Source organism: Cygnus olor, assembly GCF_009769625.2.
Source record: "Cygnus olor isolate bCygOlo1 chromosome W unlocalized genomic scaffold, bCygOlo1.pri.v2 SUPER_W3, whole genome shotgun sequence".
NCBI classification, from domain to species: domain Eukaryota; kingdom Metazoa; phylum Chordata; class Aves; order Anseriformes; family Anatidae; genus Cygnus; species Cygnus olor.
Genome location: NW_024429074.1, coordinates 1277513 through 1338739, shown reverse-complemented (window position 1 = coordinate 1338739; position 61227 = coordinate 1277513). Strand labels below are relative to the sequence as shown.

At 45.6% G+C, this 61227-nt stretch overlaps 2 long non-coding RNA genes across 2 annotated transcripts; both read left to right on the top strand.

Annotated features, from left to right (window-relative positions):
• Positions 1–7369: 7369 nt before the first annotated feature.
• On the top strand, positions 7370–12587 carry LOC121062949. The gene is made up of 2 exons (XR_005815756.1): positions 7370–8077; positions 11519–12587. It is a non-coding gene; the product is annotated as an uncharacterized LOC121062949 (long non-coding RNA).
• A 16200-nt stretch (positions 12588–28787) lies between these two features.
• Positions 28788–49393, top strand: LOC121062944. Its single transcript, XR_005815751.1, has 3 exons — positions 28788–28999; positions 38800–38805; positions 49383–49393. It is a non-coding gene; the product is annotated as an uncharacterized LOC121062944 (long non-coding RNA).
• Positions 49394–61227: the final 11834 nt, after the last annotated feature.

Here is a 61227-nt window from a genome sequence, read left to right as displayed (position 1 = left end):
TCTATGTCATGTTCTACATCAATAGTCAAATTTGGAATGTGGATGCAGCAATGATCAATACGATCTTTTAGAAATCCGCACACTCCATGCAGTATGTAAATTCCAAGAAATTCCTAATAGTCTGCTTACGTCTTTAACCACAGATGCAATAAAGTGCGGTCCCCTACCTGAGGATATTCCGAACGGTACCCCAAACCTCGGAATGATTTCCCGCAATAATTAATAATAAATAATAATGTCTCTTTAGCTTGATTGGTGTGACAGGGAAGGGCCTCTGGCCATCCAGAAAAGGTGTCAACCCCTACTAATAGATACCTATATCCCCTAGTCCTAGGTAACTCTACAAAATCAATTGGCCAGTAATCTGGTTCTATCCCTACTCTCATTCTTCCCATTTCAGCATGTTTTCTTGCTACTGGATTATTTTTCAAGCAAATCTCACACTTTGACATTACTGACTTTGCCATTGTTAACATGTGTAGAGATAATGCTACGTTTAAAAAATGTTACCATTGCCTCTGCGCCCCAGTGACACTCATTATGTCTTGTCTGAAGTATTTCCCACATCTCCAAAGGGGGTAGTACTACTTGGCCCATAGCAGTTACATACCATCCATCAGAGTTCTTTCAGGCCTTTAGGAGATTTGCTAATTTCTCATCCTCTGGCAAATATCTTGGTTCCTTGGGAAGGTTAAGACGAGTGGGGCCTACCTTGAGTGGTACCGAAGCCATCACACTCCACACCTCCCGAGCAATTTGTCGAGCTGCTCGATCTGCCAGCCGATTCCCTTTTGATATTTTCGAGGTTCCTCCTTGATGGGCTTTACAGTGCATAATAGCCACTTGGTTTGGTTTTTGTACCGCATTTATCAAATTTAACACCTCCTTTTGATACCTTATATTGGCCCCTTGTGAGGACAACAGCCCTCTTTCTTTCCATAATGCTCCATGAACATGGACTACTCCAAAGGCATACTTTGAATCTGTCCAAATATTTACTATCTTTTCTTTGCTCAGTTCCAGTGCTTGAGTTAGAGCTATCAGTTCCGCTCACTGTGCCGATGTTCCAGGTGGTAAAGGTTTTGCTTTGATCACTGTTTTCAGGGTTGTCACTGCGTACCCTGCGTATCGTGTTCCATTTTCCACAAAACTACTACCATCAGTAAAAAGCTCCCAGTCATACCTTTCAAGGGGTACATCCTTCAAATCTTCACGGCTAGCATGAGTATGTTCGATTATTTCCACACAGTTGTGTTCCAATGGTCCTTCTTCTGGAAGAGTTCCTAGAAATACTGCTGGATTTAACAAGTTAGTCGTTTTCAAGGTTACATCATCTTGTTCAGTTAATATTGCCTGATATTTCATCATCCGGCTGGGTGATAACCAGTGGCCCCCCTTTTGCTCCAAAACGGTTGTTACCATATGTGGTACAAAAACTTCAATATGTTTTCCCAAGGTAAGTTTCCTTGCTTCCTGGATTAAAAGAACTGTTGCTGCCACTGCCTGCAAACATGAAGGCCACCCTGCACTTACAGCATCCAATTGTTTGGAAAAGTATTCCACAGGTCTTTTCCAGCTTCCCAGTTGCTGGGTTAGTACCCCAATGCTAGTCGTTGTCTTTCATGTACAAAAAACTGGAAATCTTTTGATAAATCTGGTAGACCCAAAGCTGGTGACTTCGTTAGAGCGTCTTTAAGTTTCTTAAAAGCTTCTTTCTGTATTTTTCCCCAAATAAAAATCTGTGCCTTCTGAGCTTCGTAAAGAGGCTTAGCTATAAGTCCATAATCCATTATCCATAGTCTGCACCACCCAGCCATTCCTAAAAAGGCTCTTAGCTCATGGAGATTCTGAGGTTCCGGGACAGCACATATAGCTTTTGTCCTATTGATGCCCAGACTTCTTTGTCCCTGAGAGATCTCACACCCCAAATATGTTACAGTTGAGCAAACTATTTGTGCCTTTTCTTTTGAAACTTTATAGCCACCCATTCCTAACTGATTTAAAATCTCGATGGTTATTTGGGTGCAGAGCAACTCATTCTCTGTGGCAATCAAAACATCATCTACATATTGTAACAACAAATACTGATTTCTGGGTACCTGTATTTGTCCTTGCGTTGTCCAGATTTCCAGTTCCTTGGCCAGCTGGCTCCCGAAGAGGGTCGGGCTATTCTTGAAGCCTTGCGGAAGTCTTGTCCAAGTTAATTGTGTCTTCCATCCATTTTGCAAGTTTTCCCATTCAAAGGCAAATAATTTTCTACTATCTTTATCAAGAGGTATGCAAAAGAAGGCATCCTTTAAATCTATTACGGTAAACCATTTATATTTCTCTCTCACAGATGTTAACAATGTGTAAGGGTTAGCTACTACCGGGTGAATGTCCTTTGTTATTTCATTTATTGCTCTAAGATCTTGTACCAATCTATACTCGCCATTCGGCTTCTTTACTGGAAAAATTGGAGTATTGTATTCCGATTTACATTCTTCCAGAATCTGATATTTGAGAAATTTGTCAATAATTTTCACTATCCCCTGCCTAGCTTCTATCTTGAGTGGATATTGTTTGATTCGAACAGGTTTGGCTCCTTCCTTTAATTCCACCTTTACCGGTTGTGCCAGTTTCGACTTCCCTGGTATATCTGTTTCCCATACTGTTGGTATAACTGCATTTTCTACTTCTCTTGGAATATTAACAAAGGGTTTATCTTTGATCATCAGGATTTGTCCTACTTTGGACTCAGGTACCTTCATTATTAATTCTCCATCCTCAAAGGTTATTGTTGCATCTAATTTTGCTAATAAATCCCGTCCCAAAAGTGGAATCAGGCATTCTGGTACATACAAAAATCCCGTCCCAAAAGTGGAATCAGGCATTCTGGTACATACAAAAATTCATGGGTTAGTTCCTTACCCCCAAAACGCAAATCAAGGGGTTGTAAGAATGGCCGTTCCTCCTCCTTCCCTGTGGCTCCAATTATTGTAGTTGTCTTAGTTCCTAATCGTCCTTTTAAACTATTTAACACTGAATATGTCGCTCCTGTATCTATCAAGAACCTCACTTCCTTGTCCCCTAATTGAATCTTTACTAAAGGTTCTTTAGCTGCTTTATGTTCTGTATCTAGTCAGCTACTAAAATCTCCCAGCACCATTGCCTTAACAGCTTCCTGATTCTGAAGCAAATTTCCCGAGAATTGGTCTCTCCTAAATGGACACTCATTTTTCCAATGCCCTTCCTTTTTACAATAAGCACACTGATTCAATCCTAATCTTCCTCCTGGATTTCCACTAAAGTCTCCACGACCCCTTCCTATACTAACTCCCCGTCCTCTAACAAATCCTCTCCCTCTGAATCCTTGGTTTCCTTTGCCTTGAATTACTGCTAACAAGTTCTGTTGCTGCCTCCTAGTGGATTCCTTTTCTCTACTGTTATATACTTTCCAGGCTATTTCTAACAACCTATCCATATTTCTCAGATCTGCCCTTGTTCTAATGGGGCTGATGGTGCTACTTCCAAATCTATATTTCCACTGTCTTGTCTATAATACATACCATTTTCTAACACTTGATGCCCTATACAGCGCTTTTCTCCTGTACATGCCTTGCACTGCTCATCAACAGTTATTTTAGCCATCATTATCCTGCAAGCGCATTGCCACTCAGGCTTATCCCGCAAATAGAAAAATAGCTCTACATATGGAATCTCATCCCACTTGCCTTCTCGCTTACAGAACAACATTAATTGTAAGATAGTATTATATTGCAAGGTTCCATTTTCTGGCCAACTCTCTTGATCTTCTAATTCATACTGTGGCCACCAAACATTACAGTAATCAACTAATTTACCTTTTCGTAACTCCTGTCCAAAGCCCCCCTCCTTCCAGTGTGCTAGTAAACAGCCCAAAGGGGAAGATCGCGGTACGGGAGTATTGCCACCCAAAATACCTTTAAGTTTTTCCATTATAGCTATAGCTTTTTTTTACCAAACCAAACCAGACGCTGAACCTGCAGCAAAACCAGACCACTGATGCAGAACCTGCAGCGCTTTCGCGACTGTCTTATGGACGGTGCCTAGGCTTACCACAGGAATTCCCTAGCCCAGCTGCGCGTGGCTTTCGCCGCATCTGACCAGCAGGCTCCCAGACCAGATCAGTACTGATTACCAGAAAGCACTCTTACCCTTCCAGAGGTACGTTGTGAGCAGCAGGGTCGCTCGTGGCCGACAGCTCCCCGAGAAACTCCTCAGCGCTGGCTGGAGCGTGATCAGTTCGCGAGCCGCCTCAGCAATGCCCACGAGGTCCCATCTGGGTCGCCAAAATGTTAGCGTTCGTAAAGACACATAACCACAGAGTGATTATATGAAGGTGCTTTTATTAGGCGCCGGAAGTTAGGGGCATGTCTGCCCAAATCTAACTTCATTCGATTTGTACACACAACAAACATTTATACTATTTAGAAACACACATTTGCATAATATACTCATAATCATCAGTTATCTTCATAATCATTGGATGAATGTATATTCCATCTTCTATAATCACAGACCCCTTATTAATCTGATTGGTCCCTTTTTCAGTTACTTAGATACTTTACTGATTACATTGGATTTCAATGGTATTTACCTTAGTTTCCAAACCATTTATTCACCTAGCAATAATCTCCCAGATACCCCTAATATTTATCCTAACTACTATCTCTAGATCAAATGAGCATTTATGGTATGCATTGTTAGCAGCAATACTGGTTTTACTACTAATACACCTGTTGCCATGTTAACTTTTACCAACAGTAGCACACCCCCTGTGCCTTGACCCCTGCCTGCTTTGTCCTGCTCTGTTTTTGTCTCGACCCCACGGGGGCTTACCTGGCTGGCTGAAAGTGCCCCGAGAGCAAACAGAAGGTGAGGATGTGGAAGAAAAACGGTGATTTATTCCAGGATTTAGATTTGTAGCGGGTCAGAGTGCACCACCCACAGCTGTGTTCTCAGATGAGGTTGCTGAAACCTCTTCGAAGCCTTGAACCCAGACCCAGCTGTGACTGGGGGCAGGAACTGTGGCCACAAGCAGTGAAAGAGAAAACCCTTCAAACCCATCTTTGCTATAGGTGTCACACCACCATGTGTCACAAGTGGGCAGATGAATTAAGTGGAAAATGCCTTATTTTTACATTACTGGCCTATTTTAGCTGTCGTGTGTTAGAGGCTGTGAATTAGGCTATCCTGAGTGCAGTTTGTGTCCATCTGCTTTCATCTTCCATCCCTGTTCTGAGACCAGTGTTTGCTTACCTCATGCAGTAACACTGAACTCGGGGTGGGAGCGTGGCTGACACTAAACTCAGCTGCCCCCAAGCCCTCCGCAGCTGTGGCCGAGGCTGCGGGGTAGGGCTGCGCGGTGAGCTCAGCCCCGCAGGGCTCTGCCCCCGTCCCAGCTCACGAAGCCGCAGCCAAAGCCCGGCAGCTGTACCCGGACTGGGTGGAGCCGTGCCGGAAGGGTGCAGGGGGCTGCAGCAGCATGTGGGAGGCACGGTTCTGGGACCACTTCTGGGTGAGCTGGGGCTCCAGCTGGGAAATTGGGGGGGGGGCTTGTCCTGCCCCTGGCTTTGCAAGCCTGCCCCTGGGTGCCCCGAGGTTTCTATAGGGCTGCTCGGGGGCACCCCTGGGTGTAGGGGGGGTCTGGTGGGGGGCTGCTTCCTCGCTTTGCTGCTGCTGAGCTGTGGGGGGAAAAGGCAGGGCATGGGGAACGCTGCAAGTTCTTTGGGGCGTGAACTGTGCTTTTGGGCCTGCAGAAGTGCTGATCAGCCGCTTATCCCCCGTAGAGCATTGGCACCAAGGCTTTGCGGTTCCCCTGGGTGTGCCGGCCTTCGTTTGGGTACGGTAATCAGGAACCAAACGGCAAGGCTTGGGCTCCGATAAATCCCCGAGGTCCTGCCAGTGATGCCCGGGAAGCAGCCTTGCAGGACGGGGAGAAGGTGCATAGGTCCCAGAGGAGCCGGTGTTGGGATTTTGGCCGCAGCGTGCTGTGGGATACAAGAGTATGAGCACGGCACTGTTATAAATGAAGATACAACTCAATCTGAATTTAGTAATGAGAGAGGGAGTTAGGATATAATAATTTACTAACTTTTTAGAGAATTTACTAACTTTTTAGAAAAGGGGGGACTGAGAGAGGGAGTTAGGGGAATCTTATCAAGTAGAGAGAGAGTGCTGACGGCATGAAACTAGGATCCTACTTAGTGTCTTTAATTAATTTGCACAAGCACCGTAGTTAGTAAAGCAAGAAGCCTTGGGCCCCTTTACCAAGGTCAGTCTCTTAATAAGAGTGTGAGCCTATCTTAAGAAACTGGTCCTGCGGATGGACAAGATCCAAGAAGCAACTGAGTCTGTGCAAAGACAAGAGGTCAACTAGCGGTGATGAGGAAGAGTCATCAATCTTCATCCCCACGACCCCCGAAGACCACCACCAGAATACACTGCGCAAGCGCAGATGGGAGGAGTTTATGGAAATGACTCCTTGGAACTAATTTTAATATGAAGCGGGGACAGGTTATGAATATGTATAGGTGTATTGTGAAACTTCATGCATATGTAACTCTTTGCATATAACCGTGGCAAGTTGCCGCGTCAGGTGCGCACGATTTTGGAGGGGCTACCTCCCCGTGCTGCCCAGCGCTGAATAAACATACCCACTTTACAATCTTGCTGATTGTGGAGTCCGTTTTCCGCACGTCAGTAATATTTATAAAAGGCAAGTAAACAGCGCTGGCTGCGCGGGGAGCCTACGCTCTACCACCACGCATGCACAACCGTCGAACTTTCTAAATATATAGAACATTGCTTTTACATATTCATAAGAAACCCGAATACGCCTATACGTATGTATGACCTATCCCCGCTTCGTATTATAATTATCTCGTCCAGACCGCAGGGGCGGCTTCGACCGTCTCCCTCTTTTTCTGCCCATGCTCTGCCCTCCTCAAGGTTCCCGAAAGTAACAAAATGTGATTGACACTAACTTATGCGAGGCCGTCTTTTCCCGCGTTTCAAACAACTTTGCCCGGCAACCAGCAAACCCCCAGCAACTTCCATGCCTTAACGGCTGGCGAACAAGCAACACGAGACGGCACGGAGCCTCCTGAATCGCCCTTCTTTGTTCCCTCTCAACTCTTTACATTCCTGATGGTCTCATCGTTAAGAGTCCGATGTTATCACCAACCATGGGGCTTGTCGACCCCCATGGCCACACTCCCACATCTCCCCCTTCTTTATTAACATCAACCATCTTCTTGACACGACTTATTACTCCATATATCACAGCACCGTGCTCACACGGTGCCCAGCACCATGAGCGTGCAAATCCTACGTGTAATGGGTAAAGCTTTGTTTGTTCATTAAATGTTGCTGATAGGGGGGTTTCAACAGTTGACTGCTTATACCCCCAATATCCTGTTGAAGGAAAAAAACAAGTATGGGAACTTCCTGTTATGTTAACAATTGCAATAGAAACCAGCTCCAAATAAGGGCAAAATGGCATTCCTCCTTGCATGGGAACACACACGCCGCAGCAAAGTCATGACCCCAACGCAGAGGAAGACGACGATCTTCATCCCCACGACCACCAGAGGACTGATGAAGACCCCCTAGCAACAGGCCGTGCAGTCGTAGAAGACACCAGGATGTGCTGCTAAACCCGGAACTACTAGGCTATAAATCAAGGCTCTGGCGGGCTTAGGTGTGCGCCGTTGGCGGAGCAGGAGTCTCCCCGGCCGCCCAGCGCTGTTTACTTATTGCTGCTTGCTGAATTGCTCAAATAAATTGAAATTCGATCTACCCTACCCACGATATGTCGGGAATGATTTCTACCAAAACTAATTTATAACAAATTGGTGCCGTGACTCGGATAGTGGTAGCTTGGCTGGATCCCTCCCAGGGGAGGCGCGCCCCGCTGATTCTGCGGTCCCTGTCTGGAGGTCCGTAAGCCAACGCACCCCTACCGACGAACCTAAAGTTCCAGCGATAAGTAAATAAACAACCAGTAACCCCTTAATCTTTGTGCACGAAGCTCCTAACGAAGACTCAGGAGTGAGTAAGTATAGGCCGGTTATCCGTTCGGTTGGGGTTGGGAAGCCCAGAGTGTGCCTGTGTGAGACGTCCAATCGAGGACGAAGCAAGTGTGGACTCCCTGGTAGTGCGGTTCCCACCTCCCGCGAGGGACTGGGCCACGAACGGGAGGTGAAGACCGTGTGTGTGTGTGAAGACACTCTGGAAGATGGGACAGAAGAAGAGCAAGTCTTCTGGTCCCATGGGTGGGTCGGAACCCAAGGCTAGGTTGCCCCCGATACCACCGGAAAGCCCGTTAGGGTTAATGATTAAACACTGAAACGATTACCCCTTTGGCGGGGTAAGGATAAAGTTAAGATGATACATTATTGTATGGAAGTCTGGGGTCGGAAGCAAATTAGGGGCTCACCCGTTATATTGGCCCGTGTTTGGGTCCTTTGAGGAATGGATCTGTCAGGCTCTAAACCTTTATGTGAATTCAAAGGAGCCTTTCAGCCTAGAGGAGAGTGAGTATGCACACCTATGGATAGGATCTGAGACCCGAGCCAACTTATACCCATTAAGAGAAAAAGGGGGGAGGAAAAAGAATGAACGGAATGAGGAAGAAGTCCCACTTTCACCCCCCCCCCCTTATATACCCCCTCCTCCCTCACCTCCAGCCCCCCCCACGGCTCCGGGCTACCATAGTGACTCTGATTCGGCCACGGACACCCCTCGGGGAACTAGACGGGTAACTCGGAGCCAAACTAGAAATCGAGAGGGTGAGGGTAGACTATATCCCCTAAGAGAGGTTGCAATGGGAGGGCCCCAACCCGGTATGGGATACGTCTCCATCCCCCTAAATACGGGAGACGTCAGAGAATTCAAGAAGGAAATGGGAAATCTCTTAGAAGATCCTCTTGGAGTCTCTGAGCGAGTAGACCAATTTTTGGGGTCTAATGTTTACACCTGGGAAGAACTCCAGGCCATTTTAGGTATATTATTCACTGCAGAAGAAAGGAATATGATCCGGAGGGCTGGAATGCGAATCTGGGACCAGTAACACCAGCAGGGTCCTGCGGGAGATCTTAAATGGCCCCTACAGAGGCCTAACTGGAATAACCAAAATGAACAAGATAGGGGTCATATGCAGGATTTAAGGACTATTATTGTACAAGGTATAAGGGAGTCAGTCCCTAGAGGACAAAATATAAATAAGGTCTTTAGTGAACATCAGAAGAAGGATGAAACTCCCACAGAATGGCTGGAGAGATTAAGGAAGAACCTCCAGCTTTATTCGGGACTGGACCCCGGTACACCAGTGGGACAGGCCTTGTTAAAAACGCAATTTGTGGCAAAATCATGGGGGGGATATCAGGCGGAAATTAGAAAAATTAGAGGATTGGCAGGATAGAGGGATGGATGAACTGCTGAGAGAAGCTCAGAAGGTATATGTGCGAAGAGAAGAAGAGACTCAGAAAAGGCAGGCCAGGATTCTAGTGGCAGCGGTCCGGGAAGGACAAAAAGGGCTCCCCCTTCGCCCAATGGGTGTTCCGCTACCACGAGAAAGACCTCCGAGGAGCCAGAGTGATCAGAGGGATCTAAGACAGATAGAATGTTTTTATTGCCAAAAGAAGGGACACATGAAAAAGGACTGCAGAAAACGCTTACAAGATGAGCGAATGTTTAAAGAAGATTAGGGGAGTCAGGGGCTCCATCTACTGGGGACTTCTGGTATAACGGAGCCCTTGATAAAATTGAAGTTAGGTCCCCAGCATCAAGAAGTGGAGTTCCTTGTGGACTCTGGGGCAGAAAGATCGACTGTCCAAATGGTACCCCGGGGATGTCAACCTTCCTCGGAGAAATTACAGGTGATAGGAGCCAAAGGAGAGCCCTTTAGGGTCTCAGTAATAAAGGGGGTGAAAATAGAGACCCCAGCCCAAAGTTGCACAGGATCCTTTTTATTAGTACCAGAAGCTGAATATAACCTGTTGGGAAGAGACTTAATGGTTAAGCTAAAAATTAATTTGGAGGTGAAAAATAAAGGAATTGAGGTTAAATTATACGCCCTCACTGTAGAGGACGAGGCAAAAATAAACCCTGAGGTGTGGTATTCTCCCGAATCAGTAGGCCGTTTAGATATTAGTCCCTTTGAAGTCACTATCAGGAATCCCAAGACTCCTATCAGGGTAAAACAATACCCAATGTCTCAAGAAGGCAGGGAGGGGCTGCAACCAGTAATCGAGAGGCTACTACAACAGGGATTACTGGAGACTTGCATGTCACCTCATAACACTCCTATATTACCTATCAAGAAATCTGATGGCTCTTATCAGCTAGTCCAAGACTTGAGGAAGGTCAACAAAAGAACAATAACCAGATTTCCTGTAGTAGCTAACCCACATACCTTGCTAAGTCAGCTGTTCCCAGCGCAGAAATGGTATAGTGTCATAGACCTAAAAGATGTGTTTTGGGCATGTCCTTTAAAAAAGGAATGCAGGGATTATTTCGCCTTCGAGTGGGAAGATCCTGCAACCCATCGGAAACAACAATTAAGATGGACCGTGCTTCCCCAAGGATTCACGGAATCACCATATCTATTCGGTCAGGCATTAGAACAAGTATTAGAGAACTATGAACCAAATCCTGAAGTAACCTTAGTCCAATATGTGGATGATTTGCTGTTAGCAGGAGAGAGTCAGGAGGCAGTCAGGACAGAAAGTATCAAGATACTAAACTTCTTGAGCTTAAAGGGACTAAAAGTATCAAAGTCAAAATTACAGTTCACGGAGGAAGAGGTGAAATATTTAGGACATTGGCTAAGTAAGGGCACTAAGAAACTAGACCCCGAACGAGTGAATGGGATTTTGTCACTACAAGCGTCAAAAAGCAGAAGACAAGTTAGTTAGGCAGCTGCTGGAGTTGTTAGGATACTGTCGACAATGGATTGAAAATTATAGTAGCAAAGTGAAGTTTTTGTATCAGAAACTTGTTGGGGAAGGATTAATGAAATGGAGCCAAAGCGATGAGCAAAGCCTGATAGACTTAAAAATGGATTTAGTGAACGCTCCTGTGTTAAATTTACCCAATGTGAAGAGACCCTTTTATCTATTTATCAACATAAAGGAGGGGACAGCGTTCGGGGTCTTAACTCAAGACTGGGCAGGGAAAAAGAAACCCGTGGGAGATCTTTCTAAACTTTTGGACCCCGTGAGTAGGGGATGGCCCACCTGTCTCCAGGCAGTGGTCGTGGCTGCGCTCCTGGTGGAAGAAACGCATAAAATCACCTTTGAGGGCGAACTGAGGGTATTGTCACCTCACAATATAAGGGGGATCCTGCAGCAAAAGGAGTAGTACAATGCCCCCCCCCCTCTAGAGATGGCCATACACAGGATCAAACCAGGAGACCAGGTTCTGATAAAATCCTGGAAAGAGACCTCTTTAACTCCTCGTTGGGAAGGACCCTACCTTGTTCTACTTACCACAGACACAGCTGTCTGGACAGCCGAGAAAGGATGGACTCACGCCAGCCGAGTTAAAGGACCAATACCGGAGGAACGGTGGAGAGTGACCAGCCAACCCGGAGACTTGAGGCTGACCATGCGAAAAGGGACTGATGAGTGAATTCGTAATCGTATGATCGGTAACCTTCTCTAAGGAATAATAGGTTCACTGTAAACGAAACCGGGAAGTAGGGGAAGGGAAATTCTTTAATGTACCCAGACCCATACATCAGAAGGGTAACGCGCCTAAGGAGGAGTGAGTAACTGGGACTGGGAGTGGCTGGAAGAGGGAAATCGGTACCTAGGCCCCTGAAGATTACCCTTGCTGCCGTGAAGAAAGTGAACCCTGCTGCTTGAGGCAACCAAGTAGGCGGGCGAGGCAGAGGAGTACAACAGTGGGGAGAGTTATTTGGTACCCACCCCTATTTGAGATGATGGAGTCCGGCCGAATAAACCGCCCTAGTACCCACCATAACTCGAAGCCGCCTCCCCAGAATTATAAAAGGACGTTGCCCTTCTGGTGTATGTTGGCACTACCTCTCCTATTGACTATCCCCTGTCCGGCTGGGGCCGACCAGGGATATTCGCACCAGCCCTTTAAGTGGAGTTTAATTAGGTGGGAGGACCAAGTTATCATTAACCAAGTAACTACGGCAGGTGCACCAAGTTTTCTCACATCCCTTTGTCAACTGGCACCCATAAGCCCGTGTCTGAACCAAATAGGTTTCTACCTCTGCCCCAGCTCGAACCCAGGAAGGGGCCCTGTGGAAATTGATGCAAGTAAGCTACCAGCTGTTAAATGCTACCAACCCTAACCTGACTGAGCGGTGCTGGCTTTGTTATGGGGTAAGGCCGCCCTTTTACGAAGCTGTGGGGGTCAATGAGAAGGCCCGATGGGTAAATGGATCCAATCCCTCACAATGTACGTGGGGGAAAGAGGGTCAGGGCATAACGCTGACCCAAGTGACTGGGAAGGGGAGATGCGTGGGACAAGTCCCACCCGATAAAATGCACTTGTGTGCAAATCAAACTAACATCGGAAGTATAAAGAAACCGGCGGAACGGTTATTACCAGCGAAGGATGCTAGGTGGGTATGCTCAAAGATAGGAGTTACCCCTTGTTTATCCCTGGACTTGTTCAATGGGTCTGTAGAATTCTGTGTTCAAGTAATAATCATCTCAAAGATACTCTACCACCCAGAGAATTTTATGTATGACAATCAGATCAATCAAGAACACCATTTGACAAAACGGGAACCAATTTCCACACTGACAGTGGCTACCCTAATGATTTGGGGGGGGTGCAAGGGTAGGCACAGGAGTTGCTTCGCTAATCAAACAAGGAAGAGAGATCACCTCCCTGAGAGCAGCTGTGGATGAAGATTTAGCCAGAATTGAAAAATCTATCAGTGCTTTAGAAAAATCTATGAGATCGTTATCCGAAGTGGTATTACAGAATCGCAGAGGACTAGATTTATTGTATTTACAACAAGGAGGATTGTGCGCCGCACTCAGGGAGGAATGTTGTGTATATGCTGATCATACTGGGATTGTGAGGGATACCATGACCAAACTTAGAGAAGGATTGGAAAGGAGATAAAGAGAGCGAGAGGCCCAGCAAAGCTGGTACGAGTCCTGGTATAATCACTCGCCATGGCTCACCACTCTGTTGTCAACAATATTAACCCTAGGACTGACGTTTGGTCCTTGTATCCTTAACAAAGTCATAACCATTGTTAAAGGTAGATTGGAGGCTGCTCACCTGATGCTTATGAGGACAAAGTACAAATCGATAAATGATAGACCCATACTAGAGGAAACATTAATCCTGAGTCAATTAGAACTAAATAGATTTAATGAACAAAATGATACAGAGAAAAAGGGGGGATTGTAATGGGTAAAGCTTTGTTTGTTCATTAAATGTTGCTGATAGGGGGGTTTCAACAGTTGACTGCTTATACCCCCAATATCCTGTTGAAGGAAAAAAACAAGTATGGGAACTTCCTGTTATGTTAACAATTGCAATAGAAACCAGCTCCAAATAAGGGCAAAATGGCATTCCTCCTTGCATGGGAACACACACGCCGCAGCAAAGTCATGACCCCAACGCAGAGGAAGACGACGATCTTCATCCCCACGACCACCAGAGGACTGACGAAGACCCCCTAGCAACAGGCCTTGCAGTGTAAGAAGACACCAGGATGTGCTGCTAAACCCGGAACTACTAGGCTATAAATCAAGGCTCTGGCGGGCTTAGGTGTGCGCCGTTGGCGGAGCAGGAGACTCCCCGGCCGCCCAGCGCTGTTTTACTTATCGCTGCTTGCTGAATTGCTCAAATAAATTGAAATTCGATCAACCCTACCCACGATATGTCGGGAATAAAATAAAATTCTCTGGGTGGTAGACTATCTTTGGGATGATTATTACTTGAACACAGAATTCTACAGACCCATTGAACAAGTCCAGGGATAAACAAGGGGTAACTCCTATCTTTGAGCATACCCACCTAGCATCCTTCGCTGGTAATAACCGTTCCGCCGGTTTCTTTATACTTCCGATGTTAGTTTGATTTGCACACAAGTGCATTTTATCGGGTGGGACTTGTCCCACGCATCTCCCCTTCCCAGTCACTTGGGTCAGCGTTATGCCCTGACCCTCTTTCCCCCACGTACATTGTGAGGGATTGGATCCATTTACCCATCGGGCCTTCTCATTGACCCCCACAGCTTCGTAAAAGGGCGGCCTTACCCCATAACAAAGCCAGCACCGCTCAGTCAGGTTAGGGTTGGTAGCATTTAACAGCTGGTAGCTTACTTGCATCAATTTCCACAGGGCCCCTTCCTGGGTTCGAGCTGGGGCAGAGGTAGAAACCTATTTGGTTCAGACACGGGCTTATGGGTGCCAGTTGACAAAGGGATGTGAGAAAACTTGGTGCACCTGCCGTAGTTATTTGGTTAATGATAACTTGGTCCTCCCACCTAATTAAACTCCACTTAAAGGGCTGGTGCGAATATCCCTGGTCGGCCCCAGCCGGACAGGGGATAGTCAATAGGAGAGGTAGTGCCAACATACACCAGAAGGGCAACGTCCTTTTATAATTCTGGGGAGGCGGCTTCGAGTTATGGTGGGTACTAGGGCGGTTTATTCGGCCGGACTCCATCATCTCAAATAGGGGTGGGTACCAAATAACTCTCCCCACTGTTGTACTCCTCTGCCTCGCCCGCCTACTTGGTTGCCTCAAGCAGCAGGGTTCACTTTCTTCACGGCAGCAAGGGTAATCTTCAGGGGCCTAGGTACCGATTTCCCTCTTCCAGCCACTCCCAGTCCCAGTTACTCACTCCTCCTTAGGCGCGTTACCCTTCTGATGTATGGGTCTGGGTACATTAAAGAATTTCCCTTCCCCTACTTCCCGGTTTCGTTTACAGTGAACCTATTATTCCTTAGAGAAGGTTACCGATCATACGATTACGAATTCACTCATCAGTCCCTTTTCGCATGGTCAGCCTCAAGTCTCCGGGTTGGCTGGTCACTCTCCACCGTTCCTCCGGTATTGGTCCTTTAACTCGGCTGGCGTGAGTCCATCCTTTCTCGGCTGTCCAGACAGCTGTGTCTGTGGTAAGTAGAACAAGGTAGGGTCCTTCCCAACGAGGAGTTAAAGAGGTCTCTTTCCAGGATTTTATCAGAACCTGGTCTCCTGGTTTGATCCTGTGTATGGCCATCTCTAGAGGGGGGGGGGCATTGTACTACTCCTTTTGCTGCAGGATCCCCCTTATATTGTGAGGTGACAATACCCTCAGTTCGCCCTCAAAGGTGATTTTATGCGTTTCTTCCACCAGGAGCGCAGCCACGACCACTGCCTGGAGACAGGTGGGCCATCCCCTACTCACGGGGTCCAAAAGTTTAGAAAGATCTCCCACGGGTTTCTTTTTCCCTGCCCAGTCTTGAGTTAAGACCCCGAACGCTGTCCCCTCCTTTATGTTGATAAATAGATAAAAGGGTCTCTTCACATTGGGTAAATTTAACACAGGAGCGTTCACTAAATCCATTTTTAAGTCTATCAGGCTTTGCTCATCGCTTTGGCTCCATTTCATTAATCCTTCCCCAACAAGTTTCTGATACAAAAACTTCACTTTGCTACTATAATTTTCAATCCATTGTCGACAGTATCCTAACAACTCCAGCAGCTGCCTAACTAACTTGTCTTCTGCTTTTTGACGCTTGTAGTGACAAAATCCCATTCACTCGTTCGGGGTCTAGTTTCTTAGTGCCCTTACTTAGCCAATGTCCTAAATATTTCACCTCTTCCTCCGTGAACTGTAATTTTGACTTTGATACTTTTAGTCCCTTTAAGCTCAAGAAGTTTAGTATCTTGATACTTTCTGTCCTGACTGCCTCCTGACTCTCTCCTGCTAACAGCAAATCATCCACATATTGGACTAAGGTTACTTCAGGATTTGGTTCATAGTTCTCTAATACTTGTTCTAATGCCTGACCGAATAGATATGGTGATTCCGTGAATCCTTGGGGAAGCACGGTCCATCTTAATTGTTGTTTCCGATGGGTTGCAGGATCTTCCCACTCGAAGGCGAAATAATCCCTGCATTCCTTTTTTAAAGGACATGCCCAAAACACATCTTTTAGGTCTATGACACTATACCATTTCTGCGCTGGGAACAGCTGACTTAGCAAGGTATGTGGGTTAGCTACTACAGGAAATCTGGTTATTGTTCTTTTGTTGACCTTCCTCAAGTCTTGGACTAGCTGATAAGAGCCATCAGATTTCTTGATAGGTAATATAGGAGTGTTATGAGGTGACATGCAAGTCTCCAGTAATCCCTGTTGTAGTAGCCTCTCGATTACTGGTTGCAGCCCCTCCCTGCCTTCTTGAGACATTGGGTATTGTTTTACCCTGATAGGAGTCTTGGGATTCCTGATAGTGACTTCAAAGGGACTAATATCTAAACGGCCTACTGATTCGGGAGAATACCACACCTCAGGGTTTATTTTTGCCTCGTCCTCTACAGTGAGGGCGTATAATTTAACCTCAATTCCTTTATTTTTCACCTCCAAATTAATTTTTAGCTTAACCATTAAGTCTCTTCCCAACAGGTTATATTCAGCTTCTGGTACTAATAAAAAGGATCCTGTGCAACTTTGGGCTGGGGTCTCTATTTTCACCCCCTTTATTACTGAGACCCTAAAGGGCTCTCCTTTGGCTCCTATCACCTGTAATTTCTCCGAGGAAGGTTGACATCCCCGGGGTACCATTTGGACAGTCGATCTTTCTGCCCCAGAGTCCACAAGGAACTCCACTTCTTGATGCTGGGGACCTAACTTCAATTTTATCAAGGGCTCCGTTATACCAGAAGTCCCCAGTAGATGGAGCCCCTGACTCCCCTAATCTTCTTTAAACATTCGCTCATCTTGTAAGCGTTTTCTGCAGTCCTTTTTCATGTGTCCCTTCTTTTGGCAATAAAAACATTCTATCTGTCTTAGATCCCTCTGATCACTCTGGCTCCTCGGAGGTCTTTCTCGTGGTAGCGGAACACCCATTGGGCGAAGGGGGAGCCCTTTTTGTCCTTCCCGGACCGCTGCCACTAGAATCCTGGCCTGCCTTTTCTGAGTCTCTTCTTCTCTTCGCACATATACCTTCTGAGCTTCTCTCAGCAGTTCATCCATCCCTCTATCCTGCCAATCCTCTAATTTTTCTAATTTCCGCCTGATATCCCCCCCATGATTTTGCCACAAATTGCGTTTTTAACAAGGCCTGTCCCACTGGTGTACCGGGGTCCAGTCCCGAATAAAGCTGGAGGTTCTTCCTTAATCTCTCCAGCCATTCTCTGGGAGTTTCATCCTTCTTCTGATGTTCACTAAAGACCTTATTTATATTTTGTCCTCTAGGGACTGACTCCCTTATACCTTGTACAATAATAGTCCTTAAATCCTGCATATGACCCCTATCTTGTTCATTTTGGTTATTCCAGTTAGGCCTCTGTAGGGGCCATTTAAGATCTCCCGCAGGACCCTGCTGGTGTTACTGGTCCCAGATTCGCATTCCAGCCCTCCGGATCATATTCCTTTCTTCTGCAGTGAATAATATACCTAAAATGGCCTGGAGTTCTTCCCAGGTGTAAACATTAGACCCCAAAAATTGGTCTACTCGCTCAGAGACTCCAAGAGGATCTTCTAAGAGATTTCCCATTTCCTTCTTGAATTCTCTGACGTCTCCCGTATTTAGGGGGATGGAGACGTATCCCATACCGGGTTGGGGCCCTCCCATTGCAACCTCTCTTAGGGGATATAGTCTACCCTCACCCTCTCGATTTCTAGTTTGGCTCCGAGTTACCCGTCTAGTTCCCCGAGGGGTGTCCGTGGCCGAATCAGAGTCACTATGGTAGCCCGGAGCCGTGGGGGGGGCTGGAGGTGAGGGAGGAGGGGGTATATAAGGGGGGGGGGGTGAAAGTGGGACTTCTTCCTCATTCCGTTCATTCTTTTTCCTCCCCCCTTTTTCTCTTAATGGGTATAAGTTGGCTCGGGTCTCAGATCCTATCCATAGGTGTGCATACTCACTCTCCTCTAGGCTGAAAGGCTCCTTTGAATTCACATAAAGGTTTAGAGCCTGACAGATCCATTCCTCAAAGGACCCAAACACGGGCCAATATAACGGGTGAGCCCCTAATTTGCTTCCGACCCCAGACTTCCATACAATAATGTATCATCTTAACTTTATCCTTACCCCGCCAAAGGGGTAATCGTTTCAGTGTTTAATCATTAACCCTAACGGGCTTTCCGGTGGTATCGGGGGCAACCTAGCCTTGGGTTCCGACCCACCCATGGGACCAGAAGACTTGCTCTTCTTCTGTCCCATCTTCCAGAGTGTCTTCACACACACACACGGTCTTCACCTCCCGTTCGTGGCCCAGTCCCTCGCGGGAGGTGGGAACCGCACTACCAGGGAGTCCACACTTGCTTCGTCCTCGATTGGACGTCTCACACAGGCACACTCTGGGCTTCCCAACCCCAACCGAACGGATAACCGGCCTATACTTACTCACTCCTGAGTCTTCGTTAGGAGCTTCGTGCACAAAGATTAAGGGGTTACTGGTTGTTTATTTACTTATCGCTGGAACTTTAGGTTCGTCGGTAGGGGTGCGTTGGCTTACGGACCTCCAGACAGGGACCGCAGAATCAGCGGGGCGCGCCTCCCCTGGGAGGGATCCAGCCAAGCTACCACTATCCGAGTCACGGCACCAATTTGTTATAAATTAGTTTTGGTAGAAATCATTCCCGACATATCGTGGGTAGGGTAGATCGAATTTCAATTTATTTGAGCAATTCAGCAAGCAGCAATAAGTAAAACAGCGCTGGGCGGCCGGGGAGACTCCTGCTCCGCCAACGGCGCACACCTAAGCCCGCCAGAGCCTTGATTTATAGCCTAGTAGTTCCGGGTTTAGCAGCACATCCTGGTGTCTTCTACGACTGCACGGCCTGTTGCTAGGGGGTCTTCATCAGTCCTCTGGTGGTCGTGGGGATGAAGATCGTCGTCTTCCTCTGCGTTGGGGTCATGACTTTGCTGCGGCGTGTGTGTTCCCATGCAAGGAGGAATGCCATTTTGCCCTTATTTGGAGCTGGTTTCTATTGCAATTGTTAACATAACAGGAAGTTCCCATACTTGTTTTTTTCCTTCAACAGGATATTGGGGGTATAAGCAGTCAACTGTTGAAACCCCCCTATCAGCAACATTTAATGAACAAACAAAGCTTTACCCATTACACGTAGGATTTGCACGCTCATGGTGCTGGGCACCGTGTGAGCACGGTGCTGTGATATATGGAGTAATAAGTCGTGTCAAGAAGATGGTTGATGTTAATAAAGAAGGGGGAGATGTGGGAGTGTGGCCATGGGGGTCGACAAGCCCCATGGTTGGTGATAACATCGGACTCTTAACGATGAGACCATCAGGAATGTAAAGAGTTGAGAGGGAACAAAGAAGGGCGATTCAGGAGGCTCCGTGCCGTCTCGTGTTGCTTGTTCGCCAGCCGTTAAGGCATGGAAGTTGCTGGGGGTTTGCTGGTTGCCGGGCAAAGTTGTTTGAAACGCGGGAAAAGACGGCCTCGCATAAGTTAGTGTCAATCACATTTTGTTACTTTCGGGAACCTTGAGGAGGGCAGAGCATGGGCAGAAAAAGAGGGAGACGGTCGAAGCCGCCCCTGCGGTCTGGACGAGATAATTATAATACGAAGCGGGGATAGGTCATACATACGTATAGGCGTATTCGGGTTTCTTATGAATATGTAAAAGCAATGTTCTATATATTTAGAAAGTTCGACGGTTGTGCATGCGTGGTGGTAGAGCGTAGGCTCCCCGCGCAGCCAGCGCTGTTTACTTGCCTTTTATAAATATTACTGACGTGCGGAAAACGGACTCCACAATCAGCAAGATTGTAAAGTGGGTATGTTTATTCAGCGCTGGGCAGCACGGGGAGGTAGCCCCTCCAAAATCGTGCGCACCTGACGCGGCAACTTGCCACGGTTATATGCAAAGAGTTACATATGCATGAAGTTTCACAATACACCTATACATATTCATAACCTGTCCCCGCTTCATATTAAAATTAGTTCCAAGGAGTCATTTCCATAAACTCCTCCCATCTGCGCTTGCGCAGTGTATTCTGGTGGTGGTCTTCGGGGGTCGTGGGGATGAAGATTGATGACTCTTCCTCATCACCGCTAGTTGACCTCTTGTCTTTGCACAGACTCAGTTGCTTCTTGGATCTTGTCCATCCGCAGGACCAGTTTCTTAAGATAGGCTCACACTCTTATTAAGAGACTGACCTTGGTAAAGGGGCCCAAGGCTTCTTGCTTTACTAACTACGGTGCTTGTGCAAATTAATTAAAGACACTAAGTAGGATCCTAGTTTCATGCCGTCAGCACTCTCTCTCTACTTGATAAGATTCCCCTAACTCCCTCTCTCAGTCCCCCCTTTTCTAAAAAGTTAGTAAATTCTCTAAAAAGTTAGTAAATTATTATATCCTAACTCCCTCTCTCATTACTAAATTCAGATTGAGTTGTATCTTCATTTATAACAGTGCCGTGCTCATACTCTTGTATCCCACAGCACGCTGCGGCCAAAATCCCAACACCGGCTCCTCTGGGACCTATGCACCTTCTCCCCGTCCTGCAAGGCTGCTTCCCGGGCATCACTGGCAGGACCTCGGGGATTTATCGGAGCCCAAGCCTTGCCGTTTGGTTCCTGATTACCGTACCCAAACGAAGGCCGGCACACCCAGGGGAACCGCAAAGCCTTGGTGCCAATGCTCTACGGGGGATAAGCGGCTGATCAGCACTTCTGCAGGCCCAAAAGCACAGTTCACGCCCCAAAGAACTTGCAGCGTTCCCCATGCCCTGCCTTTTCCCCCCACAGCTCAGCAGCAGCAAAGCGAGGAAGCAGCCCCCCACCAGACCCCCCCTACACCCAGGGGTGCCCCCGAGCAGCCCTATAGAAACCTCGGGGCACCCAGGGGCAGGCTTGCAAAGCCAGGGGCAGGACAAGCCCCCCCCCCAATTTCCCAGCTGGAGCCCCAGCTCACCCAGAAGTGGTCCCAGAACCGTGCCTCCCACATGCTGCTGCAGCCCCCTGCACCCTTCCGGCACGGCTCCACCCAGTCCGGGTACAGCTGCCGGGCTTTGGCTGCGGCTTCGTGAGCTGGGACGGGGGCAGAGCCCTGCGGGGCTGAGCTCACCGCGCAGCCCTACCCCGCAGCCTCGGCCACAGCTGCGGAGGGCTTGGGGGCAGCTGAGTTTAGTGTCAGCCACGCTCCCACCCCGAGTTCAGTGTTACTGCATGAGGTAAGCAAACACTGGTCTCAGAACAGGGATGGAAGATGAAAGCAGATGGACACAAACTGCACTCAGGATAGCCTAATTCACAGCCTCTAACACACGACAGCTAAAATAGGCCAGTAATGTAAAAATAAGGCATTTTCCACTTAATTCATCTGCCCACTTGTGACACATGGTGGTGTGACACCTATAGCAAAGATGGGTTTGAAGGGTTTTCTCTTTCACTGCTTGTGGCCACAGTTCCTGCCCCCAGTCACAGCTGGGTCTGGGTTCAAGGCTTCGAAGAGGTTTCAGCAACCTCATCTGAGAACACAGCTGTGGGTGGTGCACTCTGACCCGCTACAAATCTAAATCCTGGAATAAATCACCGTTTTTCTTCCACATCCTCACCTTCTGTTTGCTCTCGGGGCACTTTCAGCCAGCCAGGTAAGCCCCCGTGGGGTCGAGACAAAAACAGAGCAGGACAAAGCAGGCAGGGGTCAAGGCACAGGGGGTGTGCTACTGTTGGTAAAAGTTAACATGGCAACAGGTGTATTAGTAGTAAAACCAGTATTGCTGCTAACAATGCATACCATAAATGCTCATTTGATCTAGAGATAGTAGTTAGGATAAATATTAGGGGTATCTGGGAGATTATTGCTAGGTGAATAAATGGTTTGGAAACTAAGGTAAATACCATTGAAATCCAATGTAATCAGTAAAGTATCTAAGTAACTGAAAAAGGGACCAATCAGATTAATAAGGGGTCTGTGATTATAGAAGATGGAATATACATTCATCCAATGATTATGAAGATAACTGATGATTATGAGTATATTATGCAAATGTGTGTTTCTAAATAGTATAAATGTTTGTTGTGTGTACAAATCGAATGAAGTTAGATTTGGGCAGACATGCCCCTAACTTCCGGCGCCTAATAAAAGCACCTTCATATAATCACTCTGTGGTTATGTGTCTTTACGAACGCTAACATTTTGGCGACCCAGATGGGACCTCGTGGGCATTGCTGAGGCGGCTCGCGAACTGATCACGCTCCAGCCAGCGCTGAGGAGTTTCTCGGGGAGCTGTCGGCCACGAGCGACCCTGCTGCTCACAACGTACCTCTGGAAGGGTAAGAGTGCTTTCTGGTAATCAGTACTGATCTGGTCTGGGAGCCTGCTGGTCAGATGCGGCGAAAGCCACGCGCAGCTGGGCTAGGGAATTCCTGTGGTAAGCCTAGGCACCGTCCATAAGACAGTCGCGAAAGCGCTGCAGGTTCTGCATCAGTGGTCTGGTTTTGCTGCAGGTTCAGCGTCTGGTTTGGTTTGGTAAAAAAAAGCTATAGCTATAATGGAAAAACTTAAAGGTATTTTGGGTGGCAATACTCCCGTACCGCGATCTTCCCCTTTGGGCTGTTTACTAGCACACTGGAAGGAGGGGGGCTTTGGACAGGAGTTACGAAAAGGTAAATTAGTTGATTACTGTAATGTTTGGTGGCCACAGTATGAATTAGAAGATCAAGAGAGTTGGCCAGAAAATGGAACCTTGCAATATAATACTATCTTACAATTAATGTTGTTCTGTAAGCGAGAAGGCAAGTGGGATGAGATTCCATATGTAGAGCTATTTTTCTATTTGCGGGATAAGCCTGAGTGGCAATGCGCTTGCAGGATAATGATGGCTAAAATAACTGTTGATGAGCAGTGCAAGGCATGTACAGGAGAAAAGCGCTGTATAGGGCATCAAGTGTTAGAAAATGGTATGTATTATAGACAAGACAGTGGAAATATAGATTTGGAAGTAGCACCATCAGCCCCATTAGAACAAGGGCAGATCTGAGAAATATGGATAGGTTGTTAGAAATAGCCTGGAAAGTATATAACAGTAGAGAAAAGGAATCCACTAGGAGGCAGCAACAGAACTTGTTAGCAGTAATTCAAGGCAAAGGAAACCAAGGATTCAGAGGGAGAGGATTTGTTAGAGGACGGGGAGTTAGTATAGGAAGGGGTCGTGGAGACTTTAGTGGAAATCCAGGAGGAAGATTAGGATTGAATCAGTGTGCTTATTGTAAAAAGGAAGGGCATTGGAAAAATGAGTGTCCATTTAGGAGAGACCAATTCTCGGGAAATTTGCTTCAGAATCAGGAAGCTGTTAAGGCAATGGTGCTGGGAGATTTTAGTAGCTGACTAGATACAGAACATAAAGCAGCTAAAGAACCTTTAGTAAAGATTCAATTAGGGGACAAGGAAGTGAGGTTCTTGATAGATACAGGAGCGACATATTCAGTGTTAAATAGTTTAAAAGGACGATTAGGAACTAAGACAACTACAATAATTGGAGCCACAGGGAAGGAGGAGGAACGGCCATTCTTACAACCCCTTGATTTGCGTTTTGGGGGTAAGGAACTAACCCATGAATTTTTGTATGTACCAGAATGCCTGATTCCACTTTTGGGACGGGATTTTTGTATGTACCAGAATGCCTGATTCCACTTTTGGGACGGGATTTATTAGCAAAATTAGATGCAACAATAACCTTTGAGGATGGAGAATTAATAATGAAGGTACCTGAGTCCAAAGTAGGACAAATCCTGATGATCAAAGATAAACCCTTTCTTAAAATTCCAAGAGAAGTAGAAAATGCAGTTATACCAACAGTATGGGAAACAGATATACCAGGGAAGTCGAAACTGGCACAACCGGTAAAGGTGGAATTAAAGGAAGGAGCCAAACCTGTTCGAATCAAACAATATCCACTCAAGATAGAAGCTAGGCAGGGGATAGTGAAAATTATTGACAAATTTCTCAAATATCAGATTCTGGAAGAATGTAAATCGGAATACAATACTCCAATTTTTCCAGTAAAGAAGCCGAATGGCGAGTATAGATTGGTACAAGATCTTAGAGCAATAAATGAAATAACAAAGGACATTCACCCGGTAGTAGCTAACCCTTACACATTGTTAACATCTGTGAGAGAGAAATATAAATGGTTTACCGTAATAGATTTAAAGGATGCCTTCTTTTGCATACCTCTTGATAAAGATAGTAGAAAATTATTTGCCTTTGAATGGGAAAACTTGCAAAATGGATGGAAGACACAATTAACTTGGACAAGACTTCCGCAAGGCTTCAAGAATAGCCCGACCCTCTTCGGGAGCCAGCTGGCCAAGGAACTGGAAATCTGGACAACGCAAGGACAAATACAGGTACCCAGAAATCAGTATTTGTTGTTACAATATGTAGATGATGTTTTGATTGCCACAGAGAATGAGTTGCTCTGCACCCAAATAACCATCGAGATTTTAAATCAGTTAGGAATGGGTGGCTATAAAGTTTCAAAAGAAAAGGCACAAATAGTTTGCTCAACTGTAACATATTTGGGGTGTGAGATCTCTCAGGGACAAAGAAGTCTGGGCATCAATAGGACAAAAGCTATATGTGCTGTCCCGGAACCTCAGAATCTCCATGAGCTAAGAGCCTTTTTAGGAATGGCTGGGTGGTGCAGACTATGGATAATGGATTATGGACTTATAGCTAAGCCTCTTTACGAAGCTCAGAAGGCACAGATTTTTATTTGGGGAAAAATACAGAAAGAAGCTTTTAAGAAACTTAAAGACGCTCTAACGAAGTCACCAGCTTTGGGTCTACCAGATTTATCAAAAGATTTCCAGTTTTTTGTACATGAAAGACAACGACTAGCATTGGGGTACTAACCCAGCAACTGGGAAGCTGGAAAAGACCTGTGGAATACTTTTCCAAACAATTGGATGCTGTAAGTGCAGGGTGGCCTTCATGTTTGCAGGCAGTGGCAGCAACAGTTCTTTTAATCCAGGAAGCAAGGAAACTTACCTTGGGAAAACATATTGAAGTTTTTGTACCACATATGGTAACAACCGTTTTGGAGCAAAAGGGGGGCCACTGGTTATCACCCAGCCGGATGATGAAATATCAGGCAATATTAACTGAACAAGATGATGTAACCTTGAAAACGACTAACTTGTTAAATCCAGCAGTATTTCTAGGAACTCTTCCAGAAGAAGGACCATTGGAACACAACTGTGTGGAAATAATCGAACATACTCATGCTAGCCGTGAAGATTTGAAGGATGTACCCCTTGAAAGGTATGACTGGGAGCTTTTTACTGATGGTAGTAGTTTTGTGGAAAATGGAACACGATACGCAGGGTACGCAGTGACAACCCTGAAAACAGTGATCAAAGCAAAACCTTTACCACCTGGAACATCGGCACAGTGAGCGGAACTGATAGCTCTAACTCAAGCACTGGAACTGAGCAAAGAAAAGATAGTAAATATTTGGACAGATTCAAAGTATGCCTTTGGAGTAGTCCATGTTCATGGAGCATTATGGAAAGAAAGAGGGCTGTTGTCCTCACAAGGGGCCAATATAAGGTATCAAAAGGAGGTGTTAAATTTGATAAATGCGGTACAAAAACCAAACCAAGTGGCTATTATGCACTGTAAAGCCCATCAAGGAGGAACCTCGAAAATATCAAAAGGGAATCGGCTGGCAGATCGAGCAGCTCGACAAATTGCTCGGGAGGTGTGGAGTGTGATGGCTTCGGTACCACTCAAGGTAGGCCCCACTCGTCTTAACCTTCCCAAGGAACCAAGATATTTGCCAGAGGATGAGAAATTAGCAAATCTCCTAAAGGCCTGAAAGAACTCTGATGGATGGTATGTAACTGCTATGGGCCAAGTAGTACTACCCCCTTTGGAGATGTGGGAAATACTTCAGACAAGACATAATGAGTGTCACTGGGGCGCAGAGGCAATGGTAACATTTTTTAAACGTAGCATTATCTCTACACATGTTAACAATGGCAAAGTCAGTAATGTCAAAGTGTGAGATTTGCTTGAAAAATAATCCAGTAGCAAGAAAACATGCTGAAATGGGAAGAATGAGAGTAGGGATAGAACCAGATTACTGGCCAATTGATTTTGTAGAGTTACCTAGGACTAGGGGATATAGGTATCTATTAGTAGGGGTTGACACCTTTTCTGGATGGCCAGAGGCCCTTCCCTGTCACACCAATCAAGCTAAAGAGACATTATTATTTATTATTAATTATTGCGGGAAATCATTCCGAGGTTTGGGGTACCGTTCGGAATATCCTCAGGTAGGGGACCGCACTTTATTGCATCTGTGGTTAAAGACGTAAGCAGACTATTAGGAATTTCTTGGAATTTACATACTGCATGGAGTGTGCGGATTTCTAAAAGATCGTATTGATCATTGCTGCATCCACATTCCAAATTTGACTATTGATGTAGAACATGACATAGAACAGGTGGCTCGAGTGGAACGAGATGCAGAACAGGAAGAGAAAGATATGACAACAAGCTGGTTGGACAAAATTTTTAGCGGATGGAATATTAGTGATTGGGTCAAATCCTTACTGGAGATGGTAATTATATTGGTAATTGTAGGGGTATTAATTTGGTTAACATTTGTAATGCTGAAAAGTCTGATCCTGAAGAAGACAACCTGGAACCGGAAAGTGATGCAGACCATTGCTCGGCATATGGAGCCGCATCCGCAATACCCTCCACCAGCATATGACAATTTTGGATTTCAGAGAGAACCTGAGGAACCCAGAGGTTAAAGATGGCATCCATTCCAGATTAAATGAACCCGGCCAGAAAAGCGAATACAACATAAAGCAGAAGTAGTGGATTTACGGAATGACGTGACAATCGTAATCTTTGTAATTTTCTTGATTATGTATGTTGAGTGTGAGACATTTTAATTAGTTAGTGAAAGCACTTGCCCTCCTTGAAGGAGTGAAATACTTTCAAAGGGGGGGAAATGTTGGTAAAAGTTAACATGGCAACAGGTGTATTAGTAGTAAAACCAGTATTGCTGCTAACAATGCATACCATAAATGCTCATTTGATCTAGAGAGAGTAGTTAGGATAAATATTAGGGGTAAATATTAGGGGTATCTGGGAGATTATTGCTAGGTGAATAAATGGTTTGGAAACTAAGGTAAATACCATTGAAATCCAATGTAATCAGTAAAGTATCTAAGTAACTGAAAAAGGGACCAATCAGATTAATAAGGGGTCTGTGATTATAGAAGATGGAATATACATTCATCCAATGATTATGAAGATAACTGATGATTATGAGTATATTATGCAAATGTGTGTTTCTAAATAGTATAAATGTTTGTGTGTACAAATCGAATGAAGTTAGATTTGGGCAGACATGCCCCTAACTTCCGGCGCCTAATAAAAGCACCTTCATATAATCACTCTGTGGTTATGTGTCTTTATGAACGCTGACACTATGACAGCTGTGCAGCCCAGCCACAGCACTGCTTGGCACCACCTGCACATGGAGACAGTGTTAGTGCAGTGGCACTGAAAAGTGCAGTGAAAGAGGTACAGTAAGTACTATGTGAACAAAAAAATGCAGCACAAAGCAAACTGTTTTTCTCTAGCACATAGAAACTGCCTTCTTCTAGCAGCTCTCCTGGGTGCCTGACAGCAGTCTCTCACTGTCTGCCATTCATATGATTTAGTCAGAGGCAGCCTGTGCTTGCTTCCAAGAGGGCCTAGACCCTGCAGTGCTTACCCAAAATCACCACTATGACCCACACGCTGTTTCTTTGCCTCGTAAGCACCACCCTGTGGCCAGCACACCCCACAGCTCCAATTGCTTCCAGCTTCCCAACTGATCCATTAACAAACGTTGTCAGCAGAGCTAAGTCACACTTGAAGCCAAGGATGAAGCCAAACTTTTCCACTTCAGGTACACGCTCTAACACTGGGACCTTGTACCTCACATAAGCTCCATTTAGGGTACCAAGCAGAAAGTCAGGAATGGAACAGATGCTCTGATATTTAATCTTCCTACAAACCAGTTATGACTGAAGCTTATTGACAGAACTGCAGCAAACCACAGAGGAAGGTAGTATTTAAATCCCTCGCAGTTAACGTAACAGCTAAATGTGCAGGTGTCCTGAGACGCAGGGACAATCAGTTCTGAAAGCATACATTTCTGAAAGCCAGGCACCAGGAGCATGACTTAGCAGTTCTAAGAAATAGTCTGTCACAGTATTAGACTGCTAGAGGGTAAGAATACTGTGAGGTATTAGCTACCACCCATGCCAAGACAGCTCGACAGCTTCCACAGGTGTATGCCTTCCTCTGACATCAGCTGTCTAGCAAAAACAATAAAAGCAACAAGAGCAACCCTCAGTTGTCATGATGGGAACCGCAGTCAGCCACAAAATCCCACCACTACCCCTCCCAGGTTTTATACAGGGAGTTTGAGCTACTCAACAGTCAAACGCACCCTGGTTTTTCAGAGTTCCTTTAGCAAGCATGTGTCCAGGGAAGTTGTGCACATGTGTAGTTAGAGCAGCTAGCCAAAAAAACAGTAATTGAGAACAGAATATCCAAGTCTTTTTACATGGAAACTTTTATTCTCAGTGAGATCTGTACATTCAAGTCGCACATACTTTTAAGTCTTTGATGGAGCTGGAGCACGTGACCACAAAAAACACCTCATCTGCTTGAATGGTTAAGAGTTTATGCCTCGAAAGTAGCCAGGAAATTTGTGACTATTTCCTTCAACTTTGCTTCTGTCTGGTCAGAGATCTTCCCTTCGGTCCTGTTGAAACAGAGTTTAATTAAGCTTCTGACACAGAAATGAATGTACGGTTAATTCCCAAGTTAAAAAAAAAAACAAAAAAACACACACTTTACTAACACAACATCCCTTCTCCTCAAGAAGAGTTAGTCCTGTTAAGAACTAAGGTTTGTCAACAAATACTCTCAGAACAGAGCCTTGCTGAACTGGGTACAGCTACGCCACAGAGGTGGAACGCACAGATCTGACTCAGGACAAAGCAAGCTAGAACCAGGTCACAGGACAAGACCATGGAAATACTCAAATCCCAACAGTGAGCTCAGTAACAAGGCAGCAAGCAGCACTTAATCTACAGTATTCTAATAACTCACAGCTATCAAAATCATGCCAACTCACTGCCTGAAGTGATTTCAATTTCAGATTACAGGACAAGCATGCAAATAGGTTCATTTTAAGCATCAGCTGGATTTTTTGAGTAAAAACTGCAGACAAGATGCTGAGCTCTGGATAAAATGTGGCGTCAGCAGCCCCTAATGCTGTAGAAGCCAGCAGGACCTTCGCTGTCACCGTGAGAGCTAAAGATCTCAGCAAAGCAAGACTTGAGAGACATAAAGACTTATGCTGCTGAATAAAAACAGGTCATATAATATCCAAGTCATCTTCTGCCTCACGGTAAATTATTTTATTGACTTTACATGCAGGTTTCCTTTAACAGTGACAAAGCATTTCGTTTTATCTGCTTTAACCACGCTGGATAATCAAAAAGCCAGTTTTGGGGCTCAACATCACCCTTCTTGTTTTGTAAAAGGATGCACAGCTCCCCAGCCTGAAGTATAATATGCCTTACTGTGAGGCCCCTCGGTGACTGTGGGAATAGTAGCTGTCTACCTTCTGGAGGCTGGTGAGTGGCTTGCACAAACACATGCTGAACCTTTCATCCTTTGCCCATCGTTCCCTTATCTAGGTGTACTGGGTGTGAGAAACACTCTGTAGCCAATAACTTAGGCTCAGGCAGGGATCTCAGTGAAGTAGTAATTTATTCGCGATTGCAATGGCAGGAGTCCCACAAGCAGGAGCGCACCTACTGGTTCCAAAACACAGTTTATATACTTTTTGATGACAGGACCCTCCCCTGTTTCCCCATTGACTGGGTAATCCAGGTTCACAACCTATCCAATGCTTCACAGACAATACATGGCCTTCAGTTGCCAGACTGTTGAGTTTCAAATTTCTTTTGACTTTTTTACTTTTTGAAGTGGTAATGTTTCTTCACTTATCTGACTTGACTTAACATCGTGATTTTCACCTAATTGTTCTAAGGAGTCTGGTTGTCTGCATTTTACAAGGTCGCCTGCTAAGTTTTCTTATCACTGCAAGCATATCTCAATACCCCATTCCTTTAAACAATGTAACCCTTACCTTTACCTTAATGTAAACCCATACCTTTAAACAATGTAACTCTGCAATAACAACATTTTTATTCCCACAATTCCCCCCTTTTCTTTTTTTTTTTATAAATTGTTGATTTTTGCAAAACTTTTCTCTAAGGTGTAATTTGGTAGATATCTTCCTCTTCTTCACTTTCTTTGCTTTACATCTCCTCTAATATCATCACCTTATCTGAGTAAGGTGGGGGATCCATGGTCATTTGTTTCAATAGTGCAGTTTCAGTTAACCACTGTACTAGTCCTTTTACACAGGGGATAATGCAACAACCAACGGCTGTCAAAACTCCTGCTACTACGATCAAGGATGTAAATATGCCTAATTTTTCTCCCAATTCACTGGCAAGGGTGGTAAACCCTTGCAATGCTCTAGTTACTATGCCATCCGGGGCTGTATTGTTGGGTATAAAAGTGCAACAATGGTTGCTCAGTATCACACACACACACCTCCTTTCTCCGCGAGCATCATATCTAATGCTATTCTGTTTTCCCAAGCCATTTTGCTGGTGGCATCTACTTGTTCAGCGATTCCTCTTATCGCATCCCTTGTATAATTTATGAATCTTTGATGATTATAATAAGTATAATTAATCCAATCCACATTCTTATTGATTGTTACCCACCAGAACAGTGACTCAAACCCTGCAGCAATTTGATTCCTGGCTTCCTGTTCATCGGGAACTCCTCTAGGCACCCCAATAGAATCTATGTATGCTCTGTCATCGAATGATACTCCTAAGCTTCTTTTACTTCTTCTGGGTATTTGTGATGTTTCTCTTTCAAATGCCAGGGTGAAGGGTATAGCTAATTGAACAAGTGCACAAGTGCCTCCCCAGTTAGATGGTAGGGTGTGTGATAAATTAGCGGGTGTTTGTTCATTGTCTCTAAAAGGAATGCAGAGAATATACTGAGAAGATAAGGTTTCACAATTTATGGCCTTGTTAAGGGGGAGGATTAAGAAAGTAGATAGTGAGGAAGGGGGTGCTGGGCAAACATCCTTGATGAAATAAAGACTCTGTGATCGCAAGGCATCGCTTCACTACCCCCTTTCCTGAGCACGAGCATAACGCATGAACACTGAGAGAGGAGCGACGACCCCCCAACAACGGACTGCGCAGCCTCAAGAGATTCAACAGGAACTTGGATGCTATAAAACAGCGATGCGAAAAAAGGAAAGTTGCGTGCCGTTGCGGAGCGGAGACTCCCTGGCCGCCCAGCGCTGTTTTGCTTGTGCCTGCTTACTTAATTAATAAAATATTTTTGATAGACCAGAAAATTGCGTGGTCTCACTTATGACAATTTTGGTGCCGTGACTCGGATGAAGGTGGATTGACTGGGGATCCTTTCGGGGGAGGCGCCCCGCCGGTTTCGGCGGCCCCTGGAACGGAAAGCCTCACTCGAGCCCTTCACTGACGAATCCTAAAATTAGGCACAAGCAAATAAAAACCGGTAACCCCAAGCAATCTTTGTGCACGAAGACCGAACGAAGACCCACGGGGTGGGTAAGTATAGGCCGGTGATCCGTTCGGTTGGGGTTGGGAATCCCGGAGCACGACATATAAGACGTCCAAGTGCGGATGAAGCGAGTGTGGACCCCTCGGTAGTGCGGTTCCCATATCCCGCGAGGGACTGGGCCACGAAAAGGGGGAAGCGTTTTGTGTGTGTGTGAGTGAAGGTGTTCCGGAAGATGGGGCAGAAGAAAAGTAAGCCTTCTGGCCTCATGGGAAGGGAATCTAGTGGTATAGGGATACCCTCTATTCCCTCTGATAGTCCGTTAGGAGTAATGATTAAACATTGGAGTGATTCCCCTTCTAGGCAGGGAAAGAGCAAAGTTAAAATGATTTATTATTGTATTGAAGTATGGGGCAATAAGCCCATAAAAGGGGACAGCGTTTTCTGGCCCCCATTTGGCTCTTTCGAGGATTGGATATGCCAAGCCTTAAATATTTACGTAAACTCCAAGGAGCCCTTTAGCCCGGAGGAAAGTGAGTATGCGCACCTCTGGATAAATTCAGATACAAGGACGCAATTATACCCTCTAAAAGAAAAAGGAGGGCGGGATAAAAAGAGGAAAGACTTAGAAGTTCCAGCACCACCCCCGCCCTATGTTCCACCGCCTGCACCGACGGCCCCCGTCCTTAATGGACCCTCTGAGTCAACAGTATCAGGAGAATCAGAATCAGATCATGAAGCACAAGGGCCAGTAACAAGAAGCAGGACAAGAAGTCAAAAATCTGACCTAAAGGAAGGATTATATCCCCTGCGGGAAATAGCAATGGGAGGACCCCAGCCAGGAATGGGGTATGTGGCTGTTCCCCTTAATTCAGGGGATGTCAGAGATTTTAAGAAGGAGATGGGAAATTTATTAGAGGACCCACTGGGAGTAGCCGAGAAAGTGGATCAATTCTTGGGTCCAAATATATATACCTGGGAAGAATTACAATCTATCCTGGGAATCCTCTTTACATCAGAGGAGAGAGGAATGGTTAGGCGTGCTGGTATGCGAATTTGGGATCAGCAGCACCAACAAGGCCCGGCTGCAGATATTAAATGGCCAGTGCAGCCGCCAAATTGGAATAATCAAGATCCCGTACATAGAGGTCATATGCAAGACCTGAGAACTATCATAATTCAAGGAATACGGGAATCGGTCCCTAGAGGACAAAATATAAATAAAGCCTTCAATGAGCAACAAAAGAAGGATGAAACCCCGACAGAATGGTTAGAAAGACTGCGAAAAAACTTGCAGTTATACAGTGGCTTAGATCCTGGAACCCCGGTTGGGGAGGCGTTGCTCAAGGCCCAGTTTGTAGCAAAATCATGGATAGACATTAGGAGAAAATTAGAAAAAATAGAGGATTGGCAGGACAAAGGGTTGGATGAACTCCTGAGGGAAGCACAGAAGGCATATGTTCGTAGGGAGGATGAGAAGGAGCGGAAACGAGTACGTATGATGGTGGCAGTGGTACGAGAGGGACAGAGAGGAGTCGGGCCGAATCGAGGGTTCGGTCCCACGAATGGGAAATTCAGAAAGGAAGAGAAGAGCGGCCAGGAACAAAGAAATGTGATCTGCTTTTACTGTAATAAAAGGGGTCACATGAAAAGGGAGTGCAGACAAAGAAAGGAAGATGAGAAGATGTTTAAGAGTGAATAGGGGTGTCAGGGGCTCTATTTGCTGGGGACCCGAGATAAAAGCGAGCCCTTGATAAAACTGAAAGTAGATCCCCAGCGTGAGGAAGTAGAATTCCTCATAGATACAGGGGCTGAAAGATCAACAGTCCAAACCTTACCCACTGGATGTAGGGCCTCTGCAGAAAAAGTACAAGTGATTGGAGCAAAGGGGGAGCCTTTTGGGGTCCCTGTTATAAAAGAAGTAACCATCGAATCTGATTCTAAAGTGAGTGAGGGATCTCTGCTCCTAGTACCAGAGGCCGAATATAATTTGTTAGGTAGGGACTTAATAATAGAGTTAGGGATAGGGTTAGAAGTGATAAGTAGAAGGTTAGAAATTAAGCTGTGCCCGCTTCGAGTGGAAGACAAAGCAAATATTGATCCTGGGGTCTGGTATACCTCAGAGAGCGTGGGAAAATTAAATATTAGACCTTTCAAAGTGACCATAAACAGACCAGAAACACCAGTTAGGGTGAAACAATACCCCCTTTCAGAAGAAGGTAGGAGAGGGTTAAAACCCGAAATCCAAAGGTTATTACAGCAAGGGCTATTGGAGCCCTGTATGTCCTCTTTCAACACTCCCATCTTACCAGTAAAGAAGAAAGACGGTAAATATAGATTAGTACATGACTTAAGGGAAATTAATAAAAGAACCGTTACCAGGTTCCCAGTGGTGGCAAACCCACACACCCTGTTAAGCCAACTGCATCCAGACGACTGATGGTATAGCGTAATCGATCTGAAAGATGCATTTTGGGCGTGCCCCCTGGATGAAAAATCTAGGGACTATTTTGCATTCGAATGGGAAGACCCAGATACACATAGAAAACAACAATTAAGGTGGACAGTTTTGCCTCAGGGTTTTACGGAATCTCCAAACCTGTTTGGGCAGGCCCTGGAGCAAATTTTACAAGAGTTTAACAGGACACCTGGCACAACAATGATTCAATATGTGGACGATCTGCTACTAGCAGGAAAAGATGAGGATGCTGTAAGACAAGCAAGTATCAGCTTGCTGAATTTTCTGGGGTCACAAGGATTAAAGGTTTCAAAGTCAAAGTTGCAGTTTGTAGAAGAGGAAGTAAAATACTTAGGTCATTTATTAAATAAAGGGACGAAGAAATTAGATCCTGAAAGGGTTAAAGGAATTCTAGGAATAAAAGCCCCAACTACTAAAAGACAGGTACGACAATTGCTAGGGCTGACCGGATACTGTAGACAATGGATAGAAGATTATAGTGGGAAGGTTAAATTTTTGTACAATAAGCTGAATAAGGACGGATTACTCAAATGGACAAAAGATGATGAGGAGCAATTAGAGAAATTAAAGGAAGAACTTATGCATCCACCAGTTTTGAGTTTTCCAGAGTTAAAGAAACCATTTTTCCTGTTTGTGAATAGCACCGAAGGGACTGCCTGCGGTGTGCTTGCCCAAGAGTGGGCAGACAGTAAAAAACCGGTGGCCTATTTATCCAAACTGCTAGACCCCGTTAGTAGAGGTTGGCCTAGCTGTTTGCAAGTTGTGGTGGCAGCTGCCCTATTAGTGGAGGAAGCTCAAAAGATTACGTTTGGGGGAGAAATCAGGGTTATATCCCCCCACAATATACGTGGAGTGCTGCAACAAAAAGCTGAAAAGTGGATCACAGATGCAAGGCTGCTGAAATATGAAGGAATTTTGATATCGTCACCCAAATTAACACTGGAAACAACCTCAGTACAGAACCCTGCTCAATTTCTTTATGGTGAATCGAGAGAGAAGCTCGAACATGATTGTCTTAGAAATATAGAAGAACAGGTAAAATTAAGACCTGACTTAGAAGATGTGGAATTACCCTCAGGGGAGCAGATATACGTGGATGGATCCTCAAGGGTAATTGAAGGTAAAAGAAAATCGGGATACGCATTGGTTAATGGAAAAACATTCGAGGTAATAGAATCAGGCCCTTTGAGTCCGAGTTGGTCAGCACAGGCCTGCGAGTTGTATGCTATGTTAAGGGCTCTAAAGTTGTTAAAAAATAAAAGCAGAACAATATATACAGATTCAAAATATGCATATGGAATAATCCATACATTTGGAAAAATATGGGAAGAAAGGGGACTAATTAATTCTCAAGGAAAAGGACTGATTCACGAGGAACTAATTATCCAAGTTTTACAAGCTGTAAGGGAACCAAAAAACATTGCTGTGGTACATGTCAAGGGACATCAGAAGGGAACAAACCCTCAAATTAGGGGAAATAATTTGGCAGACCAGGAGGCAAAACGAGCAGCACTCGTGTGTATATGAAATAGCTAAGAGGGCGGACTGTCCGAGTTGCGGCAGGGGGAAGGATTTAAAGAAATTCCCCTGCTATGATTGCTGGAGCGAGTGGGGAGTCGAGGGAATAGAGTGCAACTGCTCTGAAAAAGAAACACCTCCTTATAAAAATTGTTACAAGTGTGGACCGGCTCAATCGCTGTGGTCGAATGGGCCTATTCCGCTCCCATTGCTCTGCTTTACTGCTGTAGAAAAGCAGAAAATGAAACAGATGGGAATAAGGGAAACTGAAAAAGGAGAATGGGTCCTTACCGATGGGCGTAAGGTAATACCGAAAGCAATGGCTCTGAGGGTGCTACGGAGACTACATGAGCGTACACACTGGGGTACTCAGGCGTTGGTAGATCAATTTGCTACAAATTACATGTGTATAGGGGTATATAACATAGCAAAAAGAATTGTGAATGACTGCATAACTTGCCGGAGGGTAAATGCTCAGCACATGCGGAGAAGAGTTCCCGGTGGACGGGAATTGGCTCACCGACCTTTTGCAAAATTTCAATTGGACTTCACTGAACTTCCAAAAACAGGAAGATATAAATATTTATTGGTCATTATAGACCACTTCACTAATTTTGTTGAAGCATTTCCTGCGGTAAGAGCTACTGCGCAAACCGTGGTGAGAATATTGTTAGAAAATATAATTCCCCGATATGGGATTGTGGAAACAATTGACTCTGACAGGGGACCACATTTTGTATCTAAGATATCCCGTGATACTATGAAAGCTTTGGGAATCAATTGGGAATATCATACTCCCTGGCATCCTCAAAGTTCAGGAAAAGTAGAACGAATGAATGGGGAAATTAAAAGGCAACTGACTAAGCTGATGCTAGAAACAAAGGCTTCCTGGATAAAATGCTTGCCACTAGCTTTGCTAAATATACGCACCCAACCCAGGACCGATCTGGGAATCTCGCCCTTTGAAATGCTGTATGGCATGCCTTATGATTTGGAAGTACCCCCTGATCACCCCCATTTGCAAGATGCCCAATTAAAACCCTATCTAATACAATTAATGAATAGGTGCAAGGAACTGCAGAAAAAGGGCCTAGTTGCACAGCGTCCCCCGCTGGACATGACAATACATAAAATACGACCGGGAGATAAAGTCCTGGTAAAGACATGGAAAGAAGTTTCACTGACACCACAATGGGAAGGTCCCTATGTTGTTCTGCTCACTACAGAAACTGCTGTTCAAACTGCAGAAAAGGGATGGACACACACCAGCCGCATTAAGGGACCCATCCGCGATGAAAAGTGGGAGGTTACTCCGGGAACTGATGATCTGAAGCTCACCTTGCGACGGTCCCGATAAGTATTGTGGGTTAAGGCAAAGGCCCTCCCCTGAAGAACACTACTGCTGCCGAGAAGAACTAAGACCTCGTAGTTGGTTGCAACCCAACTGACGAGCAAGGCAGAGGAGTGAATTAGTGGGGAAAAATGGGTCTCGGCCATTCCTATTGGTATTTAGGGGTCCTCGCAGTGATCACCTCCTGCATAGCGACTCAACACCACCCACACCAGCCTTTCCAGTGGAGTCTGATAAGAGGGGAAGACACCACTATGGTACAACAAATCATTACGGCTGGTGCCCCCAGTTTTAAGACAGACCTTTGCAAAATAACAACCGTAGAACCGTGCAATAATCGATCAGATTTCTATCTTTGTCCAGCCTCCCATCCAGGAAAAGGTTACTGTAATGCCCCAGCTCAGTATTTTTGCGCTTCCTGGGGATGTGAGACTATTGCCTCAGCATGGAATCCAGGTGGGGAAAAAGACAAATATTTAGCTGTCCAATTTGGACCTAAGGGCTGTATAAACCGCAGAGTAGCAAGGGGGATTCGTGGGGCTCCCCTCGTTGGGGGAAATTGCACATTTTTATGGATAAATGTAACTAACCCTATGGATCAGGGATGGATTTTTGGAAGAACTTGGGGAATACGATATTATGAGCATGGGGGCGACAGAGGAGGATTTATTCTAATTAAGAAAAATAGGCTACCAGAGGCACCGCGACCCGTGGGGTCCAACCAAAGTTTGGGACCACTTTATACGGTGCCCCACCCCACACAATCTAGCAAAAGCATGAGTGTGACCGAAACAACATCCTCTCTGACCCAATTCCCTAGTGTTACAGAGGGAGATATGGTTGCCCCTATAAGTGGCATGTGGAAAGTCATAAATGCTAGTTTCCAAGTGCTTAATCAAACCAACCCGGACGTAACAAGAGGGTGTTGGCTATGTGTTAGTATTAGGCCTCCGTACTACGAAGCAATAGGGGATATTGGGACCCTTGAGTATTCGAATGAAACTAGTCCCTACAAATGTAGCTGGGGACAGGAGGTTGGGATAACGCTAACTCAGGTTACGGGAAAAGGTAGATGTGTAGGGACAGTTCCAAAAGGGAAAAAGGATTTATGTAATATTACTGAAAATGGGTATCAGTCACATAACTGGTTAATTCCTGCAAAGAACACTAGATGGGTATGTTCGTCTTTAGGGGTAACACCATGTCTATCTTTAAAATTGTTTAACTCTTCACATGATTTTTGTGTACAGGTAGTAATTATACCTAGGATTCTTTACCATTCTGAGGAGTATATGTACATCCAACATGCTATGGCAAAAAATCACTTAAGGAGGAGAGAGCCTATTACGGCTGTTACTTTAGCCACTCTGATGATTCTGGGGGCTGCAGGAGCTGGAACTGGAATTACCTCTCTGGTAAAACAAAGCCAAGAATTTACTTCTCTACGCATTGCTGTAGATGAGGATTTGGCCCGTATCGAGCAATCTATATCAGCTTTAGAGAAATCTGTGCGATCCTTATCTGAAGTAGTACTACAAAATCGTAGGGGATTAGATCTGCTTTTCCTACAGCAAGGAGGATTGTGTGCAGCCCTACGAGAGGAGTGTTGTGTATATGCTGATCACACTGGAGTAGTGAGGGACACAATGACCAAATTGAGAGAAGGGTTGGAGAAACGAAAAAGGGAAAATGAAGCCCGCCAGAATTGGTACGAATCCTGGTTTAATTACTCACCTTGGCTTACCACACTACTATCGACTTTAACAGGACCTTTGCTGCTGCTTATATTAGCATTAACTTTTGGACCATGCATATTTAATCGAGTAATCGCGATTGTAAAAAGCCGATTAGAGGCAGCTCACCTTATGCTTATACGCACCAAATATGAATCTCTTGAACAAGAGGAAGATGACACAGAGACCTTAATGTTGAGCAAACTAGTGCTTCAGAAATTCAATGAACAAAATTTGTTAGAAAAAGAAAAAGGAGGGATTGTGATAAATTAGCGGGTGTTTGTTCATTGTCTCTAAAAGGAATGCAGAGAATATACTGAGAAGATAAGGTTTCACAATTTATGGCCTTGTTAAGGGGGAGGATTAAGAAAGTAGATAGTGGGGAAGGGGGTGCTGGGCAAACATCCTTGATGAAATAAAGACTCTGTGATCGCAAGGCATCGCTTCACTACCCCCTTTCCTGAGCACGAGCATAACGCATGAACACTGAGAGAGGAGCGACGACCCCCCAACAACGGACTGCGCAGCCTCAAGAGATTCAACAGGAACTTGGATGCTATAAAACAGCAATGCGAAAAAAGGAAAGTTGCGTGCCGTTGCGGAGCGGAGACTCCCTGGCCGCCCAGCGCTGTTTTGCTTGTGCCTGCTTACTTAATTAATAAAATATTTTTGATAGACCAGAAAATTGCGTGGTCTCACTTATGACAGGGTGGACCGTAAGATCTTCCCTCCACAGTACCACCAGAGATCTGCCCCGGGGATCTCAAGTCTTGAGCAGTTTCCCATCAAGCCCTTGGTAGCATTCAAGGTCCTCGTGCACAAGGCAAATTCTCCCAGATGACGGGTAGCACTCACACCCTGCCGTGAGAGGCAAGCTGTATGGTTACCTATAGCTGTAGAGAATGCAGGGGGAACCCTGATATTGCTATCACGCAAGGAAGGGAACAGCAAAGAGAGAGACTTACAGGCCTCATTTCGCCAGGCAGTCTTTTCTTGGTACAATGCAATCATACATCGCATCCCCTGGGAATCCCTGGTCCACCCCAATGGGCAGGGCACTATCTGGGCAGTCGGTCATCCCGAGGCACAAGCGTAGCAATTGCTATGGTTGAGACTCTGGACAGTATATTTGACCCATTCTATCCAGGCATTCACATCCCCATACCCTGTTTCAATCTCAAATGTTTGAACTGCCGCATTTCAAAGACGGCCTCCTGTTTTCTCTCCTGTTTTCTCCTTGAGTTTCTCCCTTTCTCTGACGGCAATAGAGGATCGTTTCCATACAGCTATTCTCAGTCTGGCTGTTGGGTCTCTCCCAGTTATTTCTTCTCTCTGCTCGATTGTCGTTGGGCATTTACATCTCCACAAGCTAACACCTCACAAGCATCAAACGTGACAGATTGTGGTACATAACCCTCTGTCACATTCACCCATATTTTGACGGGGTATCCCGTCTTACTATTATCTGGTCATGCCTTTTCCAAGTTGCCAATTGACCAAGGCCTTCTCTGAGGCCTACAATCACTAAAAACAAAGTTAATAATTGATTTTTCCCTGTCATTATTTTTAAACCTTAGGTTTCCAAATAATTATCAATACAAAGAATAAGATGTACACTACTACTATAACAAACCCCCCTTGGGAGCACTTCAATTCGCTATAGGTCTGTCCTTTCTCTCAATCACAAGTCACACTCATTAGTTACCTGTGAAAATAAAAGGTTAGTTTACAATTGTAAGCTTTTATCCTGCTCGGAGTCCACTATGAGATTTTTCTCTTTGATTTCAACTTCCAACAAGTCTTCTGTAGGAACAGCTTCCCAGGTACTAGGGTCGACGGGTGCTTTCACTCGAGTATAGTGAGTCCAACCTTTTTCCGCAGTTCCTTTGGCTGTTTCAGTGGTTAGTAGTACTTGAACGTGTCCTTCCCATTCAGGCTGGAGTTGATCCTTTCCAGGTCCGAATCAGGACCCAGTTTCCCACGGGTTCTGAGAGATGACAAAGAAGAGAACAACCCCAGAATACAGTTCTTAAGAAAAATCTCTCTTGTTTCAAATTGTGGTATCTCATCCCTTCTGCCCAGATAGGGTAATCCGAACAGCATCTCATATGGTGAAATTCCTATATCCTTTCTTGGTGCTGTTTGAACCTGGAGGAGTGCTAAAGGTAAGCATTTTACCCAAGGAAGTTGGGTTTCTAACACTAATTTAGTTAATTGCTTCTTTAATATCTGGTTCATTCGCTCCACCTTCCCAGAAGAGGAAGGGTGCCAGGGGTGTGTGAAAATCCCACTCAATCTCTAAGGCCTGCATTAACCCTTGCAGTACTTGTGAAGTGAAATGACTTCCTTGATCTGAATCAATGTTTTCAGCTATCCCATATCTAGGGACTATTTGCTCCAGTGATACCTTAGCCACCGTGTTCGCAGTGGCAGATATGGAGGGGAAAGCTTGAAGGCATGAACGACACGGACTCCTGATGGCTCTTCAACAGCAGACCTTTATTGCCATTTTTCACCACTACATATACTTTCCCTGTAGCCCCACACGCTGTCCATGTGCCCGAATCTGTCTTACAATTGGTTAGAGACCCTCAGACACATGCCTCGAGCCAGCCAGCAATTGGCCACTGCCCAAAACTCATCTTTAACACTGTAGCCAATTTACTTTATCTCGTCCTTGCTCAAGTTTTTGGTTCTACCTCTTGTTTCCTCATTATCTCTAACTTAGGGACATGTGAAACAGCATGAAGCCACCTGCAAATTCCTTTCCCACAAAACAGCACAAAGCTCCCTGCGAATTCTTCTCCCACAATTCCCCCTTTTTTATTTTCAATCAACCAAACGCTTTCTATAGATTTTTCTATCAATCACCGCACACACTGCTATAAGCAAGGTACAATAAGCAACAGGGTGAAAAAATCACATGCAGAATTACGATTGTAAAGTAGTGTGCCTACTAGAATCTACATCAGTCAACAAGCCACTAAGTGCTAGGAATGTTGCTTTGCAACAATACTGCTTCTTACTTGAACAGCACAATCACACAATCACACAATCACGCAAAGAGGCCTCTTGCACTTCTCATTCATACCACAAGAAAACATCACTTAAAATAATTTGTGTGTGGCTTCAGGAGGTCCTTGTCTGCTCCTGTGGTGAGCGGCTGAGAGTGGAGACCCCTCCGAGGAAAAAATGCTCGGGGTGCACCTAGGGGCGTCCGTTCCACAGTCAATCCCACAGCCGAGCAGAGTGGCTCCTGGCGCAAGGAAGGATGCTATTATAATTTGTATAAGGACAGCAAAGAGATGCATTGCAATAAGGAGCAAGTGTGGCGCTGACCTTTTTTTTTTTTTTTTTTTTCCGAGTAATTAAACCTTACACATGCTCTTACTGTTTCACATCTCAGGATATCTAATTCCTGTGGCTCTAGGGGCGCTTGCCATAAGTAGACAGTCCAGTCTGTTATCCGCCGGGTTCCCCACCAGACATGTCGTAGATGGGTCGTTTCATTGGCTCCACCAGATCCAGGAACCTCCTCCCATCTAACCTTTAGTGCACTGCTGTATTAACCAGCTCGAGATTATCACCGAATGGGTCACCCACAGTCTGGGCTGGACTGAGACCCAGGAGGCGCCGAAGCTGCAGAGGCGGACGAGGATGATGGTCCCAACCATGGTCGCACGCCACGAGCCGGCACCCATCGTGGTCCTTGCCCTGTGGAAACACAAGCGTACCCTCGCCCCCAGGTTATTAAGGGATATGGTCCTTCCCACCCCCCAGTATCCAGATTTCTCATCATAACCATCGCTTTTCTTGTTGGAACGGACGTTAGTCCTGATTCCATTGATTTAAAATGCTTAATTATAGGTGGTACGTCTTCATATTGAAAAGGTAGTGTCAAATGATTTATGACATATACCACTTTGTTCAATCTATTCTGCGGGGTCTCCTGTGTCTCCCCCTTTTTCTGCTTAGCCAATAAGTCCTTTAACGTGCGGTGAACACGTTCTACTATTGCTTGTCCTGTGGGTGAGTGTGGGATGCCTGTCTTGTGAGTGATACCCCAGGTATGGAAAAAAAGTTGCGTAGAGCGGCTCGCATAAGCCGGGCCATTATCAGTTTTTATTTCTTTAGGGATTCTGAGGGCGGCGAAGGCCGCACGGAAATGCGCCTGTACGTGACGGCTTGTTTCGCCCGTCATCGCAGAGGCCCGGAGCGCGTGCGAAAAAGAATCTATGGACACGTGAACGTATTTTAGCCTCCTGAACTCGGGAACATGAGTAACGTCGGTTTGCCAAAGCTGAAGAGAAGAGAGGCCCCTAGGATTAATTGTAGTCGGTGGGCCTGGTCGTTGTTGACAATCTGGGCAGGTCTGTACTATGAGTTTAGCATCTCCTATGGGGATGGCAAACTGTTTGGACAATGCCTTTGCAGCCTGGTGGAAGAATTGATGTGATAAACGAGCCTGGGACAATGTATTTGGCACTGGGACTTGCAATGCAATGTTAGTCAATTGATCTGCCCGGGCATTTCCTTCTGCAAAGAATCCCGGGAGTGTCGTATGACTTCTAATGTGGATCACGCAATAAGGGTGGGTACGGTGCTCTATAAGAAATAATAACTCTCTAAATTTTAAGAATAGTGCTTCGTTCTGGATGTGTTTGATCTGAGATCTTTCAATTCGTTGTGCTACTCCTACTGCATAATGTGAATCAGACACAATATTTAGTGGAGCCTGGTCCCATTGCTTGAACGCCATTACTACTGCATGTAATTCTACTATCTGAGGGGAGCCCTGTATTGTTTCTATCACATGTTGCCAGTGGCCTCCTTGTTCCCACGTGACTACAGCTTTTCCCATTCTCCCTGACCCGTCTGTAAATACTGTTTGTCCTTGGACTGGGTGCCATCGATATAGCAGCTCGTCCTCAACGTGTACATTATTATAAAAGGTAAGCATTTTATGAGACGGGAGATGTATATCAAGTTGACCATTGAAACCCGAAAGGGCTGATTGTAGCTCTAAGCTATTCTGGAGGCACCAATCAAGATAGTCTTTAACTATTGGAATGATAATGGATTTTGGCTCTTCTCCGGCCATTTCTATAATTCATTCTCTTCCCTTCCTAATCAAATCCGAAAACATTTCAATGCGAGTGGCAAGTGTCTTTGTTGGTTGGTGGGGTAGAAACACCCATTCTAATAGCAGCAACGGGTCTGTTGCATTGGAGTCCCATTGCGCAATAATAGCTAAAGGTTGTGGGTTCTGGTTGCATATGTAGAGCTGAATGGGTAAATTTTCTGCTCGCCGCTGGCATTGTTGGGCAAAGATCTTCTCTATACGGTGTAGCGTCATCCTGGCTTCATTATTCAGCTGGCAGGGCACATTAATATTAGTGTCCCCTTTTAGCAACTCGAACAGGGGTGCTAGTGTATGGTTGTCAATTCCGCATTGCGTCCTTATCCAATTGATATTGCCTATAAGCTTCTGGACATCATCGAGCATGCGAATTTCCATTGTAATGGCTACGTTCTGGGGTTGAATACTGTGCTGCAGTATCTTCCAGCCTAAATATTTCCAAGGCGGCTCGATTTGAATTTTCTCCGGTGCGATTTGTAATCCCCATGTCTGGAACTCCTGTCGTAGAACAGGCAGTACCTCTTGCATTAAGTTTTCTGTCGGACTGGAGAGCAATATGTCGTCCATATAATGATAGATGTATATGTGCGGGAATCATTTGCGTACGGGGCGTAGTGCTTCTGCTACATATGTTTGGCAAATTGTTGGGGAATTTTTCATCCCTTGGGGCAGCACAGTCCAATGATACCTATCCATTGGTTCGGTCTTATTGATTTTTGGGACCGAGAATGCGAATCGAGGAGCATCAGCAGGATGAAGCGGAATAGTAAAGAAGCAGTCCTTTAAATCGATAATCAAGATATTCCAATTGCGAGGGATCATAGCGGGAGAAGGTAATCCGGGCTGGGGAGCTCCCATGTCTTCCATTGCATTGTTTATTTGATGTAAATCGTGAAGTAATCGCCATTTCCCGCTTTTCTTTTTAATAAGAAACATGGGTGAACTCCAGGGACTGGTTGTGGGGGCAATGTGTCCCAATTGTAACTGTTCTTGGACAAGTTCTTGGAGAGCAGAGACCTTTTCTGCAGGAAGCGGCCATTGATTCACCCACACAGGATTATCAGTTCTCCAAGTGAGTCTCATGCGCAGTCGCTCGTCAATGGCCGCTATTGAAAAATTTCCGGAAAGCTCAGAGTGAACTCGCCCTGCCCCATCACATCCCTCCCCAGGAGACTGACAGGTATGAGGGCAGCATACGGCCGGACGTTATACAGCGAGCCTTCCTGAGTCTTAATGGTAAGCATATAACAGCTCTGAAAAGTATCAGAGACACCACCGACTCCCACAAGGCCTTTTGTGGTGGAATCTAAAGGGCAACTTTTGGGCCAATCGTGAAGAGAAATTACTGTGACATCTGCCCCAGTATCCATTAATACGGTTATTTGTGCGCTGGAGGGGTCGGCCTTTGGGTGATGAAGTGTTAGTGTCAGTGTAGGCCTCTTGATGGTAATGGCCGAGGCCCAAAACGCTGACGGGGGTCCCGTTGATCCAAACTCCGCGTCGTGTCGGTCGCATGTCTCTGCTTGTGGAACTATGGCTTTAAATAGTATTAACTGTGCAATTGTAGTCCCCTTGGGAATGAGCATCGGTGGGGAGGGAGTCCATGCCATTGCTTGTATTATGCCTTCATAATCAACGTCAATGACTTCAGGCAGTATAAAAAGACCCGTTAGTGTGGTGCTAGACCGCCCTAGCAAGAGGGCGCTGCATCCCTTCCCTATTGGTCCTTTTACGTTTAGAGTTATTTTGCGGACCCGAGTGTCCCAAAGCGTGCAGCTCGTTACTGTGGAGACATCCAATCCGGCGCTTCCTCGGGTTCTGGCTGTGAGGGAATCCACCGTGACGTACTGGGCGGGATCGCTGGAGCAGTGGGCGGCTGCGGTCGCAGCCCGGTAGTCATCATCGCCCAGGGCGGTGACTTCCGCGAGGACGGCCCGCCCACGACGGAGGGCCGAGGCACTTGTGTCGTCGCGCGGCCCCGCCCCGCGCTCTGCTTCCCGTTTCCCTGCCGCGGTTGTAAAGGTCGTCCCTCTGCATCATGCGTAGAACGGCACTGTCTAGCCCAGTGCCATCCCGTGCCGCACCGTGGGCAAATAGTGGGAGGGGCAGAGTTACCGCGTTCCCCCCCCGCTCCTCGCTGTGGGCATTTGGTGGCAAAATGTCCCGTGGCTCAACAGCGAAAACACCGTTTTCGCCTGGTTTTAAGCGCAGCAGCAAAGGCTCCGGCCAAAGCGGCAGTGTGATGTTCTATGGATCCGACTCGATTGCAAGCCTCTAGCATTTGTACCAGTGTAGTATTAGCAGGCAGGGCTTGGAGTATTTTCTTACAGTCTGTGTTTGCATTTTCCACTGCCAGTTTTAGTATAAGGGCCTCTTTGGCCTCGCGGTTGTCAATTTGTTTGTCCAAAGCGTCTCGCCATCTATCAATGAATTGCATATAAGGCTCGGTAACTTGTTGCCTAATGCTGGTAAATGATGGCTCGGCTTTTCCAACTTCAGGCAACTTCAGCATAGCCTGGAAGGCCAGAGACGCGGACTGCCGCAAGATGGCACCGTCGAGCCTAGCCTGCAATCAAGTAACGGCTCAGTCCCCATCAACTGTGGGATCCCGGCTCCCAAGAGGGGGTCGCCAGGCTGCCGTTCTATGTTACCCAGGGCGGCTAATTCGCACCCTTCTTTCCATTTTTGCTCCCACAGTAATTTTTGTGTTGGCGTTAAAATCATCGCGGCTATCTGACGGCAATCGTACGGCACCAACAACTGACCAGTCATAACATTTTCTAACAGTGACTGAGTAAATGGTGCATGTAATCCATATGTAGTCACAGTCTTTCTTAATTCTTTAATTAGGTCCCATTGGAAGGCATTATATTCATTTGGACCGTTGGGTCGCACCTGTACCGGGAAAGCCATTCCTACCGGGTCCCCGTCTTTTAGCGCTTCTCGGCGCACCAGCTCCCATCGTTCCCGCGGGTCGAAAGCTCGGGCCCCCAGGGAGGCATTATCGGGGGCAGGCAAGGCGGGAGCCGAGGGGGTCAGCGGGGAGGGGCTCTGTGGCAGCGGTCCGCAGCCCTCTTCCTTGTTATCCCCCAGGTCTATCAAACTGCACTGCTCTGGTGACCTTGCAGGCTCTGATCTCGGTTCGGCTGCTGTTATTGCCTGGGCAGCGGCATTCTGTACTTCCTTTTCTGCCTGCCACGATCTTAAAGTCTCAGTCACCAGCCGCCATGTAGTCATCACCTCAGCAGCATTAGTATCCCCACTGGACGCTGCTTCCCATATTTTTTCCCCCCCTTGGTCCTAGGTTTTTACATCAAATACTGTAGAAGCCATTGAGGGGAACCCTTGTTTTCGCAAAATTTTCAATAATAGCTTTATCTTAAACGGATCATATTTTACTCCCCTGTCTATTAGGAGTTGCTTTAGTAATTTCACTATAGCCTCTTCCTCTGCCGAAAGGCTAGCTCACCTGATTAATGCCCAGCTGCTCACCTGTCCTCCAGGTGATGTCCCAGGGTTGAAGCTGCAGTCCAGCTGAGAGCTTGATCTGTTCTGCTGTGTTCTGTTCAGACTCTCGTGCAGCGGTGCTCCTTCCTGATCATGTCGGGGTCACCAATTGAAGGCACGCACAACACGGACTCCTGATGGCTCTTCAACAGCAGGCCTTTATTGCCATTTTTCACCACTACATATACTTTCCCTGTAGCCCCACACGCTGTCCATGTGCCCGAATCCATCTTACCATTGGTTAGAGACCCTCAGACATGCGCCTCGAGCCAGCCAGCAATTGGCCACTGCCCAAAAGCTCATCTTTAACACTGTAGCCAATTTACTTTATCTCGTCCTTTCTCAAGTTTTTGGTTCTACCGCTGTTTTCCTCATTATCTCTAACTCAGGGACGTGTGAAACAGCACGAAGCCACCTGTGAATTCCTTTCCCACAAAACAGCACAAAGCTCCCTGTGAATTCTTCTCCCACAAAAGCTTACACCCATCCAGTCACGTGGTCAATTAGGACAAACAAGTACTTAAGTCTCCCTGCTTTAGGTAACTCAGTAAAGTCTGCCTGTATACCTTGGAAAGGTCGAATCCCTGGCTCCAGTCCCCCTCTAGATGGGTTACAGATGACCTTTTTATTTACCCTTTGACGTATGGTACATCCTCTGCATATTTGCTTCACTGAAGTGTATATTCCTACACAGACATACTTTCTTAGCACAACATCACACATTGCTTGCACCTCCCAATGACTCTCTTGATGTAAAACAGATAATATTTGCCTCACTGGTCCTTTATTCAGCATTTCTCTCCCATCAGGGAGTATCCATTTTCCCTCAGACTTCGTGGCTCCTGATTCCTTAAAAAAAAATCTCTCTCTTAAAACTTTTTAGTTCTTTCTTAGTTTTCAACAATTCCCTGAATCCTCTCTGGATTTATTCTCCGTTTTCCCTCAGACATTAGATGCCTTAAATACCTGACTTCTCTTTCTACATATTGTAATTTATTTTTCAATACTCCCAAGCCCTGCTTTCCCAGAAAGCTGAATAGCTTGTTAGTAGCTTCCTTCACAACTGTTTTCTCCTGTCCTGACAATAAAAGATCATCCACATATTTGTAACAGTAATGCCTCCTTGGGAGTTTGGAATTACTCCAAAATTTGTTCTAGAACTTTGCCCAAATAAATTGGTGGCCCTGTAAACCCCTGAGGTAAAACTGTCCATCTGTATTGTTGCTTCCGCCCTCATTTCAGAGTCTTTCCAGTCAGAGGTGAATATATCTTTGCTCTCAGGGCCTGAGAGCACTCCATTAATAACACTGTTATTCCAGTCTAACAATTTACTATTTGAATGCCCAATTTCATCATCAAATCCCTTCCCAACAAGTTAGTCCCTGCCTTGGGTACATACAATAATTGCCCAGAGATCATTTTATCCCCTAGTCTCAGCTTGGTATCCCCCAAAGGTGGCACTGTTATCCCAGCCCCTTCTACCCCCATCACTTTTAGGGTTTCATTAGTTAATTTAATCCCTGATACTTTACAGGCCAGTAATGACCTAGCTGCCCCAGTGTATTGGGTTTGATGGCAAGGGTCGGGGGGGGCTGCAGTGGCAGCCCCCACGAGGAGAAGCCAGAAACCGCCCCGTGGCAGATAAGGGACAATTTCAGCCAGCCCCAAAGGGGCCCACCGCTGCCCAGAGCCAAGCCATGAGCAACACAGTCCGTGCCTCTGTGAGAGCACATCCACGAAAACAAACAAACAAAAACCTGCTGCTCAACAGCAGCTGGGAGAGCGAGGAGGGAGAAATCTCCCCGCAGACACCAAAGTCAGCACAAAAGGAGGGGGTGGAGGCGCTCCAGGCAGCGGAGCCGAAGCCCCCTGCGGCCTGTGGAGAGGCCCCTGGTGGAGCAGGCTACCCCCCCTGTCCCTCCCCCTTCTCCCCGATACTTGGGAAACTGACCAAACACCACAGCAAATATACCAAAACTTCTAGACTGTTACTTAGATAATGCCTACATCCTCTTTCCTTGCTCATTCAACTTCAAATAGCTCTGTCAAATGCTACATACCACACCTTTAACACTTTCAATAACCCTTTTCACACTTCTTTTATTCTTTCTCCAGCCTGTACTTTCACCAAAGGCTCAGTCAGGGGCCAACTTAATTCCATACTTTTTTTCCCTCCAGGATGCTGAAACAACATATCAGTATACCATATTTCATCCCATTTTCCTTCTCTCCTCCTTCTTCCACTCCTGATATTCCTATTTGAAGTGGCCAGCCTGGCCACACTTAGAACATCTTATCAAAGCCTGTCCCTGCTAGGATTCAGCCTGCAACACGGGTAGCTTTCCTTTCCTGCCATTCCTTCATCTCTCTTCCTCTCCTTTCCATCCTGGCCCTGACTCCTCCTGAAAATTTTCTTCCTCTTTCTCCAACCCTCTGCCTCACTACCTGCTACACTGTCAATACCATTAGTTTCACGCTCTGCTTTTCCTTCTCATCTCCCCTCCTGACACACACCTTCAGGGCCTCCCTCAGGAGGGCCCCCCAGTGACTGTTCACTACATCCCCCCACCTTCTGGGGCTTTTTCTGTGTATCTTGCCAGGCTTTAATCACAAAATGAACTTTCAAGAGCCCTTGGGCTACCGGGTCCTCGGGGTTCATCCACGAGTACTTTCTCATTCTGACCCCAAGTCTCTCACATGATTTTTGTTTTGCACACTATTATTATTCCAGCCAGGATCGGCAAGTGGGTATTTCTGCGCTGCCGGTATTACCCCTGGTCCTGGAGGATGAGCTCTCTCCCATTCTTGTATAGCAGCTCTCCTCCTGATCATTCCCCCTTCTTTCCCTGTAAACAACATACTTATATACATAATTCCCCCCCCAAGAGTATAAGTTAGGTCCTAGGAACTGGTCTAATAGTTCAGCTAGCCTGTTGGGCTCCTCAATTAAAGACTTCATCTCCTTCTTAAAACTCCTAACCTCTCTGCTGGTAAGGAGGGGGGGAAGTTCACCTAAGAGGATACACAGTTAGTGTTAGTACTGTTAGTATCAGGGAAGGCAAAATTCTCAATCTCTCTTCTACCTTGTTCTAATTCTTGCCAGAGCCGAGAGTACGCTCTTCTCTAGGGACAGTGTTAATTGCAGTCCCTGTCTCCCTTCCTGGAGCGACTGCTGCTGCCACCGGTGCAATATTAGGATTATAGGGAGCATAACTTGGCTCCTCCTCTGAAAAAAAAGGAATCTTATTGTTTACACATAAATTTAAAGCCTGAATTTTCATCGGGCCCGTATTTTGGCCAAAATACTGCTGTTTCCTTAATTGGTTCTTTTGTCCAGACTGATACAAAATATTTAACCATTTTTTTTTTCTTTTATCATCTCCTCTAATTTTGGGATTATTTTTCCAATTTCTTATAATTCTTCAGGAAGAACTGTCGGTAGGCACTCCCCCAGGGATATTTCCCTGTCCCCTGGAACTCATATTTCCCATTTCTCCTAGCCCTTGTCAGTGTGCTGCTACAGAAATTTCCCTCCTGCGGGGAGTCTACGCTCTACCAACACGCGCGCACAACCGTCGAACTTTCTAAATATATAGAACATTGTTTTTACATATTCATAAGAAACCGAAGTACGCCTATACATATGTATGACCTATCCCGGCTTCGTATTATAATTAGTATTTTTCACAAACTCCTCCTTTTGGCGCCTGTACAGTCTCTTGGTGGTGGTCGTTGGGGTCGTGGGGATGGGATGAAGGCCCACGGTTCCCCCCCCCCCCATCACCGCTAGCAACCTTTTGTTGCTGCGCAGACCCTGTGCGTTCCTGGATCTCGTCCAGACCGCAGGGGCGGCTTCGACCGGCTCCCTCTTCTGCCCATGCTCTGCCCTCCCGAAAAGCAACAAAACGTGATCGACACCAACCCATGCGAGGCCATCTTTTCCCGCGTTTCGTTAACCCTTGAAACCACACTAATAATATGATTATCATATAACATCAAACAACAAATTTTAACAGTTTCAACCAGCAAACCCCCAGCAATGTCCATGCCTTAACAGCGGGAGAACAAGCAACCCGAGATGGCATGGTCTCCTGAATCACCCTTCTTTGTTCCCTCTCAACTCTTTACTTTCCTGATGGCCGCATCGTTAAGAGTCTGATGTTATCACCAACCATGGGGCTTGTCGACCCCCATGGCCACACTCCCAGATCTCCCCCTTCTTTATTAACATCAACCATCTTCTTGACACGACTTATTACTCCATATATCACAGTTACCATACACCAAATTTCCCTGCTGTACTGCCAAGCACTTCCCCGTGCAAGGGCTACCGTACACCAAATTTCCCTGGTGTACTGCCAAGCACTTCACCGTGCAAGGGCTTACCGTACACCAAATTTCCCGAGACTCTTCCTTTCTCTCCCTTATCTCATGCTTCGTCCGTCTCTGGCCGTGCCCCTCGCGGAGCTACGGAACCGCGGATCAGGACTCCACACTCGCTTCGTACAAAAGTACGTCTCAATCACACGTCACACAGAGTCTCACCCGACCCCCAAGGCAATACTTAATATTTCTTGCCTTGGTCTGTGCACAGAGTTACCGGATCAGTTCTTAAACCCGGAGTGCCTACCTTCTTCCCTTCCCCAATACTTCATGGATCCTGCCTCTTTAATCAGTCTCGGGCCCTCTGTCAGCTCTCCGCAGAACCACCACCGTAGATGCACAGGACTGCTGAAATCAGCGGGGCATGCCTTCCTGCTACTGCGGCGGCGGGGCTCCCCAGTAGGTGACTGGATCCCGGACGAGCCCCCAAATTGTGAGAAACACTCTGTAGCCAATAACTTAGGCTCAGGCGAGGATCTCAGTGAAGTAGTAATTTATTCGCGATTGCAATGGCGGGCGTCCCACAAGCAGGAGAGCGCACCTACTGGTTCCAAAACACAGTTTATATACTTTTTGATGACAGGACCCTCCCCTGTTTCCCCATTGACTGGGTAATCCAGGTTCACAATCTATCTGATGCTTCACAGACAATGCCTGTCCTTCAGTTGCCGGTCTGTTAAATTTCAAATTTCTTTTGACTTTTTTACTGTTTGAAGTGGTAATGTTTCTTCACTTATCTGACTTGACTTAACACCGTGATTTTCACCTAATTGTTCTAAGGAGTCTGGTTGTCTGCATTTCACAAGGTCGCCTGCTAAGTTTTCTTATCACTGCAAGCATATCTCAATACCCCATTCCTTACCTTTAAACAATGTAACTCTGCAAAAACAACATTTTTATTCCACATGGGTGACAGATCAGCATGTAGGTCCTGCACAGCTTCACCAGTGAGATGTGGAGGGGTGAAGGGGAATGACAGTTCAGGGACCCTTGCGACAAAACTGTCTGTAACCAACAGCTGGCCCACTGTAGGTGTCCCTATGCACAAGGCATTCAATCTTCTAACAAAAACATGGCTAGAAGCAACAATTAGACCTTTGTATCTGTGCATTTCCCACCATGGATTCAGCACATGCCTTTACCTGTGGCTTCGGTGCCCCCTACAAGAATGTCCCTCTGGATTTTTCCATCATCTTTATCTAAAGCAAACCAGCGTCCAACTGGGAATTGGTACACGTATTTATTGCCAATGTCTTCAATGAGCACCTAAGAGAAAAGAAACAGCACTTTGCAAAATACACGGGGAAAAAACAAAGGTGTTAGACAAGGAGGTGACAGAAGAGCAGGAGCTGAATGTACACGCTCTCACCTGACATTTAATATATTCAACACTCAGGCAGATCCCTCACCACTCCTTAATTAGCACAGATAGAATTTCAGACAATCATCGAGTAAAAACCAGGCATTTTTCTTTTTTTTTTTTTTCTCCAGTGAACTCAATCTGCATCTCTCGCAGTGTACGAGACCAGATGTCTCTGCTAGCAAGACCAGCTGGCTGGCCTGTCTTCCTTCTCTCCAGAGCCCATTTGCTGGCTACTCTTCTTCAGCAGCTGAATGGCAGCTCTTTGTTCTGCTTTGGGAACAGGCGGTCTCCATTCTTCCTCAGCTTTAGAGCCTTGTTATGAAATAATACCAAGGAATTTTAGGACAAATCAAGGCTGTTGGATCAGCTTGTGTGACCTAGTAATACCTTCTTATCCCACTCAGTTACTCCGGGATGGAAACACTTGCAAAGACAGCCTTGAAACCCTGGGGTAGAAATAGTTTCTCATTTTGGAAGGATTTGGCTCTGGGCCGTACTCTAGAGACATATTCTGCTGCAACAAGGCAGGGAACAATCTTCCTCCTTAATATTAGATTAAGCCAGTGTTAACTACTTGGAGTTTCTTGCACATCCTGCCACAAGGCATTTCTTATCACCATTCCTGAAGCTTGCCATAGAGTTACTGTGGTATTCTGAATACACAGTGAAGAGTAAAGAGTACTGAAGATTTTCAGCCAGAAAAGAAGAAATCAAAATCTCTATTTGCCTGCATGGCTTATGTCTTAGAGAATGAAAATTCACTATTAGGGATAGAAAGCCATTGCCACTTTTCCCTCTTTTTTTTTTTCTTTTTTTTTCTCTCTTTTTTCCTTTTTTTTTTTTCTTATAAGCATAAAGGGAGAATCTGGAATCTGTCCTTCCTGATAGACTTATGAGACCATTCTTTGGGAACCAGTTTCCCGTTCTGTCACTCATCCCACGCTGTACTATTGCCTGTAGCATCACAGATTCTTGTTGCACCTCCATAGCCATGGACAGTAGTGTCTGCCAGGGCTGGGATTGTCAGCATGACAGAGCAGCACTGTGCTGGAGTGTTAGAGACTAAAATATATGAGGTTCAGGAGAAATATCAACATTCAGATTGCCCTCTACCAGCTCATCCTCTTGGAATTCCTCTTAAAGTATTAATTCTTTTCATTCATTTATTTAGAAAAACAGCACGGAGTATAAGCTACACTGAAAGCACAAAAAAGGAGGGAATTTCTATTGATGCTTAGCAAGTTCATCCAGGAATGACAATGCTAGAGTCCCCAAGTATTGGAGCAAATTAAAAAAAACATCAACCAACAGTAGAAAATAACTGGGCTATGGTTTATCTCCTTCCTCCAATCTTCCAGCTGAATTTGCAAAGCAAAAGCTGCCTTTTACTTAATTACAAACATCTCAGAGATTTTGTTGCAGAACATGGGATTAACCCCTTGGCTGCGGCTAGTCACTGCTTTGGGTGATGGGACTTAACCTACCTAACCAGCATCAAAAATCACATCATGCAGACCACACCTGTACTGTGAGAATGAGGTTTCTTTTCTCTGTTTTTCCCTTCTCTGCTTATTACAGGGAGCACAACAGCTCTGATTTTCATCTTCTGCATTTTTCATGGACAGTCAACATAATAACTTTTAGTGCTGCATATCATGATGGTAGAAAAGCATGTGCTAATATTTGCATTGGTAATACATAAAACCACCCTGTTATCTAGGTTTTACAAATTTGGGGTTAGATTAAAGCCAACTGTGTTAAACTATACCAGCAGAGGAAAAAGGAAAAAAAAAAAAAAAGAAAGAGAGAGATTAGAGGAAAGAGTCATTTATTACTTCTTTTTAAATATTCTTTCAGCCATTTCACTAAAAGCTGCAATACCTTCACTCCTTAGAGCAGGAGATTAAAATATGGAGGAAAGTGGGAGAGGAAGGAAGTGATCTTTGTGGCAAGTCTATATTTTATTTGTGCCAGAGACAAATCACTTAAATTTTCCCAAGCTATAAGTCTCTGCAAGTTTCCAGCAAGAACAGACTCAATTATATATTTCTTAGGCTCTGGTATCATTACTGTCTGAGTAATGAGTTAATAAAGAGGGGGGGTGGCTTGGAGGCACTGGCTTGGAGAATTCCCCCTCATCTGTCAGAGAAACTGCAGTGATAGAGACGGGGGAAATATTATTAAAGCAGGTAAATTCCAGTATTAACAACTGGATTTTCTCACTGCCACAAAGCCCTGTGAGGTGCCGGACAATTTACTCAGACCCAGAGGGTCCCTCACAATTGAAATACCCAGCTGGAAACTGCTGCACCTGATTTGCAGAAGCAGTGGGCACATACAGCTAAAGGATGTACCACACTGCCAGCAAACATCCTTGCATTTCTGGGCATTGGGCCATTGAAAGGATAAAAAGTGAGACATTTTGATCCCACACGTGCTTATGTTAAACATCTAAGGAGTAACTAACCTTTGCAAGAAACCAGCCAGCTGAGCCACCCTTGTTATTATGGCCTATATTAATTTTTCTTAACCTTCCCAAATTTGAAGCGTCAAGTGTGAACTTGTCCTCTGCTCCCTTTTCAAAGTTGTCTGTCATTGTCCAGTTTCCTCACACCTGAAAAATATAAAAATACAAAAGCTGAAGAGCTGTTGACACGTGTGTTTTTTAACTGAAGAAATATTTAGGAATGCCACTGCTGACTGAATCAAATATTCTCCATGTACCAGATTTCTCTCAGGATCCAAGGTAAAGGCAAAGGACTTTAAATTCTAATAAAAAGGCACCTTTCCTTGAGCACAAAAAAGACCAGGATTTTCACTCTAATGTCACAGTTATTTACAGCTTTCAGAGTTTTCAGAAATGTATATCCAGATGGCTCTTGCATCTTTTTTTTTTTTTTCCTACCACCACATTTTCCTTTTATATTTTTAATGTCTTTTAAAATCTCCAAACTGTTTAAAAGCTGTTTGGTCACAAGCAGCAGAGTTGGACATTTCAGGACACAGGATTCTTTGCTACATCACACAGGAAGGATTTATTTTCAAATTAAATCCTGACCAGGGGTATTGGCTTTTCCAGGTTTTGCAGGTGCTTAATGTTATGAAAAGTATTAAAGCACTGACCCAGGTTGCAACCAGCACTGTTACTGTGCTAGTGGCATGAAGGTAGGACAGAGTCTGCCTGAGGCACCCGGCCAAATCTGTGCAGGGAAAGGCATCAGAGGACAATGCATCCCACTTACCTTTGAAGGGGATGAATCATTTTCTAGAGGTGTTATTCCTCTGTGTAGATTTGACAGGGTGCCTGGACAATGGGCTGAGATTTGGACACCCACTTTCAAATGTCTTTGGTGAGATCAGATGAATCCCCTTGTAAAAGTCTGGAGAATGAATCAAGAATGAGACCTATCCACTAGGTTTCATAATCTGCTCAAGGACACTTGGCAGGCGTCATATCATTATTTCTTGACTTTGAGAGGATATGTGCAGTACAGAAGAGAGAATATTTGCTAGCTGAGTCTCCAGGAATTTCCACCTGCTCTTCTCCATGGTGTGAGCCAGAGACTTTGGTCTGGGCACATCTTATTAGTATTCAGATAAAAATACATTGTTTAAATTAAATTCAAGTTTTTGGACCACTGTTTTAATACATTCTGCATTAAAGAGTAGCTACCACCACCAATTTAAAGCCAGCTAATAAAAAACGCGGATAAATTATTTTTCTAAATGACCAGACAGGCTCAGCTACAACCTGTGCCACACTGAAAGGACAACATTATCTTTCCAGGGTCAGAGAAAGGATGGAACATCTGCCCAGAGAGGTGGTGGAGTCTTCCTCCTTGGAGATCTCCGAAAGCTGCCTGGACGTGGTGCTGGACACCCAGCTCTGGGTGGTGCTGCTTGCACAAGGGGCTTAGACCAGATGACCTCCAGAGGTCCCTTCTGTCCTCAGCCATTCTCTAATTCTGTGACATTCAGCACACATTGCATACACTGTAAATAACACATTGGTTTGGGGACCCTCGGTGGACTGGTGCCTATTACACTGGTTTCTGCTGGTGGTGCATTTTCTCAGGGTTTGGGATTTTTAGTGGTGGGTGACCGCAGCCATGCTCACAGCCCTGCTACAACTGCTGCCCTGCAGACCCAGCTTCCAGGAGCTGCGGATGTGACAAACCCCAGCGCTAACAACAGCGTTTGTTGTGCCTTTCACTCAGCCAAATTATTCTGCATTTGCCAGATTGCTGCTGTGCGTTGTTCAGATCGCAAGCCTGCAGAGCAGGAAAAAGTATTTTAGGAAACGATTTGCATTTGAATACCTGTGTCTCCTTTCTCACTGAAGATATTAATGAAGACATCCGCATGTGTTCCACTGCTGCTAACTTCACCAGTGAACAGTCAGACCATGTATTTGTTGACTGCAAGGAGAGAGGCAGAAATCCCAACTCATTAATAACTCAATGGTTAAAAAACATAGTAGTACAAATCATTTCAGGCTGCGCTGTGCTATCTTGAAAGCACATCTGAACCACTGCTCCTGGATCCTTTACACTGACCCTCAAACCTTTTTTCTCTTCTCCAAAAGAGAAATAAAATCCACAGATAGAGACCCTATGACATTGTCCGTGGACAGAGAGACAGAGCTCTGGCACTTTGGGTATTTGCTGCCCATGGCAAGAGGCAGAGATCAATTTCAAGCCCTGACATGGTGGGGGCCTTTTTTCACCAAAAAGCTGAAAGAGGTGAGAGGAAGGTGCAAATTTTGATGTTGATACATGGCCATTAAGTGACCTCAGACCTACACACAGGCATTGCTTTTTCAAAACATCAATGAGTTACAGAGTCAGACACCTGCTCAAGCTCAGACCTGACCCCTGTGGTCCAAATGCTGTCCTAGAGCTATTTTTGCAGCTTAGCTTGTATTAAGCCTGGCTGGTGACACCAAGTATTTTGAGGAAAGGTCAGTTGCACTTCAGGAGCCCCAAAACCTGAAGGGGACCACTTTGCTACTCTGTCCAGTTAAAAAAATAAAAATCCTTTTTCATTTAATGGAAAAGCAGGAGTAAAGCCCAGGAGCTGTGACACTACAAAGCTACATCATGTGTGGCACAAAGGAACACAAAAATCACAAGGGTGAACCACACTATGAACATTTCATACTCCCCATGTTGGTGAGTTTGAGATGCAAGCTCTTCAAGGGATCAGGATGGGACTAACATAGCTCCAAAGGACAGCAAGGGCTTGCTCAGCTTCTTCTAAAATCAATAAGAAAACTGCCATGGCCTTCAGTGTGACCATATATGGGGCAAACGCGAGCAACTTTCAAAATCTACCACCGAAATCTACCTGACTACCTTGATCCTCCAAGCAAACTCCACCATGACACACCTAGTACCATATCTTCTGTGCAGCTCCAGGGCTAGAGACAGGCAGCAAAACACAAAAATTATAGAGTAATGCAAAATCTACAGTACATGACCTGATCTATGCCCTCAGCAATGTATCTGTGATAGCCTGTGTTACTGAGTCCTGGCTAGCTGAAACCGCAGGCTCTGTGCTCCATCACCTCTTCCTGTCCGACTCCTGGGCACTCTGCACATGCAAAAGGGACAAGTGCACAAACGACATCGCACACATCTCCCCTGAAAAAATAAAACTTTTTTCACCATGATCCAGGGTAAGCAAATTTTTCTCATTGCCAGGTGAAAAGTTAGTGGAGAAGCTTGTCTGGGCTTCCCAGTCAGCACCAGAAACCAATTAATTCCCTCAGAAGCTACGGACCATCACAAACCCTGAGCTGCCATTCTCAGAGCAGGTCACCTGCCTCCTCCACCTTGATCAGTGTATAGTAAAAATTATTCTAAAAGACAGCAGACACTTTGGTGCACATGCTCCCCCCTGAGGCAGACGATGTGAGAGCAAACGTATGAGGAGTAGTTGTTGGACCATTCCCTGAATTATAAAGATACGCTCAGCTCCTGGGGTGAGAACAAGGACAGAGCGCAAAGAGAAGAGAAAATCACCTGTCGTGGTTTAATGAATGTGCTCTGAAAAGGATAAAAATCGAGCTGACATTCTTGGTGCCCCATCACAAAATATGCCATTACAAATAAAATGATAATGATAAAAGTGCAATAAATACTAAATAACAAGAAAGAGGAGGGCAGAACCTCCTCTTTCAAGGGAGCAATGTGATAATATTTCTCTTTAACTCTTTCTTCAGTTCGAAAAGCTCTCACAACCTGCTAGAGATACACCAACAGATTTCATTTGCATTAGCCAAGGATAAATACGTTGCAATTTACAGCTCCCATGTGGTTACTGAACTGCTCCAACTAAAAGTGACCCACTGTACGTTGGTATCTTCAATCACAGACCACATTTTTCAAGAAGCTTTGCTCTGTGCACCTCCTCTACATTATTTATTCTGATGTCAGTGATTAATTTTCCACTCCATTTTCCAGGGGCCAGAAGAGCCCGATAGGATAAAAGGATCCACAGAAGGGCAGGCATCAGTGGTCAAGGTTAGATTACTCTTGTAGGATCAGGCTTTATGCCTCTAAATGTCTGGAAGGATGCCTGAACACATGCAGCAAGGGGGACAGGTAGGGAACAAGTCAATGAAGAGCAATCAGCAGCAGTGCCCAGAAACAGGGTAGGAGGGGCACCTTGAACAGCTTCTGCAGAAATACAGCTGATCAGCAAGCAAAACCCTGGCAAAATTCTTGGCCCCATCCGATGCCTTGAGAAGGTTTTCAACATTGCTATATTTCAAATCTAAGGCATACAATGTCATCATATGACAACTGCAAGAGTTTCACTCTGCCCCCTTATATATAAGCAAGGCTGGGGCACACGACATACGTTTGGATGGCTCTTCTCCATGCTCCATACCTGTCCCGCTCAGCTCTGTGTGCAGGACCAGTTTTAATTCCATCATATTCAGAGAACAAGCAGGATCAAGCTGAGCCATGCTGGATTTTTGCCACCACCCTCTCCCTCTGCAATCCAGGACTCAGTTACAGCAGAGGGAGCAGCACTTCATTCTGTTCAGGGGTCCTTCTGTGCTTCGTACATCAGCTCATCTTGCAGAATTACATGGTGGAGATGCAATTTTAAATAGAAAGAGATGCTACATCTCAAAAAGACAGGGAGGATTCAGCTGCTGGAAGCATGCAGAAAAAGGCTCTCATTGCACCCAGGCAGAGATCTGGCTGAAGTCAAGCACCCTTCATTTCAAGCATGGGTGGATGTCATTCCCTACTCTGCAAGCCCTTGATCATAAATTATTTAAAACAGTTTGTGGTGGTTTTACTCTTGTGGGCAGACGAGCTCCACCACAACCACTCTCTCACTCCCCCTCCTCAAAGGGAAAGGGGAAGAAAAATATGATGCAAAGGGCTCAAGGGTTGAGATAAGGATGGGGAGATTGCTCAACAGTTATTGTGACAGGCAAAACAGACTCAGAGTAGGGAGACAGTAAGATTTATTGCCTATTACTAACAAGCTAGAGAAGTGAGAAACAAAGGAAAGAAACCAAAAACACCTTCCCCCCCCCATCCACCCTCTTCCACCTCCTCCCCCCGAGCGGCGCAGGGGAACAGGGGAATGGGGGGTTATGGTCAGTCTATAGCGCTTCTTCTCCGCCACTCCATCTCAGTCACTCTCGTCCCCTGTGCTGTGGGGTCCCTCCCACAGGATGCAGTCCTTGCTGAACTGATCCGATGTGGGCTGTCCACAGGCAGCAGCTCTTCAAGAACTGCTCCAGATATGGGTCCGTACCACGGGGTCCATCCCTCAGGAGCGAACTGCTCCAACCTGGATCCCCCACGGGCAGCAGCTCCTGCCAGGTCACCTGCTCCACCGTGGTCTCCTCCACG